Source organism: Anomaloglossus baeobatrachus, chromosome 2, assembly GCF_048569485.1.
Source record: "Anomaloglossus baeobatrachus isolate aAnoBae1 chromosome 2, aAnoBae1.hap1, whole genome shotgun sequence".
Classification (NCBI taxonomy): domain Eukaryota; kingdom Metazoa; phylum Chordata; class Amphibia; order Anura; family Aromobatidae; genus Anomaloglossus; species Anomaloglossus baeobatrachus.
In genome coordinates this window covers 344931050-345003138 of record NC_134354.1, presented here as the reverse complement: position 1 = coordinate 345003138, position 72089 = coordinate 344931050, and the positions used below count along the sequence as shown (strand labels likewise).

At 48.4% G+C, this 72089-nt stretch overlaps 1 protein-coding gene across 2 annotated transcripts; it reads right to left on the bottom strand.

The window, feature by feature from the left end:
* Positions 1–35765: 35765 nt before the first annotated feature.
* On the bottom strand, positions 35766–44943 carry PTAFR (platelet activating factor receptor). Of its 2 annotated transcripts, XM_075333959.1 has the most exons (3): positions 44806–44943; positions 38850–39871; positions 35766–38403 (listed from the first exon to the last, which is right to left on the bottom strand). In XM_075333959.1, the coding sequence occupies exons 2-3, from the start codon at positions 39817–39819 to the stop codon at positions 38339–38341; spliced, it is 1035 nt and encodes a 344-aa protein (XP_075190074.1). In that variant the 5' UTR covers positions 39820–39871; positions 44806–44943; the 3' UTR covers positions 35766–38338. The 2 variants fall into 2 exon arrangements, with proteins under 2 accessions (XP_075190074.1, XP_075190073.1); XM_075333958.1 differs by having other exon boundaries at positions 38320–39871.
* Positions 44944–72089: the final 27146 nt, after the last annotated feature.

The following is a 72089-nucleotide window of genomic DNA, read 5'->3' as shown; positions in this document are numbered from 1 at the left end:
GTAGACATCGGGTAACCAAGCGAAGCGCTTTGCTTGGTTACCCGATATTTATATATTGACCAGAAAAAACCTCTAAAACATCACGTTTATTAATTTCATTAAAATCTTATATCTTAATCTAAAAATCTAATAACACTGGAACCATATCCAATTGTACAAGTCACTAACAAAGTCGTGATAAGTGATTATTTTGTGAGGTCCTCAAATAGGGCAGTGGGCAAGGGGCGTGCACCACCTGCTATCATCAGGTTATTTAGGTATCACAATAATGGGATAAAGGGACCTAATATTCCCTGATATTTATCCCTACCTAGCAACTGAGGTCAAGTACACCTTAATTTTTTGGGTGCCCCCCGTTCCTCGGCGGCTAGCCCTATATGTCCCTGTCACTATTTTTTACCTAGAACCACCACCAGGTGCAGTGTGCTGGAGTGATTATGTAGTCATGTGTCTTAGGTCACAATTCAAAAACCCCCAATTTCATTTAAATAGTATAATTCTCAATTCCCAGTTAAGCACATGCCTATATAGCTATAACCACTGGGGAGATGCATTAAATGGGGGTCTTAACCACAGATATGATGGGCCTGAAAGTCCCAGTACTCATCCTTCCAGGACCGGTCTTGATCCCAACGCGTTTCCCCCCGATATATTGGGGTTCATCAGGGGATGTGTATGCTTGAAGATGTCTCTATTTATTTTTCCAATTTAAGATTTTATTAATTTTTCCAGGAAATACAAAATTAGAACATACATCCATACTATTGCAAATGAAACAGATCAGAAGTTAATGCTAGACCACGCCTTCGCCGGCTTCGCAACATTCTATGGATGGTAGAAGTGGAACATAGATAATCACTTAAAAAAACAATAAAACGATAAATCAAGGAGAAGATATTCAAACAAGAGGAAGTCACAGAGTCTAGAGAAATAGGGGTAGTGCAGAGAAGGGAGAGGATAGAAAGCAGAGTGAGGCGACCGGGACTGATGCAATGTCCGTTGAGCTGAAAATTTGTCAAGAGTGCGATGTGAACTATCTGGAAGAGAAAAGGCCAGAGTGCCCCCCGTCCGGAGGTTAAATTAGTTCAAGAAGTGTTTTACTAGACAAGAAGGAGTCCCATTGGAACTACTTGGAGGCCGTTTCCACCGTCTGCCCTCGAGATTGGGCCATCACCATTTCCATGCGGTGAATAACATTAACCTCTGTTATCCACTCATCTACCGTCGGGGGGTTAGGATCTTTCCACCGCCGAGGGATCACGGTCTTGGCGGCCTGGAGAAGGTGGCCTAGGATCGATTTCCTAAAAACCTTTTCTGATACGTCAAAGATATACAGTAAAACTGCCTCCGGGCGACTGGGGACTACAATTCCTGTGGCCCCCCGTATGGCTGCCAGTACCTTGCTCCAAAAGACCGACAGGCTCGGGCAGTGCCACCAGATGTGGGACATGGTGCCTCCCGAGGCTCCACATCGCCAGCAAGAATCAGGTATTTCGAGGCACCACGCGTGTAGAGACGCCGGTACCCTGTACCACCTGGAAAGTATTTTATAGCTAGTTTCTTGCATCTTAGTGGCAATCACGGACCTGTGGGTCAGGCGATAACAACGTTCCCATTGGCTCCCGGTAATCGGTTGGTTGAGCTCTAACTCCCAAGCTTTACAGAAGCGAGGAGGCGACGCCTCTACTGTACTCGTCAGAAGCTTGTACACCCTTGATATAGCATGGCGCGTATTAGAGGAACCAGTGCATAGATTTTCAAAAGGGGTTTGGGGTGAGGAGTGAGTCATGATAGTATCTTGGGAAGTCAAGAAGTGCTTGAGTTGGGCATATTCAAAATGGAAACGTAGTTTAAAATTACAACTCTCTACTATCTCCTGAAGTGGGATAATGGACCCCCTCGGAATCACTCGATTTAGCCTCAAGGGGTTCAATTTCATGCTTCCTAGAAAATTGTTGGATGATGCCCCCGGCAGAAACTCCGGGTTGTCCGTCAGTGGCATAAGGGGCCCTCTAGGTTGGATCAGGAGATTACGTGACGGCCCAGCGTGCACCGTTTTCAGAGTCTGCTTGGTGCTATAAGACATCTCAATCTTATGTTTGGTGAGGAGTGGCCAGGTCCACGGCAGGGTCGGTATTGATAAGGGGCATATTTCTTGTGCCAGGCTAACCCACAGTTTAGAACTAGAATTATGTAGAAGATCCAAAACCCTGGCATGGGCGGCCGCCAAGTAGTATCGCCTACAATCGGGCAGCCCCGTTCCTCCTGCACCTTTGGTCCTAGTCAAGATGCCACTTCCTATACGAGGGCGTCTTCCAGACCAGACAAATCTGAAATATGAGCCGTGGTGGAGTGGGGCGGAAAGGGGACTGAGTCCGAGATTGACTTGAAGGAAAGGAGCATTAGAGGCGCTAATTGTTCCGAGAAGGATTTATAAAATTTGGCGGGGAACCCGTCAGGGCCAGGACACTTATTGCCTGGGGTATCGCGAATCACTGCCAATAAATCTTCCAGTAAAAATGGACTTTCCAGGTTGTCTATTATAGAACTGTCGGGACATCTAAAAGGTGAGGGCATTGAGGGATTTACATCACTCGGTCTATGGGGCTCGACAGGTAGATTATACAACTTGGAATAATAGTCATGAAAGGTATTTGAGATGTCTGGGGTGGCGTAAAGTAATTTGTCGCGTGAGTTCTTGATGCAGGGAATGAGGGTGTGAGCTCTGTCCTCCCTCAACGCGTTTGCTAACAGCCTGCCGGGTTTATCCCCAAACTCATAAAACATCCCCTTCCCTACCTGTATCAGACGCTGATATGAGGAATCAAGCAGTTTCTTAACCTCGAACCTAGCCTGTAGGAGTGCCCGTAAGTTCGTGGCCGATAAAGCTTGCTTGTGGATGAGCTCCAGTTCAGATACCCTATGGAGAGCTTTTACTATGTCTTGGGCTTTCTCTTTCTTGATTCGAGACCCATGCTTAATAAAAATGCCACGTAGGACACATTTCAGTGCCTCCCACTTATAAGTGGGGGCTGTGTCATCTACTGAGTGGTCCTCCATGAATCTTGCAATGGAGGTCTGGATATCCGAAACGCAAAGCTCATCCAGTAGCAATTACTCGTTCAGACGCCACGACCCCCTAGGAGCCGTAAGGGAGGGGATCTCAATCGTGCAATATACCGACGCATGGTCTGACCATAATATGTTATCCATTCTCGTGTGTTGGACCCAAGGGAGCGCGCTATGTTGTACCAGTATGTAATCAAGACGGCTATATGAATCCTGGGTGTGGGAATAGAAACTGTAGTCTCTGTCCGATGGGTGTTGTATTCTCCAGGTGTCGAACAGCTGCATGCGTAGTAAAGCTTTTTTAATTCGTTTGATAGTGGTGTATGCAATACTGGATTTCCCTTTCGAGTTGTCTAAAGTAGGGTCCAGGGTGATATTAAGGTCCCCACATAAAATCACCGTACCTTGTATCAGGGGGATCGCAGTATTGATCAGGCGGGAAATAAAACTATCCTGTTTTTGATTTGGGGCGTACGCGTTAATTATCGTGAAGATGTGGGTCCCCACCCTCAGTGAGAGAATAATGTATCTGCCAAGACTATCTGTCGTGCACTTTATGATTTGATGTGGGAGGGATTTATGGATGGCTATTGCCACACCTTTAGAGCGGGAGTCAGGGTTATCCGAGGATACCCATGTCCGGTAATATTTATTTTTAAGAATAGGGGCATGTCCTTGTTTGAAGTGTGTCTCCTGTAGACACGCTATTCTCACCTTCTGTTTATGAAGATGATACAATATCTGTGTCCTTTTCTCCGGGACATTGAGGCCCCTGGCATTGAAAGAAGCGATGGTTAAGTCCGCCATCTATAAGAGAATAAGTCATTAGAGATATTTAAGAAAGAGAATCGGACACGTTCAGCCCGGCCGCCGAAGATATGGAAAAGGGGAGACTTGAGGAAAGTAAGAAGTAGTGGGAAAAAAAGGAAGAGAGAGAAAAAAACAAGAAGAACAACAGGCAAAAAAAGCCTAGTATAGTTAACTAAATCCGAACAAACGTTCCTAGGGAACATATCCGCCTCATCTAGGCAGGACAGAGGATCCCAACCTATTTGGGGAAAAAGGAAGTCAGACATATCTGAGCAGAGCTCCATATATACTAAGAAAGAAAAAACATTATGGATAACCATAGACACCGGTCAAGGTAATGTGAGACTCATGTGGGATTAGTGGATGAGGGCAGGTATATCTCACCCCGGTATCGGTCCTATGTGACTTAGCCTGGCCAGGATCACCTGGCTACTAATGGATTAATGGGAGGTGAAGGACGGAGGTAAAAGGAATCTGGGAAGTTGGGGGAGGCTCTCCATCTGGGAACACAGTAAGCCTGTCTGTGTAGGAGACACTTGTGAGGAGCAGTGCCTGATGTTTGTATGGTTTAGCTGGAAGGGAGAAGCCCTCCAGTTGGTAGTTAGGATAACACCGTGTATAGTTAGTGCCGGACAGGCAAGGATTTATTTTGTTGGCGTTTTTTTTCTTTTTGTTTATGCTTCACTGCAATAAACCTGACCAAGCGTCAGTTACACCTTGAATTCGGCTGTCTGCCTGAGGTGAATATGTGCCCTTTGAACCCAGCAAAGGCGATCCCGGAGCGTGTTATCACATTGTGGTGGAGAATGCGGGCAGCACGTTACAGCGCATCATAATGGATGACGTGGTGAAAGCGCTGGTACAATCCGCAGCTGTGCAGCAGGAGGCTAATCGCTTGATGTCGGCACAGTTGAAGGAACTGGTGGAATCGACGGTTAAAGACCGCCAACTTTTGCAGCAGGTGGCGCAGCGTCTGGCGACCGTACCGGAGAGTAATGCGGAGGCTGACCAGAGGGTGATTCATGTGAGTCGGTGCTGGCAGAAATTAACCACAGAGGACGATGTGGAAGCTTACCTGACCACGTTTGAACGGACGGCGGAGCGGGAAAAGTGGCCAAAGGAGCGATGGGCCGACTTGCTTGCACCGTTTCTGGCAGGTGAGGCCCAAAAAGCCTACTTTGATCTTGAGCCTGAAGCAGCGCATGACTTTGATAAGCTAAAAGCCGAGATCCTTGCCCGGCTGGGAGTGACGACGGCCGTGCGAGCACAGAGAGTTCATCAATGGACTTATCAGCCCGATAAACCACCGCGGTCACAGATGTTTGACCTCATTCACTTGACCAAGAAATGGCTACAGCCCGAGGTTTTGACGTCGCCAGAGATGGTACAAAGAATCGTTCTTGATAAATACCTAAGAGTTCTACCGCCATCTCTGAAGAGGTGGGTAAGCCATGGAAACCCCACGACAGCGGATCAGCTAGTGGATCTAGTGGAGCGTTATTCCTTGGCAGAAGGACTTATGGACGATGCTACACATCCTCGCTCTTCCCCTTCTCGACGAGGATCTGGTAAGACTGTTCCAGGGTCATGGGGAGGAGGAAAATTTCCTAAGGCAGTGGAGGAGGAAAACAGGACTGCTGGCCCTGTGAGGGCTAAGGTGCCAAACTATGGTCTTAGCAAGGGGCCCGTGAGGTGTTTACGCTGCCAGGAGGCGGGCCTCATTGCTGCAAACTGTCCAGTAACTGCAGAACCGATGCAGTGTGATGTCACGGACTTTGAAAAACGCAGGGCTATGGTTGCACGGGTAGTGTGTGTTGCTGCATGTCAAGGCGATATGAAAAAACACCTGTGTGAAGTGTCCATTGATGGCAATACTGTTGTTGCACTATTAGACTCGGGAAGTGTGGTGACTCTGGTAAAGGCCAGTCTGGTAGCAGTCCCGATGGGACCGTCAGATAAATTTTCTGTGACATGTGTGCATGGAGACACCTGCTCGTACCTCACAACGGTCTCCTGCATTACTACGCCCTATGGGTCTGTGCATCATAAGGTGGGACTAGTACCAGCACTATTGCATGATATCATTTTGGGCAGGGATTTTCCCCACTTCTGGCAGTTGTGGGAGAACCAATTAGTACCCCAGGGTAGCCGCACGGATGATCCTTCTCCCACACCTTGTGTGGGCTCGGAGCCACTAGAGGATGCCCCACAAGAGGGTTCAGAGGAGGAATCCGCTGAAATCAACCCCCAGTTCCCCTTTTCAGTTCTGGCGGGTGATTCCGATGAACCCGGGGCAGAGGCGGACACGGGTGGCTGTCCCCCTTCCTCTTGGCTGAATTTGGAAGTCCAGAAAGATGACTTCCAAAGTGAGCAAATGAGAGATCCTACCCTTTCTCAGGCTATAAAAAATGTTAAAATGATAAACGGGGTGCAGGTGGATGCAGGTACTAGGCTGTCTTACCCCTACATGGCACTGGAGAATGACTTTCTCTATCAGATAGAGAAGAAGGGGGATGACACAGTACAACGATTGGTTGTGCCGAGAGCCTACAGGCGGAGAGTGCTGGACCTGGCACACGGACACATGATGGGGGGACACCTGGGGGTCCAGAAAACTACCGAAAGGATATTACACTGTTTTGTTTGGCCCGGCATGCATCACGATATTCGCACCTATTGCGAGTCTTGTCCCGACTGCCAAATCTCTGCGCCTAGGCCCCGTTTCTGTAGCCCCTTAGTACCTCTGCCTATCATCGAGATCCCATTTGAGAGAATTGGGATGGATTTAGTTGGACCCCTCCCCAAGTCTGCACGAGGACACCAGCACATCCTTGTCATCTTGGATTATGCCACTCGTTACCCCGAGGCCATCCCTTTGCGTAACACGGCCACCAAGACCATTGCCAAGGAGCTGGTCCATGTGTTTAGTCGGGTTGGTGTCCCAAAACAAATACTCACAGACCAAGGAACCCCCTTTATGTCTAAAGTAATGAAAGAACTCTGCAGGCTGTTACAAATAGCACAGTTACGCACCTCCGTGTATCACCCTCAAACGGACGGACTGGTCGAACGGTTTAACAAAACTTTGAAACAGATGCTCCGTAAGGCGATAGACAAGGACGGGAAGAACTGGGACTACTTACTCCCGTATTTGCTTTTTGCCATCCGGGAGGTGCCCCAGTCTTCCACCGGGTTCTCTCCTTTCGAGCTTCTGTACGCCCGACGTCCCCGTGGACTGTTAGATGTCGCTAAAGAAACCTGGGAGGGACAGGTCACCCCGTTCAAAAGCGTAATAGACCATGTAACCCAAATGCAGGACCGTATTGCGGCGGTGATGCCCATCGTTAAAGAGCATATGATACAGGCTCAAGGAGCACAGAAAAGGATTTATGATAGGGGGGCCAAGATCCGTACTTTTGCACCCGGAGATAGGGTGTTGATCCTGGTCCCCACGGCAGAAAGCAAATTTCTGGCAAAGTGGCAAGGCCCCTTTGAAATTAAGGAACGGGTGGGTGAGGTAAACTACAAAGTGTACCAGGCTGGTAAAAGGAAGCCTGAACAGATTTATCACGTGAATCTGATAAAACCCTGGAACGACCGTCCAGCTCTGTCAGCAGGTCTGGCCCTTCCGGTCTGCAAGCAGACCATACCGGATGTCGGGATGGCGGAGACTCTGTCGGAGCGGCAAAAGACCGACGTCAAGCAGTTTGTAATCAACAATCACGAGTTTTTCTCGGAAAAGCCCGGGCAGACCACTCTCATTAAACATGACATCATAACAGAGCCTGGGGTAACAGTTCAGGTAAAGCCCTACCGAATACCGGAGGCTCGGCGGGAAGCTGTCTCCCGAGAAGTGAAGACCATGTTAGAGTTAGGTGTAATCGAGGAATCGCATAGCGCCTGGTCGAGTCCGATTGTGTTAATACCGAAACCAGATGGCTCCATTAGATTCTGCAATGACTTCAGGAGATTAAATGCGGTCTCCAAATTTGATGCATACCCTATGCCACGGGTCGATGAATTAATAGATCGGCTTGGAAAAGCCCGGTATATCACGACCCTAGACTTAACGAAGGGCGAAGGGCTATTGGCAGATCCCGCTAACAGAGGCCGCTAAAGAGAAAACCGCGTTTTCTACACCGGAAGGTTTATACCAGTATGTGTATATGCCGTTTGGACTACACGGGGCACCGGCAACCTTTCAAAGGTTGATGGATCGAGTCCTGAGGCCCCATAGGCAGTATGCTTCTGCGTATTTGGATGACATAGTCATTTACAGCCTTGACTGGGAGACGCACCTCCAGAAACTAGAGGCTGTGATTGAGGACCTGCGGGAGGCGGGTCTAACAGCAAACCCCAAGAAATGTCATATCGGGCTGGAAGAAGCCCGGTATTTGGGATACGTAATTGGGAGGGGAATTGTTAAACCCCAGATTGACAAGATACAAGCCATTCAGAAATGGCCGCAACCAGTCAACAAGAAGCAGGTGAGAGCGTTTTTGGGAATAGCCGGCTACTACCGACGGTTCATTCCCAATTTTGCGGCTACCGCTGTTCCCCTGACGGACCTTACCAAAGGGAAAGGCTCTGTCATGATCAAATGGACCACGGCAGCCGAAGAAGCCTTCCATAACTTAAAACTAGCTCTTTGCTCTCAACCTGTGCTAATGACTCCTGACTTCCGCAGCGAGTTCGTGGTCCAAACGGACGCTTCTGATGCCGGTATAGGGGCTGTATTGTCACAACTGAAGGACGGAGAGGAACATCCGGTCCTTTATCTTAGTCGGAAACTTAATAAGCATGAACGCAACTATGCCATATTGGAAAAAGAATGCTTAGCCATTAAGTGGGCTCTAGAGTCCCTTAAATATTACTTGATTGGAAGGAAGTTCCGGCTGATCACTGACCATGCCCCTCTCAAGTGGATGCACTTGAATAGGGAACGGAATGGCCGAGTGACCCGGTGGTTCCTTGCACTTCAGGCCTACCGTTTTACGGTGGAGCACCGCCCGGGGGTGCGGATGGGGAATGCTGATGCCCTGTCTCGTGTGCACTGTTTTGTGGGTGCTGTTGCTCAGCTGCAGTGGTCTGAGCAGAGGGGGGGATATGTGAGACTCATGTGGGATTAGTGGATGAGGGCAGGTATATCTCACCCCGGTATCGGTCCTATGTGACTTAGCCTGGCCAGGATCACCTGGCTACTAATGGATTAATGGGAGGTGAAGGACGGAGGTAAAAGGAATCTGGTATGTTGGGGGAGGCTCTCCATCTGGGAACACAGTAAGCCTGTCTGTGTAGGAGACACTTGTGAGGAGCAGTGCCTGATGTTTGTATGGTTTAGCTGGAAGGGAGAAGCCCTCCAGTTGGTAGTTAGGATAACACCGTGTATAGTTAGTGCCGGACAGGCAAGGATTTATTTTGTTGGCGTTTTTTTTCTTTTTGTTTATGCTTCACTGCAATAAACCTGACCAAGCGTCAGTTACACCTTGAATTCGGCTGTCTGCCTGAGGTGAATACGTGCCCTTTGAACCCAGCAAAGGCGATCCCGGAGCGTGTTATCACAGTAATACATTCTTATGTGATACGGGCTATGAATAGACTGGAGGGTAACATGTGGAAGCCACGTGAGCCTCATTACTGTAAGAGGTATAAGTCATATAGGCGTTTTCAGCCTTTGATTTCCTCAGCATCAGCTAACGCGGGCGGCCCGCCCTGCGACCCCGTTCTCCTCTCGGAGGCAACGCCCTGCTGGACTCAGGAGGTGGAGGTGGTCTAGAGGAGGTAGGCCGTCCCCTGGGCACCCACGGCTGAAGTAGTGTAGTCGGCCAGGCTGCAATAGACATTGCAGGCAGATTCAGACTCTTGATAAAAGCCGGGAGGTCCTCTGGAGAACGCAGGGTCATCCATCGGGAGTCCTTCTGTACCGATAGGGAAAACAGAAATCCCCACCGGAATGGCAGACCTCTCTCTTTTAAGACATCAAGGAGGGGTTTAAGAGTCGCACGTTGGGCCAGAGTGTGTCGTGAGAGATCAGGCATTATGCGAAAGGTAGAGCCATTGTATGATAAGTTCTGTTTTCTCCTGGCTGCCTGTAGAATGGCCTCTTTTACAACGAAAAAGTGTACTCTGCATACGATATCTCTTGGGCGGGAGTCATCTGGATCCGGAGGGCGTAGAGCTCTATGGGCTCTATCAAGTTCAAGGGGAGCTCCTGGTGGCCTCTTTAACAAATTGTTGAAGATGGAACGAAGAGCAGCAGGGATATCAGGGGCAGCAATAGATTCCTGAAGACCTCTAATCCGCAGATTGTTTCGTCTGTTTCTGTTCTCTAGGTCATCCACATGCTGCTGGAGGGCAAATAGTTGCTTAGATTGGTTTTCAGCAGTTTCTTGGATAGATCGGATAGACACCTGAGAATCAGATTGTTGCTCTGTCAGGGTATCTACCCTGTGAGTAAGTGAAGAGAGATCTTGTCGCAGCTGGATAAATTCTTGTTTGCACTCTGCCACTACTTGATTAGCCAGGGCTGCAATGTCACTCTTGGTGGGGATTGCTTGTAGCAGAGATCGTATGTCTGCCAGAGATGCCGGGCGCTCGTCGCTCATCGAGGCGGCCGCATGAAACATATTTGGGTACGCGTAAAAAGAGTCCTGAAGGGCCGGTCCATATGTCAGCGTCTGCGTGTTCTGGGGGTTTTTGATGCCGTCCCATACTTGTGGTGCAGATGTGAGGCGTATTGGGGGTGCCCCCAGTATTCTGGGTCCCCCATTCACGGGGATTAATGGGCCCCCATCTAGGTCCCTGACGGTGGCTGTCGGACTCTCAGCCCAAGAGGACCCAGTGGACCAGGTATCTGGTGAATGTGCTTCTCTCTGAGGTGTCCCCCAGGGCTCATTGGCAGCCATCTGAGATGTAGGTGGCCCTCCTCCATTGCCTGCTCCCCCTGAGGATTGTGTAGCTCTTGGTGAGTGACTGGGGGTGTTGTTCCCCCCACTAGAGTGCATCCCGCTCCCCAGGTCCACCTGTGGGCCCTGTACCTGATTCCTGTAGTACAGCCGGCCCGCAGGGTTTGCTGCTGCTCCCTCCTCACCTCTGGTCCCTGCGCTTGCTTGTGTGGACAGGAGCGGTGGTGTCAGAGCTGCAGCTTCTCCCTGTGTCGTCTGCTTCTTCAGTGCTCGGGCTCGCAGCGGTGAGTCATCTCCTGGGCCCGAGCACCCATGCGCCCCGCTCCCGCACGCCGCACTCCCAGCTTCACGATGTACGGCTGCAGGCAGGTCGCCGGAGCCGCCCGGTCGCAGCGGAGGCACAACGGAGGGTGATGCAGGTAGGGCCGCAGCCGCGGGAGACCCATCCTCCAGCTCTAGGCTGCCTGCTAGCGTCCCAGGATCGCGGCCGCCATCTTGGAATGGCGCCGCTGGAGGTAATGCTGTCCCAGTTGCGGGGGGTACATCAGGTCCTGCCGCTGCCGTTGGACTATTGGAGGGTCCTCCCGGGCCATGGGGAATCTCCATCTCCTCACCCCTTCTCTGGATCCCCTGGATTTTTGCCCTCATTGGCGCTGTGGCAGGGCTTCTTTCAGGCCCTGTAGGCCGCAGCTCTTTCTGTGGCAGTGAGCCGGTCTCAGGCTCCCGGGAGCGTGTTAAATAGGCCCCGATGGTGCCCTGGGGTGCAGGAGGCTTCCCCGAGGTGCTGGGCTTACCGGGCTTGTTCTTTTTTACTGCCGATTTGCCCATTGTGGATAATAAACCGGTTCTATGGGGGATTATTTAGAGGAGCTCTAGCAAGTAGCGTCCTCACTCAGCCATGTCCGGCTCCGCCCCCAAGATGTCTCTATTTAGTCTAGGCCATCAATTACTCATCTTTCTTTATGTCCTTGAAATAGATTCCCCTAAGTGGGTCCAATTGCTGTCCTGGGTCACCCTGGGTCATGTGCTAGCTGTAAAAATAGACCTCCTCCCAGATCAGCAATGCATCGTGTGGGAAGCTCTGTAGACAGTGAGTGCCTGCAGTGGCAGCGTTTCACTGTTGCACCAGTTCCATAATACCTGATATTTACCTTGGTTACTAGCGTACGCCGCTCTCAGGCTCCTAGTGCTGGCTCCCTACACAAGTAGCCAGAGTACACATCGGGTAACTAAGCGAAGCGCTTTGCTTAGTAACCCGATGTGTACCCTGGCTACGAGTGCAGGGAGCCAGCGCTAAGCGGTGTGCGCTGGTAACCAGGGTAAATATCGGGTAACCTAGCAAAGCATTTTGCTTAGTTACCCGATATTTACCTTGGTTACCAAGCGCAGCATCGTTTCCACGAGTCGCTGCTGGCTGGTGGCTGGTCACTGGTCGCTGGTGAGATCTGCCTGATTGACAGCTCACCAGCTACCATGTAGCGACGCACCAGCGATCCTGACCAGGTCATATCGTGGTCGGAATTGCTGGTATGTTGTTTAGTGAGACGGTACCCTAAGTTTGAGGGCTTCATATCTTACAGAACTTAGATAGTGGCCTGCTGCAACTAACACACAGTCTCAGTGTTACCCAATTTTTATTAATACTTGGTGTCAGTGGCACTATTTCTGCCTGAAGGCCAGTACCTTCCTATCAGCAAACTAGCATAATTTTGGGGGCTTCATATCTTACAGAACTTAGATAGTGGCCTGCTGCAACTAACACACAGTCTCAGCGTTACCCAATTTTTATTAATACTTTGTGTCAGTGGCACTATTTCTGCCTGCAGCAAAATACCTTCATAGCACCAAACTAGCATCCTGGGGGTGACGTTTTCCTATCTTACAGAACCTACATAGTGTTCTTCTCTGACTAAAACACAGTCTGTGCCAAAGAGTGCCAAATACTAAAATAAAAGTGTTGTCAAACCCTGTTTTCTTTTGGAGCTAAAAGACATTCACAACATCTTTATCGACTCCTCTAAATGGTAGTTTGTCCAATAAAGGCACCTTCTGGTTTTTAGACTTACAGAAACAGCTATCGTGAGAAACTATTAACACAAGTTTAACAACCTGGCATAAGTGTTGTTCCACTGCCTGTAGAAAAGGTCACGTTACAGTATTCACCTATAATAATAAAAAAAATGGGAAAAAGAGGGGGTAAGGGCCATGGACGAGGTGGAAGTGACAGTGGTGGTCGCCCAAGCAGTGTGATTGAGCCAAAAAAAAAGGTTCCTGCTTTATCTACCTCTGCCTTCCTATCCCAATTTTCTTGTCCACGTGGGAAAGCACTCTTGTGCCCTGAACAGTGCAAACAGGTAACGAGTTGACTAGAAGAAAATCCCAGTTACTTGTCGAGTAGCAAATCCCAAGGGTCCACACAGACAGACTTAAGTAACCCAGAGGCTGGCCCATCAAATCCTCAGCCTGGTCCTGCTTCCTCACAATATCAGTATTCTAAGGAAACATATGACACCAAAGCAGGTTACTCTGAGGAACTGTTTACGGAACCCTTTGACCTTTCTTGCCTCTCACCACACAACACCACCAACGCAGGTGAGGCTGTGGTGTGCAGTGATGCACAGATCTTTGAGCACCCAAGGCCAGAAGAAAGCCATGTTGTTGGCTGTGACATGCTGGGCAATCAGGTGGAAGTGTTGGAGGATGATGAGACACAGTTGCCCTCAGGTCAGCCTGAAACCTCCATTCCCAAAGATGTTGACCTTCAGGAATTTCAAAACTACCAGGTCGATGATGAGGTGACTGATCCAGCATGGACGGGTGGCATGGATTGCGAGAGCAGCAGTGCAGAGGAGCATGTGCCCATAGTCCTCAAAAAGGCTGTAAGACATAGGGTTTCGACCACTGCAAGAAGTCAATCAACTGTGCACATGACACCACCACCTGTGGCATCTCAGAGTCCAAGGGTCTGTGCACCACCTGTGCCATCTCAGAGTCCAAGGGTCCCTGCACCACCTCAGCCTTCTCAGAGTCCAAGGGTCCGTGGTGCGATTGTGTGGGAGTTTTTTTCCAAGTGTCCTTCGGACCAAACGGTTGCCATTTGTCAAATCTGTCAGACCAAGCTTAGCAGAGGCAAAAATACTTCCATCTTAGGCACCTCCAGCATGAGAAAACATATGTTAGCCAAGCACACCACTAGGTGGTTGACAGCCTTAGGGGAAAAACACGATTTCCAGACTGAAAACTCTGCCACTTCCCCTGGGCCGCCTGCTTCCCAAACCGAAGGTGGTGCTAATGCCTCCTTCTCCCAACCTGATGTTGGCCAAGCTCAATCATCAATGACCACATCCACTTCGGTGTCCCAGCATTCCGTTCAGTTGTTCATACCACAGACCTTTGAAAAGAAGCGAAAATACCCCACTATGCACCCAACGGCAGAAGCCATAACTGCACACATTGCACGATTGAAGCCCTTGAGATGTTGCTGTATCAGCTTGTGGGAACAGAGGCTTTCCGTGACCTTTTGGTGGTGTTAGAACATCGGTACTCTGTGCCTAGACACCACTATTTTTCTCTTTCTGCCTAGCCACGTTCCACAATCACGTTTCCGTAAACATCAAACGGGCTCTCACCAACGCCATAACAGGGAAGGTACACTTAACCACAGACATGTGGACAAGCGGAAGTGGACAGGGACGCTACATCTCACTGACGGCACACTGGGTGAACCTGGTTGCGGCTGTTACAGAGTCTGAGCCGGCAACATCCCATATAGTTCTCACACCCAGAATAGCGGGGCCCACTTCAATCACAGTTTCAGTAGCCTCCTACACAGCAACAGCTCCCTCCTCCTCCTACTCTTCATCTGGCTCATGTGCATCCTCCTCAACATCCAACAGTCCAACCGTCAACATCATTCCCCAACTGGGATCTCTGCAGCACTGTTTCGGCTAAGCGGCAACACGCTCTACTGAAGCTCATCTGTATCGGTGACAAATCGCACATGGCACCCGAGCTTTTGAAAGCAATAACTGAGCAGACAGATGAGTGGCTTGAGCCGTTGGACCTCAGTCCAGGGATGGTAGTGTGCGATAATGGTCGTAATCTGGTGGCGGCTTTAAAGCTTGGAAAGCTTGTATATGTTCCTTGTTTGGCCCACGTTGTAAATTTAGTAGTACAGCACTTTCTGAAGAAATACCCTGTGATACCAGACCTACTTACCAAGGTACGACGTATTAGCGCACATTTCCGCAAGTCATCTCCCTCTTTTGCTGGCCTGGCAGTGCTTCAGCAGCGCTTACACTTGCCTCATCACAGACTAATATGTGACCTCCCTACGAGATGGAATTCAACCTATCATATATTGGCCAGGATCCATGAGCAGCAGAGGGCAGTATCCCAATTCCAGCTGGAACATGCCCGTCAGACGCAGATGCCAGACATAAGTACTGCCGAGTGGGTGTGGATTCCAGACATTTGTCAGGTCTTGGAGAATTTTGATTACTGTACCAACATTCTGAGCAGTGAGGATGCTGTTATCAGTATTACTATTCCACTAATTTGTTTATTGAAACGCTTTCTAGATGGTCTGACTTAACAAAGTGTTCATGCACCCGAGTTGTCTGTGGATCCAGACTTCCCAATTGTTGCTAGTAATCCGCACCACCTCGGCCAACAAGCTCAGGCCACCTTTGCGCAGCATCATGAGGATGATGAAGAACAGGAATGCTTTAAAGTTGGTAACCAAGGGATTGACAACCCAAGCTTCAGGTGTGTCCAGCATGGATGGCCTGAGGAGGAGCAGGAGGAGGAGAGAGAGACTGAGGAGAGGAGGTTAAGGGAGACAGAATGTATTCTTAACAGTGCCAAACAAAGGTTTCCAGTTCAGAGTCTGGGACACGTGGCACAGTTCATGTCACACTGCCTTTCTCATGACTGTCGGCTAGTCCACATTTTGGCAGACAACAAATACTGGTTATGTACCTTCCTTAACCCACGCTACAAAGACAAATTTGCTTCGCTACTTGTCGAGGCAAATAAGGATTGTACTACGGAAACATTCAAGAGGGCTGTAATGGAGCAGTTGATGAAAAGATTACCCTCAGATCATACTGGTGTCATCTCACGCAACAGGATTACAAAAGAGAGCTACGCATAGTAGGAGCAACACAGGCGGGCGACCAATGTGCCAAAACTGGTCCATTTTCCACAAACCGTCAACTGCGAATTAGATAACGGTTGGGGGAACTATGACAAGAAGGGAACAGTTAAGCAAGATGGTGACCGTATCAGCATGCATTCAGAGTCTACTGTTCCCTTTAACTATTGGGTTTCCAAGCTCAACACTTTGACACTTCAAGACCTCGCTGTTACGGTTGCTGTGGCACTGGAGACTATGTTCGAATTTCTTGCTACTGCACATGTGCGAGCACTGGAGACTAAAGGCTACTTTACACGCTGCGACATCACTAGCGATCTCATTAGCGATGTGAAATTCTAGATCGCAAGTGCGATCTCTAGAGATCGCACATAGGTTATTTTACGCATGTGCGATCTCTAAAGATCGCACTTGCGATCTAGAATTTCACATCGCTAATGAGATCGCTAGCAATGTCGTAGCATGTAAAGTACCCTTAAGTCCTATCTTGGAGCCATTGCACATGTGCGGGTGACATCATCGCTGACACGAGGTCACATGTCTCTGACACCTTCTAAGCTGATTGGGCGCTGGTCATGTGCTTGTGACACGTGGTCACATGTCTCTGACACCTTCTATGCCGATTGGTCCCAGGTCATGTGCTTGTGACGCTTTGCTCGGTGTTAGGCCAGCGTGACGTCATTGCTGTCATTCTGGCAGCGGATTGGCTCTGGTGTCCTCCATCTTGGATGAGGCACAGAGTCTATATAAGACCCTTATGCACGCCGCCCGGCGCTCAGTATACTTGCTTCCTGCATAGGAGTAGACGCTCTGTGCATGTCCCTTGCGGCACCTATTCTATCTAGGTGAGCGTTATCGGTAGGGTAACGCTCTTGTACCTTGCAGCTTATGCTGTGGTCCGTATCCTCGCACCTTAGTGAAGCGGACATAGGCAGGTGCTTGCTGCAAATGGTCTGACTGGGCCTTGTGGTTCTACTCTGAGGTGAGCGCTATCGGTAGGGTAGCGCTCCTGTACCTTTCAGCCCTACTGTTGTCCGTGTCCTCGCACCTTAGTGGAGCGGACATAGGTAGGTTAGGTGGTCGTTGCCTTCTAGGGTAACGCTCCACTACGCTGCCTCCTGCAGCAGTCCGTATCCTCGCACACTAGGGGAGCGGTCATAGGCAGGAGTTTCAAGCTAGCAGCCTTGCTGCTGTCCGTATCCTTGCACCACAAGTGGAGCGGACATATGTAGGTGCCATATTGCACACACTACACCTAGTCTCTGTGACTGTTAACTGAGACAGGTGCTTTCACGCTCACAGACTGTGAGACTTCTATGCACTTTTAGGTTGTATTCCTCACTCTTTTGCATTTCCACTCCTATGTTATTCTAATAAGGTAGTCGCTGTGACTTAAACAGTATTCGCCACTATTGGTCTTGGTGACACTGTGACGCAACAGTGTCCGTACCGCTTTGGTGGTACAGGTTTCCCCTATCCTCTGCCATACTCTGCAGCAGAGCTCTGCACGGTGGACCCTGACTGTCGGATAGCCTTCCATTCCCTTATTATCCGACAGCCCCCGTAACACTTGCCTTATACGCTTTGGCAGTGCTAGCTTGCCCTGCTGCGAATGTGTTGTCTGAGTGTGTTTTCAGCTCAGCGGGGTCAATAATAACAGATAGTCGCACACGACTATCCACGGAAAGTGCAGACAGTTTGACGATGATCAAAATGAACCATAGATGGATTGCCCCAAAGTATCTCAGGCCACCTGTTAACAAGACCCAATAATAATAGTAGCCTGAAATTTGGATTTCTTAAGTTCAAATAAGTTGCATTGTTTCTCATTAAAGACTATTTTGTCTTCTATCATCTAATGACACCGCATGACTAATATAACTTGTTATGCTGCTGCGATGTAATTGTTTGTCCCAATCACCCAGGGCAATATTTTTCAAGTCTTTGTACATTATGTACTGGCAAAAGCACTGTCGAGGCTATAATGTCTAGAACAATTGGTCAGGCAGTCTCTATTTGTGTTTTTTATTGATGCTGTGCTCCACGGTGTGTTACACACGGCCCCTCTGCGGAATCAGAATTTATTAAACTCCTTGGCATGTTATGCCCTGTTGAAATCCTACCAATTTTTTAAAAAAGAGCTGTTGAGAGCTATTGGGAGTACCTTCTGATTCTGTGCTCCATGGTGTTTGAACCATTTTCCCTTGGGGAAACTGAATTTGTTTGAAATCGTCGGTGTTAGCTAGTGGAATAAAGCCTGAGTTCCAGAGTGAAACAACTGCCACTTCCACGGTGCTGCAGGCTTCCCAAACTGCGGTCTAGGAAGCAGGCGATGATGCCTCCTGCTCCCAACCTGCTTGTGATTAGATACAATCATCATCAATGAGATCAGCTTCAATGTCCCAGTGTGGCATTCATTTGTCCATAAAACATAAATTTCTGAATCATTTAAATAGAATTTGAATAGAGGGCCACTGGAGCTGGTGGTGTTGGTGGTGGAGGAGGAGGAGGGCAAGGCCAACACCCAAATGGCCACATTGGCAATAGCACTGTAAAGTGTTGTGGAGTACGTATTCCAACTTTCACACTAATGATATAGGGGACGCAGAAAACTACAATTGACTGCCATACCTCCCCAATGTATGTTACAGGGCCCACCTGAGAGCCCTAAGAAGTCTGAGATTTGAGGACAGCCAGTGGCCCTTCCTACATTTGAGTAGAGGGCCACTGGAGCCGGGGGTGCTGGTGGAGGAGAAGGACGGAAAGGTCAACATCCCAACGGGCATATTGTAGCTGACCTTTTAAAGTGCTGTCAAATATGTCCCTAAAAAGGAGGTGTGAGACAGACACCAATATAATGTATAAGTTACAGCCCTTTCTAATCGAAAAAGAAGTAAAAATGTAAAAAAACAAAATGTGTAAACAGATGCTAAAGTGTTTTGGGTTTTTTTTTTAGGTCGGGGCTTGATTTGACGTTTTATTACAGTGATTAGGCACTAGAAACTGTTTCTTAGCAACTTCCCCTCTTTTACTTTGGTTTGAGAGCTGTTCTGGCCACTATGTAAACGCCGCGTGCTGCTCTAAGCATGTTATTCAAAGACACCAGAAATGCAGTGAGGCACCTTCTACAGGCTGTGCCCATACTGTTTAAGCCTTTTCCCATCCATTTCAGCCTTTTCCTCAGTCACCACAGGTCACCGACAGGTCCGACGTAAAATTATTCTGGTTTCCCATAGACTTACATTGGGGATCGAATATTCGTGAATACTCGAATAGCGGCGAGGTATTCACCGGATATCGTCGAATCGAATAATAGGGTATTCGATCATGCCTAATTATTATCTATAATACTATTGCTATTTTTATATTTCTGTTTTTTATGTGTTTTGATATGAGTGTTTTTTATCTGTACTTATCAAAAGTAAATTTTTAACATTATTACAGAATAAGGTACAATATTACAGATTGCAGGACATTATTACAGGACTGGTGACATTATTACAGGATGGGTGACATTATTACACGATGAGGAACATTATTACAGGATTGGGGACATTATTACAAGTTAAGAAAGATAATTATTATAAAATGAAGAACATTATTACAGAAAGGAACCGAGGATGGAGGACATCATTACAGAAAGGGGGACATTATTACAAGAAAAGGCCAGGATGCGGGACATCATTTCAGGATGGGGGCCAGGATTGAGTACATCATTACTGGAAAGGTCCCATTATTACTGAATAGGGGACTTATTACAGGATCCGTGTCAGGATTGAGGACATTAGTACTAGAAAGGTCACATTATTACAGAATAGGGAAATTATTACAGGAAGTAGCAAATTATTACAAGATAGGGAGCATTATTACAGGATGGGGCACATAATGACAGGAAGGGACACATTATTACAGAATAGGGGATATTATTACACGATGGAGGGCATTATTAGAGGACGGGTGCCAGGATTGGGATGTTATTACAGGAAGTGGGATATTATTACAGAATAGAGGATATTATTACAGTTTTGAGGAAATTATTACAGAATGGGTTGCAAGAATTGGGAACATTATTACAGGATAGGGGATATAATTACAGAAGAGTGGACATTATTATAATAGAATAGGGGCATTATTACAGTAAGGTGGACATTATTACAAGATGGAAAAAATAGTTACAAAACAAGGGACCATATTACAGCATTGGGGACAGGATTGAGGACATCATTAGAGAATAAGGAACATGATTAGAGGACGGGGAACAATATTTCAGGATTGGGGACAATAATAATCAGTGACATTATAACAGAACACAAAGTCATAAAGAATAAGAATAAAAAAAATGGAATCGCTAAAAACGTCATCTTGTCCTAGAAAGAATGCAGCCTGTCATATTCACATTTTTTTATGGGGGGCCCATTTACCTTGCTGAGTTTGAGACCCCTGATATAAAGCTTCTGGTCTGAAATGCTGTAGGCATTGTTCCCACAGAAGGATGTGGGAAGGAGAAGTGAATCTTTTTTTACTGATGCTGTGGTCAGGGGTTATTCCATTCTTATGAAATTACTCCTCCCTTCCTGTTTCATCTAGGTAGCGATAATATATGTTATTAAGCATTACAGGTCCCCTTTAAACAGAATTTTAAATAACTAATCTAATCATTTTATTGTCCAGGTTGTAACTATATTTTGCACAAGATGACTGGAACATATGATTTTTTTTTTAATTTAATGTACCTATGTACCTATGAAGTGTAAATGACTGAAAAGAACTCTCTAAAATCAAGTATTTATTAATCAAGATTAAAAATTATTAACAAGCCACTTAACATAAATAGCTATACAGGTCAAATAACCACACAGCAAACGTCGTGCAGGGGTGAATGCACTTTGGTAGCGTTATCTATATAGTGCGGGATAGCCCGGTGTATGCTGGTTTGCTAATCTCTCAATGGTATTAGAGTATTAACTTTTGAGGCTGGGCTACAATTCCCTAGTCTCACCCCTTCCTAGCCGTGGAGGTTAATACACCATAATGTTTTGGGCACCACCGCTCAACGTCGGCTATCCCTGTAAACCTTCTACTAAAGGCTACTTTACACGCTGCGATATCGGTCCCGATATCGCTAGCGTGGGTACCCGCCCCCATCTGTTGTGCGACACGGGCAAATCGCTGCCTGTGCCGCACAACATCGCGCAGACACGTCACACATACTTACCTGCCCGGCGACGTCGCTGTGACCGGCGAACCGCCTCCTTTCTAAGGGGGCGGTCCGTGCGGCGTCACAGCGACGTCACTGAGCGGCCGACCAATAGCAGCGGAGGGGCGGAAATGAGCGGCCGGAACATCCCGCCCACCTCCTTCCTTCCTCATAGCGGCCGGGAGAGCTTCCTCGTTCCTGCGGCGTCACACATAGCGATGTGTGCTGCCGCAGGAGCGACGAACTACATCGTTACTGCTGCAGTAACGATAATCGAGAATGGACCCCCATGTCACCGATGAGCGATTTTGCACGTTTTTGCAACGATGCAAAATCGCTCATCGGTGTCACACGCAGCAACATCGCTAATGCGGCCGGATGTGCGTCACAAATTCCGTGACCCCAACGACTCCGCATTAGCGATGTCGCAGCGTGTAAAGCCCCCTTAAGTGTGCCAAATAATTACCCATAGCCCAGAAAGGTGCAGTTTGTGCTGAAGTCAGAGATATTCAATCACACATTGTGCAGAGTCAGTGTGGAGCCCAGGGCTGCTGCAGCGGTCTGGTGCGTTACCTTCAGGGACTCCACGGGACGGTCTGGTCACAGGTAGGGAACCTTCTCTTTCGATTTTCGTGACGCCACTCTCGGTATTGTGGTCAGGGTGACCGCCACTGCAGATTAAAAGGTGCCTGGGGCTGATGGTGGGTGCAGTCAGTTGTAGTGGCCTCCCGAGAGTGAGGCAAGCCCCAGGGCCCTGTGTAATTGTGTGGAACCACAGGTCGCAGAATGACTCAAACACAGTCCAAGAAGTCTTTTAACATGTTTACTCACTGTTTGGTGGTCACTGTGAGATGCCCGGGCGACACTACGATAACCAGGTGGAACCAGGAATTCCAGAAGGCCGTTCTGAGGGTAGCTGTCCACTCACCCTCCTTGCAATCCTTTTGTTTGGGAGGACCCCTTACTTGAAGTATGGTAGGATTCCTCCAGGGAAGCTGTTTCCAACCCCGCTCCCCTCTCTGGCCCGTCTGCCGGCAGTGTGACCTTGGTGGGATGGCTTCTGGCCCTATCCCCTTATGGGCCTCCTGATTGCTGCTTGGCTCGGACTCTGTGTTGTGGTGGTGAGGGCATGAAGTACCCCCACCTGAAGGTTGAGCAGCTCTGGATGATTAGCTGTCTGCTCTGGGGACCTGTCTCCCCTTGCGTGCTGGAATACCAGGTATCCCCTTACTCAGCCACCTCTCTCTAGGTAAAATATTTAGAGATTACAGGCTCTACCACACACAATGTAGGTGCTTAGGGGATAAAGAATCATATAGTAAAGCTCATCCCAGCACTCAAATGAAGACAAAAAGGGAAGTATGCGTAAGTGAATTTATTGACTGACACACTGCAAAGGGAACCCAACCAGAGCAACAGCACCAACGTTTCAGCGTAAAGCCTTTCTCAAGGTTGTTGCCTGAAGGGTGTGAGAACAATAACAGAAGTGAGTGCATTATGTACAGGTGATACATAGAATATATACACAAATAATACAAATATACATAAAGAAATACTGTGGATGGAACGTACATCACTGGTCAGAGTAAGGAAACACGGGTCTCGAAGGACAACCGGAGGTTTTGCAAATAGAGGTAAGGTTCCACACGTTTTGCAGAATGTGTTCTTAATCACATGGAAAAAGAATAATTAGCACAGGTATGATAACATTTTTTGTACCATGGGACATAATATTGGTCAAGTAACATAGGTAAGTTGCTTGTACAAAGCAAGCTAAACAGCCGGAGCTGGTATCTGTACCAAGGGGAGTGGAGAAAAGAAAAAAAGAAAAAAGAAAGAGAGAGAGACAGAGAGAGAGACAGAGAGAGAGACAGAGAGAGAGACAGAGCGAGAGACAGAGCGAGAGACAGAGAGAAAGAGAGAGAGAGAAAAAAAGAAAGGCAGAAAGAGAAAGAGAGAGAGAGAAGGAGAGGGAGGGAAAGAGAGAGAGGAGAGGGATGTTATTGTTCTCATACCCTTCAGGCAACAACCTTGAGAAAGGCTCTACGCCAAAACGTTGGTGCTGTTGCTCTGGTTGGGTTCCCTTTGCAGTGTGTCAGTCAATAAATTCACTTATGCATACTTCCCCTTTTTGTCTTCATTTGAGTGCTGGGGTTAGCTTTACTATATGATTCTTTATCCCCTAAGCACCTACAGTGTGTGTAGTAGAGCCTGTAATCTCTAAACATTTGACAGTACTATTTTTTCAGTGCTCCCACTGTACCTTTTAGTCTCATGTCGGCTCCTGTTCTCTCCTTTAATGACGGGCAAGCCGCTAGTATCCTTGCCAAGGTTACTACAAGAACTCAGTTCCTTACCATCCCGTCAGACGAGATTCGCACTCGTGATTACCTGAGGGAAACTAAGAGGAACACAGCCCTTGAATTACACGCAGCCACTTTGGCTGAATACTTTAAAACCCAGAGAATCCCGAGGGGGCTCAGAGTCTTTCTACGGCCCACACTGTTCTCGGATAACTCCGAGTACTGCAAGTCCTTTGAGAGCATTCTTAACAAATGTTCTTTTGATATAATACTCCTTACAATTGATTACCTGCAAAGGGAACTTATCAGCATCGACGCCAATATCAAGAATATAGAGACACAACTCTCCCAGACTCTGAACGCTATGGCCCTTGAAGAGCTTAAGACCAAGTGCAATTCTACACTTTCTGAATACAGAGACACGCTGCAGATCCGCAAACGAGATACATTTTTGCGGGACCAAGAAGATTATCTTAAAAATCGTGTGTACCGATGGCAATCGTCCGCTCCATCTCGAAACTTCCGCCGGGGTGGTGGTCACTCTTCAGGGTCCGACAGCGACCATTTTTCTACAGATTCCCAGTCTTTTTTAGGTCCAAGACGTCCTGGAAAAAACAGACGAGGAGGGGGCGGAAATACCGGGGGACGCCCAGACAGAGTCACAACCCGTTCCCAGGTAGGGACAACATTGTCTACAATATATCCAGCCAGACCCTTTCCCCCCTTGAGACCCAGGTCCTACAGAAGGGACTCTCTTTCTGTCCCAACCCCCTTCAATACCTTCAATTTAGAGCATGACCTCAACAGATTTTTTAGAAATCTTTGTCTGAAAGCGCATTTCGCTAACAGAACCCCTGAACTCGGCCTAGTATCTACTGCATCTATGACATCTTCACCCCCCAGTGGGTTTACGCTCACTGACCTCAACCTCAGGACCCCCAGCAGTTACCAACGCCCACGTTGTTACCACCCTATTGAGACTTTTATCAGCCTAGTCTCCAGGGACATTCATGCCATTACTACAGACATTGGTAAGGGGAGCTACCACCTGAGGAATAACATGACCCCTGATGAGCGTAACGCCCTGACCTCTCTCAAAAACCATAAGAATATTATCATCAAGCCAGCCGACAAAGGCGGGGCTATTGTGGTACTTGATAGAACCTATTACATTAACGAAATCCGCCAGCAACTTAGCGATACCAATACCTACCGTCCACTACTTCGTGATCCCACGTCCTGTATTTCCACTCTCAGACGGGAAAAGGTACAATTTTACAAACAGAATGCCACCATTGATGACAACCTGAGTGAATTTCTGATCAACAATCATCCCATTACTCCGGTGTTTTACACCCTGCCTAAGATCCATAAAAATCTGACCTCTCCACCTGGCCGCCCCATAGTCGCATCCACCGACTCGCTACTGTCACCCATTTCTATCACTCTTGAGAAAATCCTGACCCCGCACATTTCCAAAATCCCCTCGTATCTAAAGGACACCAACCATTTCCTCTCTATCCTAAGATCCATCCACAGTGTACCTGACAACTGTTTACTCGTCACCTTAGATGTCTCCAGCTTGTACACGAGCATTGGTCATCACGAAGGCATCCAAGCAGTAGACAGGTTCCTTAACACCCACACTGACCTTCCCTCTTCCAAAAAGGAGTTTTGTCTGGATATGCTCGAGGTGGTCCTTACCCAGAACTTTTTCCTCTTCGAGGACCAATTTTTCATGCAGTGTAGGGGGACCGCGATGGGATCCAACGTTGCGCCCCCCTATGCTAATATTTTTATGGACTACTTCGAGCATTGCTATATCTATCCCCATCCACTATTTGACAGTCTGGTGACACTGTGGAAACGCTATATCGATGACATCTTTCTCATCTGGACAGGCGACGTTCTATCACTCAACTCTTTTTTCACTGACATCAATAATGCCACCAATAATATCTCATTTACCCTTCATCACAGCGACCACTCCATCAACTTCCTCGACACCACAGTAATCGTCAATCCCGACCATACCCTCTCGACAGATCTGTACACTAAGCCGACCGACAGAAATAATCTTCTCTTACATTCTAGCTGCCACCCACGACATATTAAAAAGTCTCTACCTCATTCCCAACATTGCCGGGTCAATCGGATCGTTTCAGATCCATCTACCAGGGATGCACGCCATATTGATATGGACATGAAATTTTCAGCAAGGGGTTACCCACCTTATGTGAGACCCCTACCCCCTGTTTCAGCTCCCAACTCACGGGGTCACAAGTGTGTCCCCTTCGTGAGTACTTACCATCCATTCAACCCTCTCATTAATGGTGTCATTTTTAAACATTGGCCTCTACTCCATCAAGCATATCCCTCTATCCCTGAATTTGATTCTCGGCCACTTATCTTTTTTCTTTTTTCCTTTCTCCACTCCCCTTGGTACAGATACCAGCTCCGGCTGTTTAGCTTGCTTTGTACAAGCAACTTACCTATGTTACTTGACCAATATTATGTCCCATGGTATGAAAAATGTTATCATACCTGTACTAATTATTCTTTTTCCATGTGATTAAGAACACATTCTGCAAAACGTGTGGAACCTTACCTCTATTTGCAAAACCTCCGGTTGTCCTTCGAGACCCGTGTTTCCTTACTCTGACCAGTGATGTACGTTCCATCCGCAGTATTTCTTTATGTATATTTGTATTATTTGTGTATATATTCTATGTATCACCTGTACATAATGCACTCACTTCTGTTATTGTTCTCACACCCTTCAGGCAACAACCTTGAGAAAGGCTCTACGCCGAAACGTTGGTGCTGTTGCTCTGGTTGGGTTCCCTTTGCAGTGTGTCAGTCAATAAATTCACTTACGCATACTTCCCCTTTTTGTCTTCATTTGAGTGCTGGGGTTAGCTTTACTATATACCTCTCTCTAGGTGTCTTTCAGGCTGACCCACAGGTACCCTTTCTCCCCCGTTTTCAGCTACTGCACTCCGCAGGGCCTGGCTAGCATGAGTGCCCCTCTGCTCCCTTCCACACTCCTGAACACTCTGCTTCAGACTTCTTGTTCCTCCTTCTCTTCCTGTCTGCCCTGCTTCCTAGCAACCAGCCTCTGAGCACACCCCTTGATGGGAATTGAAAGTTAACTCCTTCGGGCTACCCAATGGTCCCTTCTAATGGTGTGGGAGACCTGGTCACTGTGTGTTTGTGTGTGCACCTCATCCTGGCCCTTGGAGATTACCTGGAAGCACTGCCCCAGCATGGGTGCAACACTCTGTGGTGCCTGACCAGGTCAGGGGCGCCACATTCCCCCTTGGTTATCAGCACCAGGTCCTCGGGCTGCAAAGACAAGAAGAAAAGGGTAACTACAAACTTTTTCCACACAGGGGCAACTATTTACATTTAAACATACCAGGTACCATTCCACCACCAACCACCCACAAGTCCGAGACCCACCCAAAAACCTCCAGGAGGTAGGTCACCGGTCCTTTTGGTGACCAGGTCTGGGCCATCCATTTCCCCAGACCTTTCCTCCAATCCTCCTCTCCTGAGGAGGGTGGTGTAAGGTACACCCCATAAACAGGCGTACCCACTTCCGAGTGTTGGAGGGCAGGCCCCATAAACAGGCATGCCCCCTTGTTTGTGCAGAGCCATGCCCCTCAACAGGCAGACTCTGATGGTAGGTACCAAAGAGGTAACTTTTTACAAGGCGAGAGTTCGTGGTTATAGCCAGTTCATAACCTGTGGTCCATTTTTAAAGTGCACGTAGCCAAGTGCAAAGAAAACATTTTAAAGAGTTCTCACAATAGTCCTTGTGGGCACATTCTTAAACGTTACTTAACTGTAAACAGATTAAACATTGCATTTTATACTGTCATTTTGGACTAAACTGTACTTTCTCTATAGCGTAATGGGAGCTGACCAAAGTTGCTGCGGGTTGATCTACGCAGTACTACACTGTCATCTGTCTGATGTTGTGTCATCCCACCCGGTGTATGTGTCTCACTGTGAATAATGGGTGTACTGGGTGTCGATACCAGTGCATGGTCTTGTGATTCAGCTACGTTTGGCTCTTCAAGGTTCTGAACAGGTTCTTTTGGTTCTCTTACTTCTCTAGGTTGAGGGAAGGTAATGACTGGAATAACAACTGCTCCATTGTATTGAGGCCAACTCGCTGGAAAATCTCCAAGTACAGTATGGATCATCTTTTCTCTTGGTTCTTCGACTGGCGAAGGATTGGAAACTTCTTCAGGCATTCTTAGCTGTTCAGGACATCTCTTTAGGAGATCTCTAGAAATGACAGCTGTTGTCTTTCCTCCATCTTTTCTGATAAGGCATGTCTTTTCACGGCTAAGCGTCGATGGTAACACAGTATAAGGTTCTTCTTCCCAGTGATTGTCGAGTTTATGACGTCTTCTCTTTCTCTTGAGGACTAAGTCTCCAGGCATCAAAGGAACAGCAGGTGCTTTTTGATTGTAGGCTTTTTCTTGTTTCTCACGCTGCTGAGTCAAGCTTCGCTCCACACACTCTTGTACTTTCTTGTATTGGGTTTGGCGGTTGGAATCCCAATCAGCACTTTGTAGTGGGTCTTCAGGGGTCTCAACTCCCATTTCCAGATCTACTGGCAATCTTCCTGGTCTGGCCCTCATCTGCAGTTCGTGGAACTCACAGGGATGTTGTTATACATGTCCACCAGGTCAGGCAGCTTTTCTGGCCATTGACTTCGTTCTTCTAGTGGGAGAGTTTTCAGGAGGTCGAGAATAATGTGGTTCATCTTCTCACACATGCCGTTAGTCTGAGGGTGGTAAGGCGTGGTACGGATCTTCTTGCAGCCTTAAAGGTTACAAAATTCCTTAAACACCTCAGCTTCAAAGGCTGGTCCTTGGTCAGTGAGCACTTGGTCTGGATAACCATGTGGTCGACAGAAATGTGTCTGGAAAGTTCTGGCTGCAGTCTTGACTGGTACTACCACCAGGAATCTGGAGTAGTGGTCAACCATAGTGAGAGCGTAGTTGTAGCCTTGTCTGCTGGACGCCAACTTCACATGGTCCAGGGCCACGATCTCCAGGAACCGTTTAGTTTGGATTGGCTGGAGTGGTGCTTTCTGGCTGTGATGGTCTTTTCTTTTAAGATTGCAGGGCCCACAGTTTCGACACCACTTCTCAAGGGCAGATCTCTTCCACACTCAGTACAATCTTGCTTTAAGTAGCGCCTCCAGTTTCTTCCACTTCCAACCAAAGTGGCCCGCGCCATTATGATAGGCTTCCAGCACCATCCATTTATCCTTCTGTGGTAGTACCACTTGCCACACCTTCTCATGCGTCCTCGGGTCAATGATACTCCTGTATAGCTTGTTTTGGTAGATGAATAATCGACCCCTCTCTTTCCATAGGTACTGTGCTTCAGGTGGGGCTCCTTTGTCAAGGCTGGCACCAGGTTGGGTGATCAGCTTCTTTACCAAGCCTACCGCTGGATCATTTTCCTGGGTCTCCTTCCAGTTGGAGTGAGGTAAAGGATTCAGGGTCACCTCTTGGCGGTTGGCACGTGACTGCCGACACTGTTTGGCCCCATGGTGATGGAACACTGGCAGCTCAATCTCTTCAAGGCCATCTACATCTTCACCCTCGTCTGCTAGGTGATGCATCCTGGACAGAGCATCTGCATTGCCATTTTTGCGGCCAGCCCGATACTTGACAGTAAAATCATAATTTGCTAGTCGGGCTACCCAACGTTGCTCCATGGCATCCAATTTAGCAGTGTCCAAGTGGGTCAGGGGGTTGTTGTCCGTGAAGACGGTGAATTTGGTGGCTGCCAGGTAGTGCTTGAATCGCTCTGTGATAGCCAAGACCATGGCCAGGAACTCTAGCTTAAATGAACTATAATTTTCTGGGTTTCTTTCAGTAGGCCTGAGCTTCCTGCTGGCGTAAGCAATCACACATTCTTTGCCTTCCTGCACCTGTGAAAGCACTGCTCCCAATCCCACATTACTGGCATCTGTATACAGTACAAATGGCAGTCTGTAGTCAGGGTAGGCTAGGATCTCTTCACCCGTCAAGGCCCCTTTCATTTGTCTGAAGGAGTGTTCTTCTGCTTCTTCCCAGTGAAATGGTGGGCCGGAGGTCTTTCCTTTCTTCTTTGCTTGGCCTACCAGGAGCTCTTGCAAAGGTGCTGCCATCTTTGTGTAGCCCTTGATGAACCTTCTGTAGTAGCCTACCAAGCCAAGGAACTGACGTACCTCCCGGATGGTAGTGGGTGTGGGCCATTCCTGGATGACTGTGACCTTCTCTGGGTCCGGCGCTACTCCTTCTGCACTGACCACATGACCCAGGTACTGGACCTTTGGCTTCAGTAGATGGCACTTGGATGGTTTCAGCTTCATCCCATATCGAGATAGTGCTTCAAAGACTTCAGCCAGGTGTTTCAGGTGGTCCTCGTAGGTCTTGGAGTACACGATGATGTCATCCAGGTAGAGCAAGACAGTTTCAAAGTTGAGGTGCCCCAGGCAACACTCCATCAACCTCTTGAAGTTCCCGGGGGCGTTGCAGAGTCCAAATGGCATGCTGTTGAACTCACAGAGGCCCATGGGGGGGGGTGAAGGCCGTCTTCTCCCGATCTTCCTCTGCTACCAATACTTGCCAGTAGCCACTAGTGAGATCTAGGGTAGAAAAGTAGTTAGAGGCTTTCAAGGCAGCGAGGGATTTCTCTATCCGTGGCAAAGGGTAGGCATCCTTGTGTGTTATCTGATTTATCTGTCTGTAGTCTACACACATCCTCATCGTGCCATCCTTCTTTTTCACCAGGACCAGGGGAGCTGCCCAGGGGCTGCAACTGTCCCTTATGACTCCTGCCTCCTTCATGTCCTTCAGCATGTCCTTTGTGCGCTGGTAATGGGCTGGTGGTATAGGCCTATGTCTTTCCTTAATGGGAGGATATCTGCTTGTGGGTATGTGATGTTGCACCCCTTTGATTCTACCGAAGTCTAGTGGGTTCTTACTAAACACCTGCTCGTATTCCTGCACGACCCTATGAACCCCGTGTTTCTGGTAGGTGGATGTAGAGTCAGTCCCCACATGGAGTTTCTGGCACCAGTCCTCTAACTGCTTTTGAGAGGTCTCGTCCTTTTTTGAGTCAGCTTGTGTCAGGGGAGCTACAGGTGTTATAGCGTCATTTGAGCAAGTAAACAGTTTGGCTATGGTAGTGTACCTTGGTAGTCTGGCTTCCTCCTCCCCACAGTTCAATACTCGTACAGGTACTCGTCCCTTGTGTACGTCAACTACCCCCCTGGCTGTCAGAATCGTGGGCCAGTGTTCCGAATGAGTGGGCTCTAGTACAGCCTGGTAATCCTGTCCTCTAAGACCTACCGCTGCTCTACACCACATCTTCATTTCACTCCGTGGGGGTATCACAATGGGGTTAGCATCCATTACCCGTACACTACCAATCTCACCGCCAGTCTGTTGTACCTGTTGCTTCCTCAGAATGACTCAGATCTCTTTTTGCAAGGCTCTCCGCGATCCGCCCTCAGCACCTTCAGCAATCTGAAGCAACAACAACACTTCCCCTAGGCAATTTTCTATGACATTAGTGCCTAAAATCATTTGTGGGTTCCTCTCTCTAACATCATTATCCACAACAATCAGTCCTTGTCCTTTCATTTCCTGCCTTCCCACCTTTATGGTTACCTCTTTGACCCCAATCTGGTCTATAGGTTGTCCATTGGCCACATAGATGGTGAGGTCAGGGTCCGGTGGTCAGAGATCGTCGTCTGACCAAAACCTACGATAAAGAACATACGGGATCGTGGTTACCTGAGAACCAGTGTCCAATAATGCCGGAGTAGGAATCCCATCCAGGACGGTGGACAGGACCGGACGTCCACCCACGTACTGATCACGGCAGCGAACTGGGCCTGATCTTCTTAATCCTGAGGACTGGCCCTCGGCCCCAGGGTTGGCTCGTTTAAAGGACAACCCCTTGCATAGTGGCCTGCCTCCTGGCAACGACGGCAAATGGGTTGTCCAGATAAGTCATAGCGATCACTGCTCCTGCCTCGGGTTGTAGGACCTCTTTTCCCCCCGCATCCAAGGGACGTCCTACGGGCTGTCAGCTAGGGACTTTGGTTTCTAAGGGCAACTGCATTGCTTTCAGGATTCGTGCGACTTCCTTGCTGAGCTGCTGCACCTGGGAGGATAGTGTATTTATGGTCTCTGCTGGCGTGTTGAGTCCTTTTGCAGTTATCAGGGCCTGCGAGGAGGATTCTGCTCCTGCAGCCGGGGAACTGGCAGGCCATGCTGGTGAGACGGACTCTGTGTCCACAGGAGGTTGGAGTGCTTTCACCGCTCTGTCTTTCAGAATGGCAAAGTCCACGTCAGGGTGTTCCAGGGACCACAGCTTCATCTGCTTCCTATCCTCAAGAGAGTGCAGGCCCCGAAAGAATTGTTCTTTCATCATCCGGCTTCCTTCCTGATCACTGACAGTGTACACCAGCTTGAGAGCCCGTAGTGCAGCCTGCAGCCTGAGGGCATAGTATCTTATGCTATCTTGGGACTTCTGGCGGCAGTTATAGAAGTCCGTCCTCAGCTCTCCCTCGGTGCGGTGTTCAAAAGCAGCTGCTAGTTTGGCAAAGATGGCTTCTACAGAGCTCCGGTCATCACTGGTCCAGGCCTCAGCCTCCAATTCTGCTGCTCCAGTCAATTGTCCCTGCACCACGGCGGCTCTCTGCTTACCGGTCATTGCGTACATGTCCAGCAGGGTGTTGATCTTTTTCTTAAATCCGGTCAGTGTGTCTATTTTACCGGCATATTGGGGCAGCCATTGTGCCCCTGGGACGTACGGTAAGGAAATCGGCATTATTGGGGAGACTTCGGCCGGTGCTGCTGCGACCGCGGCACCGGCACCGGGCGCTGCTGCGTTCACCACGCCGGGGGCTGGCATCGCTTGGGCTGCGTCGCCCTGACCGGGGGCATTATCTCCCGCAGCGTCCATTTTCCTTCCAGGTGCCGCTATTCTTCTTTTAAAATCTGCACGCTCCCTCCACTTCCGAGGTCAGAACGCTCTGGGGATTCTGGGGCGACAACACCTCTTCGTGGGCGGTGCTCTTCCCCCTCGCGCGGGCTGCAGTGCACGCTTTTGATGATGGCAATATGGCGGCGGTTCAATTTTTGCGGTCGGACCTCTGAGGCGCACGGTCACCTGTCTGAACAGGTCTAGTCCTTATCCTGTTCGTGATGCCACATTAGATGTGGAGCCCAGGGCTGCTGCAGCGGTCTGGTGCGTTACCTTCAGGGACTCAACGGGACGGTCTGGTCACAGGTAGGGAACCTTCTCTTTTGATTTTCGTGACGCCATTCTCGGTATTGCGGTCAGGGTGACCGCCACTGCAGATTAAGGGGTGCCTGGGGCTGATGGTGGGTGCAGTCAGTTGTAGTGGCCTCCCGAGAGTGAGGCAAGCCCCAGGGCCCTGTGTAAGTGTGTGGAACCACAGGTCCCAGAATGACTCAAACACAGTCCAAGAAGTCTTTTAACGTGTTTACTCACTGTTTGGTGGTCACTGTGAGATGCCCGGGCGACACTGCGATAACCAGGTGGAACCAGGAATTCCAGAAGGCCGTTCTGAGGGTAGCTGTCCACTCGCCCTCCTTGCACTCCTTTTGTTTGGGAGGACCCCTTACTTGAAGTATGGTAGGATTCCTCTAGGGAAGCTGTTTCCAACCCTGCTCCCCTCTCTGGCCCGTCTGCCGGCAGCGTGACCTTGGTGGGATGGCTTCTGGCCCTGTCCCCTTATGGGCCTCCTGATTGCTGCTTGGCTCGGACTCTGTGTTGTGGTGGTGAGGGCATGAAGTATCCCCACCTGAAGGTTGAGCAGCTCTGGATGATTAGCTGTCTGCTCTGGGGACCTGTCTCCCCTTGCGTGCTGGAATACCAGGTATCCCCTTACTCGGCCACCTCTCTCTAGGTGTCTTTCAGGCTGACCCACAGGTACCCTTTCTCCCCCATTTTCAGTTACTGCACTCCCCAGGGCCTGGCTAGCATGAGAGCCCCTCTGCTCCTTTCCACAGTCCTGAACACTCTGCTTCAGACTGCTTGCTCCTCCTTCTCTTCCTGTCTGCACTGCTTCCTAGCAACCAGCCTCTGAGCACACCCCTTGATAGAAATTGAAAGTTAACCCCTTCTGGCTACCCAATGGTCCCTTCTAATGGTGTGGGAGACCTGGTCACTGTGTGTTTGTGTGTGCATCTCATCCTGGCCCTTGGAGATTACCTGGAAGCACTGCCCCAGCATGGGTGCAATACTCTGTGGTGCCTGACCAGGTCAGGTGCGCCACATCAGTATTACGGATATTGCTAGAAATAATGGTGTTGGTCATAAAAACGGTTCCCAGATGGGACAACCTATACACGAAATCCCATATAGGGATCTCTTTCAGCCCCGTACTTACAGGGTGGGCTTGCTGAAGTCCTCTCTGCATTGTCCAAGAGTACGCTCATTTTTTGAACTTCTGCAGATCCATGACAGGACACTAAAATATAAGGTGGCCTAAAGTATAGTGAAATTTCACGTTGTGGTAACATCCCCTGATGAACCCCAGAAAAAGTGTGGGAAACACGTCAGGATTTTTCTGGGAGTTTATTCTCCAGCAAGATAAGTTTACCTGTATTGGGACTTATTTACTTATGGGCCCACAATAAATTAGTTGATCATTTGGACTAATTAGGATTGCCTATTAATTGTTCCTAGACATTTTCATTGGTCCCTATATGGGATTTTGTGTATAGGTTGTTCCATCTGGGAGCCGTTTTTATGACCACCACCATTATTTTTAGCAATATCCGTAATACTGACTCTGCACAATGTGTGATTGAATATCTCTGACTTCAGCACAAATTGCAGAAGCAGCAGCGATCATAACGATGCTGTGCTACATGTGCAGAGAGCAGGGAGCCGCGCTTAGCGCTGGCTCCCTGCACTCCTAGCTACAGTACACATCGGGTTAATTACCCGATGTGTACTGCAGCTACATGTGCACAGAGCAGGGAGCCGCGCACACTGCTTAGCGCTGGCTCCCTGCTCTCCTTGCTACAGTATACATCGGGTTAATTACCCGATGTGTACTGCAGCTACATGTGCAGAGAGCAGGGAGCCGCGCACACTGAGCGCTGGCTCCCTGCTCTCCTTGCTACAGTATACATCGGGTTAATTACCCGATGTGTACTGCAGCTACATGTGCAGAGAGCAGGGAGGTGCGCACACTGCTTACCGCTGGCTCCATGCACTCCTAGCTACAGTACACATTGGGTTAATTAACCCGATGTGTACTGCAGCTATATGTGCAGAGAGCCGACACTGGCAGCGTGAGAGCGGCGGAGGCTGGTAACGAAGGTAAATATCGGGTAACCACCTTGGTTACCTGATGTTTACCCTGGTTACAGCTTACCTCAGCTGCCAGATGCCGGCTCCTGCTCCCTGCTCGCTTCATTTCGTCGCTCTCTCGCTGTCACACACAGCGATGCGTGAGTCTCAGCGGGAGAGCAACAATAAAAAAAACGAACCAGGGCTGTGTGTAACGAGCATCGATCTCACAGCAGGGGCCAGATCGCTGCTCAGTGTCACACACAGCGAGATCGCTAATGAGGTCACTGCTGCGTCACAAAAACCGTGACTCAGCAGCGATCTCAGCAGCGTTCTCGCTGTGTGTGAAGCACCCCTAAGTATAGGGTTTACAGGGATAGCTGATGAGCGGGGGCGCCCAAAACATTATGGTGTATTAACCTCCGCAGGTAGGAAGGTGTGAGACTAGGGAATTTTAGCCCAGCCTCAAAAGTTAATACTCTAATACCATTGAGAGATTAGCAAACCAGCATACACCGGGCTATCCCGCACTATATAGATAACCCTACCAAAGTGCATTCACCCCTGCACAACGTTTGCTGTGTGGTTACTTGACCGATATAACTATTTATTTTAAGTGGCTTGTTAATAAATTTTAATCTTGATTAATAAATACTTGATTTTAGAGAGTACTTTTCGGGCTTTTAGTGTTATTCTCTCTTTTTTGAAAAACTCCTATGGTTTTTGATTACCTTTGTAAGTGTATAATGCCTGTCTATTACAATTTTACTGACAATAGCAATCTGTTGGCACTTCATGATCACGTTGTTGGGTTGATGGTGTGACAGAGCTTCCTTCCTCTATCTAACCACTTTGATGCCACTATTTATTGTCATTGCTAAAGCATAGCACTTTATAGCAAAAACAAAAAAGAACTTTAAACTTAATTTAATTTTTTTCCAAAAAAGTAATCACAGAAAGAAAGGAGCTGGGGCGACCATGTTTGACTGAAGTAGTTATTTTTTCCCCTTTTGTGTTCTTCAATAGAACTGGTATATGAAAACAATATTACCTCAGTAGGCTTCAAATTTTATGTATACATTTCCACTGTAAAAAAACATTTAACATAAATATTAGAACAAATATGTTATATTGCCATGGTCTCTTTCTGAACACTGCATACATGAAAGCATTTAAAGACGTTGTCCATGATAAAAGAAAATACATACATACAGTATGCTAAATAAATTAAGTTATAGAATTTAATAATATAGTGCAATCCTGTTAGTTTCCCACGTTGTTCACAGTTTGGCACACAACTATCACTTCCTGCCCTGTACTCCAGAGAAGAGCATTACTGTATTGGCATGTGACTAACATTTTCTGTAATGAGGACTGGACAACTATGCAGTTCATTAGCCAAGCCAGCGCCCTTCATTGTACAAGGTGATACATGGGTCGAGATGCAGGCTGCATTAGCTATTGAAAAATTCGGTCACCTCACAAAACTCTCAAAGTATAAGACTAGAATCTAGTGATGGTGGCACTTAGTATACTGAAATCTTATGTACACTGGAGATAAAAATTAGAGAATAAAACACAATTTTCTAAATGTTAAGGTCATTGTGTAGACTTATGTGATTATATCCTAACATGAGTAAACTCGCAGTATCTTAAGTTTATTTCATAAATTGAATTTATTCCAAAGCACATAATAAACATCTAAATGAGATAAATGTAAAAGAACACCGAATTAGAGAACACTTTCAGATACCTGCAAGTTATTGGTGTTAATCTGGCACCTGCTGCTAATTTCCTTAATTATCTGACAAGCCCTATGTAACTGGCAGCCTAACTTTCCAGTTTCCACTGACTTTCAAAAAATGGTGTGACGTTCCAAAGTGACTGAAACCCTCCAGCAGCAGATTGTCCAGATGAAGACTGTAGACTGTGAGCCCTCACGGGCAGGGTCCTCTCTCCTCCGGTACCTGTCTGTGCCTTGTTTTGTTTATAATTACTGTACTTGTCCATGCTATGTGTACCACTTTTCACATGTAAAGCGCTATGGAATAAATGGCGCTATAATGATAATAATAATAATAATAATAATAATGATGAAGGCCAAAGAGGTGAACCTATCAGCCATAGCAAGAGAATTTGGTCATTCCAAGATTGGGATTTCGAGAATATTGCATCTTTACAACATCACAAACTCCTTCAAGTCCCTCAAGAAAGATGGACGCCATTGAAAGACAAATGCAAGAGAGGGCAGGATAATGTGGAGAATCTCATTTCAACACTGCAGCTGGAATTGCTCACCAGTTCAGCATTGAACAGGGTAAGGATCTGTCTCATCATACAGTATCATGACGTTTAAGAGCATTTGGACTGAAAGCCCAGGCTGCAGTGACCAAACCTCTCATTAGCAGAAAGAATCTAAAGGCTAGACTCACGTTTGGTGAGGAGTATGTTGTGTGGACAGAGGAGAAGTGATCCACAGTTCATTTTAGTGATGAAAGCAAGTTTAATTTATTTGGGTCTGATGGGAAACATTATGATCATCGACAAACTAGGCAAAGACTGAACTCATGGTTTGGGGAAGGTTTTCTGCAGCAGCAGTCGGACCTCTCATACAGCCACATGGCAGAGTGAATGCAAGTGTGTATCAGAACCTTCTTCAACAACATGTGGTTCCTTAATTGTGTTCATCACCCAATCAGCCAGCAATTTCCATGCAGGAAAATGCCCCCTGTCACACAGCAAAACAGGTAAAGCAGTTCCTTGAAACAGAACACATTCAAACAATGAAATGGCCAGCCTAGAGTCCTGATCTAAACCAATAGAAAACCTTTGGAAAAACCTTGGTAACAAAGTTATGGCCAAGAAACCCACAACAGTCAAATAACTGTGGAAGAGACTGGAAGAAGAGTGGACCAAAATCACACCAGAGCAGTATGAGAGACTAGTCCTAGTCCTGTGGCAGCAGATGTGCTGAAGCCATTCAAAGCAAAGGCATGTACACTTCCTACTGATCGGTGATTGTTGTTACCTTCAGAAAATTTAGTTATAATCTTTCTCTGTCCTACAGTCATTGTTCTCTAATTATGATCATCACATTTTGGGCAAAATAAAGGTTTTATGTTAATAAACTTTGGATCTTTTGTAAAACACTGTTCTAGTAGCATGGTGTACCCCTTACAAAAAAACTTCAAATGTTGATCAATGTAGATTACATTATTTCTGAAAAAAGCAAGTAATCATACATTGTCCTCTAAGTTTCATCTCCAGTGTATATTTTTTTTAATTGGACAATCTCTTTAATGTTACAACATATCATCCACATGAAATAAATCTTGAACGTTTTTAATACCAGCTGCTGTACAGTTTATAATTTTCATTTTTATCTAAGAAAAGTTTTTCATAAGAGGAATCTTTTTGTGTAGATCCCCCACATGCAATAACATAAACAAGTCCCAGTTTTTACCCGATACCAAGGTGGTCATTTCTAAATGTAGTTCTTGATAAATTAAATAATTTTTTGAAAAGACTAATTTCATCATGTTCTTCAGGTATCCATAGGTGCTATACTCATTTTCTGGGCCTCTTCCATCACTGGGGGCTTATCTCCTCCTGAAGACACAGAAAAATAATGGTGTATGGAAAAATATCCACGACAGAGCTCAAAATATCTACATTTACCCATTTAATAAATTATCTTCAGTCAACATACGTAAGAATAGGTTTTAAAGTTAAGCTGGGAACTATACATTTAGAAATACCTAACAAGCTCAATTTGTATATATTTTGCTTTTGCATCATTAATTGTAACTATAAATGCTGGCTAAAGTTTAGTAATAGCATTATTTATACATTCACCTATTTAAATGACGACTAAAACTGAAATATGGCTTCAGTTTTTTACTAAGTCAAAGGTCTGCACCAGACGTATCTGAATTCTTTTTATTGTTTTACTAAATCATAATCATCATTCTAGAGATCAACTGTACCAGAATGCTGGTCTTTGAGAGGAAGGGTACCGTCTATGTTTGTTTCTGTGGTATTTCTAGAAAACTTACGAGTTCTTCTCATGCTCTGGATTCGTTCAGAGAGGTGCTTCCTGAATTTTTTGGTGAGGAAGCAGTAGATGATGGGGTCAAGCATGCAGTTGGTGCTCATGATGCACAAAGTTACTTGATGGGCGTCATTCAAGGTTTGCCGAAATCTACAGTCCTTTTCATGCCACAATCCTAAGACTGTCAAGGTCCAGGGTCCATGAACAATGTGATGTGGGACAAAGCATATCACAAAAACACCGAGAACAGTGGCCACCATATGCAAAGCACGGCGCTTCATTTCTGCACTCTTTCTGGCTTGCACTGACTGGACGACTAACGTCTTAAGAATCACTAAATTACACACTAATATAAGGAGAAATACAAGAAAGAAGGCAGCAATCAAAATAAAGTTAATGGCAGCCACCGGATCTCTGTTTTCAGTACTGTATCCTTCAAAGCAGCGGGTGTAGTTCTGACCATCATTTGATTTCATCTGGTTGGTTCCAGGAAATATAAGGAAGTACAAAGAGCTAGAAAATACCAGTACCCAAACACATATGGAGATAAATATTGCTTTATATCTGGCAGTGGACTGGGCAGTCTCTACAGGTCTTGTAACAGCTTGGTATCTGTTGTAACTGATGACTCCAAGAAAAGCGACAGAGCAGTATGTGTTAATAAAAAAGAAACAGCCTGCCACATTGCAGAGAAAGTCTGGCATTATCCAGTCACCTCTTTTGTTGTAATATACAATCCACAGAGGCAGTGTCACCAAAAATAGGAGGTCAGCAACTGTTAAATTTATCATAAATATTTTAATTTCACTCAGCCTTTTAGATGGATAAACTCTAGCAAAAACCCATAGCACATAGCAGTTGGCAAGGAATCCAATGACAAAAATAATGCTATATGATACTGTAAAAAGGGAGTATCTGAATTGTGAGTCCACTGTGCATGGGTCCTGTCTACTGATGTTTTCTTGTGGAGACATTTTCTCTTATATTTAGATTCAAAGACTGCTTCAATTGGACTTTTGTGTGCACCTTAAAAAGAAAAGCATAAATAATGAATTGTCAGTGATAATGATAGTGTGTGCAGAGATTGTGACAAAAAATATTCAAAAAATAAGTACAATAAAAACAGAACAATGTTTGTCGCAAGTTTGTGTTCTAGCTATCAAATTTCTATTAAAGGGGTGGTTCACTAATCTGCAATTGTGGACACATCCCTGTTAAACTGATAGGGAAGTCTTTTTCTAAATACCTTGTTCAGTCAATTCTTCCTCTGAGCAATGCTATTTTGGTCCTCTCATCCCTATGAGGTGACCCCTGGGGCTCCATGACCTCTGAGATTTGGTAATGTCACATCAACTTCCAGTTAACCCGATATCACCAAGTCCGGCCCAAGTCTTTCTGAGTGACTCTCGCGCTCTCTTCTTCACTGCAGAGTGCCCCAAGCAGAAGCAATACTGGGCTGTGATGAGTGGCGAAATGCCGGCCACAGCCCAGTCACTCAGTAAGGCTTGGACCAGGCTCGCTGATGTTGGGTCAACTGAAAGTTGACGTGACATCACTGGATCTCAGAGGTCACGGAGCCCCGAGGGTCACTTCATAGGGATGAGTGGACCCCAATAGTATCGAGGCAGAATTGATTGAACAAGCTACTTAGAAAAAGCGTTCCCCATCAGTTTTACAAAGATGTGGCCACTATTGCAGAGTAGTGAATCACCCCTTTAAAATACAATTAAGAGAAGTTGGTTAACTCAGTGGTGTCACCACTTGGATAATATTTCCCAACATTACTTGTGCATTTGATTAAAGTAGGTTAACGTCAGACACAAATATTGGCAATAGTGATATCACAAGGAATTCTGACAAATTACTAATCACTCTGTAATGTATTACAAGTGCTCAGAACATAGATATCAGATTCTGTAGAGCAAGGTGGTCTTGTAGCAATACAATACACAATATAATGAAAAGTACAATATTTCATCAGTTTTAAAAAAAATCTGTTATTATTAATAATAGTAAAATATTCGCGTTCGCATTATTCATCTCGAATATTTCGTTTTATTCGTGTATCCGTCATGAATAATGAATCTAATGCACGTCAATGGGAAACGCTAAAAATTTTCTGATGGACCCTCCCAGGATTTCTCACGGGGCTGTAAAAATGCTGAAATGGATTGAAAAGTGCTGAAAATGAATGGAAACAGCATAGGGAAGATGTCTGGACGCATCTCTGAAACAAGGCGCTTCTGGGAACAATGTTGTCAGAGTATTACGCCACTTTGGCGTGTGGTCCTCCATCTGTTTGTGATAACCAGCATACGTAAAATAGACAGGTGTGAGCTGCAGCTTCCAGCTGTGTGCTTTATCTTGGCTGGTTATCAAAAATAAAGGCTCTTCCACAACTTTTTTAAAAAATAATTATTTAAATAAATACTAAAAAATCAACGTGGGATCCTGCCCATTTTTGATAACCAGTGCATATAAAGCAGACAGCTGGGGACTGGTATTCTCTGGTTGGCAAGGTCCATGGTTATTGGGCCCTCCTAAAATAGGAGCTCCACAATTGAGACCCCAGCCATTACCAATCCTGTAAGTAGAAAGAAAAAAAACACAAACACAAAAAATCCATTATTTTAAATAATAAAAAATAACCTGCACACCCTCTTTCACCAAATTAGTAACCCCCAAAATGCCCCACAGATCCAACAAAATCCACACAATGTCCCACAACCATCTCGGCTCTGCTAAATCCAGATGTTGCAGTGATGGAAAACACGAATGATCACCGCAGCTCCTGGAACACAAAGAGGGCAGCGGGGGACCTGGCTGTGAGAAGCGGTGATGTCAGTCAGGTCATCAGAGTTCACAGCCGAGTTCCCATGGTACCAAGTGTGACCACTGGTGAACCCGCTGATGGATTGCCAGACTGTTGGATTGCGGGACATGGCACCCATGTCCCGCAATTCGACAGTCCAGCAATCCGGCAGTTGATTCAACTGAAGTTGACTGACACCAGCAGGGGAGCAACCGAGTGTGAACACCGGTGACCAGATTACTGGACTGTCAGATTGTGTCACATGGAAGCACAGCAGTCAGACACTTTGGTAGCTGTGAGGCCCAGTAACCTTAAAGGAGCTGTGAACTGTTACCAGAGTTCACAGCCTTAAGATGTCCCAACAGCTGGGAGCTCCAAGAAATTCCTTTATGGTTTGTGGGCCTCACAGCTGCTAAAAGGTACCAGAGCCTTTAAAGGCAGCCTGTAACACTCCTGCAGTTTCCAGCTGCTGGGACATCTGGAGGCTGTGAACTCTAACAAGAGTTCACAAGCTCCAGGTGTCCTAACAGCTAGGAACTCTAGCGGGTTCACCGAAGGTCACACATAGTACTGTGGGAACACGGCTGTGAACTCTGGTGACCTTACTGATATCACTGCTTCTCACAGCTGGGTCCCCCGCTGCCCACAGTGTCCCCAAGAACTGTAGTGATCATTCACGTTTTCCGTCACTGCAGCTTCTGAATGTAGCAGAGACTGAGACGTAGTGTGGATTACGATGGAACTGCGGAGGTGTTTTTTATTATTTAAAATAAAGGATTTTTGTGTATTTCTGTTTTTTTTTCTTTTTATTTACAGGTTGGTAATGGGGGGTTCTTATTTACACCACTCCATAACCAACCAAGGGCTTAATAGCTGCTGTGAGTTTTGACAAATCAGAGCTGAAATCAACTCTATGTATTACCCCGATTTCCACTGCATCAGGGCAATCGGGATGAGCCACAATCGGCACATCAAACGGATGTAGGGTGGCTGCTATTTTTAGCCTGGGGAGGGCCCAATAACCATGGACATTCCCAGCCTGAGAATACCAGTTCTCAGCTGTCTCCTTTACCTGCACTGGTTATCACAAATAGGCAGGGACCACACATCATTGCCAGTCACAGTAATGCTAGTAGCAAAGATGGTTACAGCATTACTGTGATTGACAGGCAATCCCCTCATGTTTAGGCCTCTTTCACACGTCAGTGATTCTGGTACGTTTGTGCTTTTTTTTAAACATACCAGAATCACTGACATACACAGACCCATTATAATGAATGGGTCTGCGCACACATCAGTGATTTTTCACTTACCGTGTCTCCGTGCAGCGTTCACGCGTGTCCGTGATTGCCACACGGAGACATGTCCATTTTTTTCTGGCATCACTGATGTCCCACGGACCACGCAGTGGTGTGATCCGTGAGACACGTGCCAAAAAAAACGTGCTTTTAAAATACAAATCATTTTTACTCACCCGGCTCCAGCGATGTCCTCTGCAGCCCGTGCAGCCTGTTGCTTCTGAGCCGGCTCATTACTGTCCTGCATATTAATGATGCACGACACAGCCGACCCGGAAGCAGCTGCTGCGGGGGTCAGCACCGGCCGGATGCTGCCCCGCGGGAGCGATCAGCACCATGGAGAGCGGGAGCGCACACAGGTGAGTTAATCTCTAAGTGCAATCACGGGCCACGGAGAACGGAGCCCGGATTGCACTTAGACAACCCACGTGTGCAGTTATTCACGGCACACGGAGGGACATGTGCGTGTTTTACACCCCAGTGAAAAACGTCAGTGTTTTTCACTGACGTGTGAAACGGGCCTTAGTGGCTGAAAATCAGGCACCAAACATGCATTGAGAGAACTAGAAACTCATGAGGCGAATACCAAAATACTCAACGAGTAATGAATATCCTGAATACCTTAATAGTCATGCGTGTAACAAATAATGTTAAATATATTCGCTTATCACTCTTTATTATTAAATACAATTTTGTATTATTTTTACACAAAAAAGAAAAGAAATTCCCAATCATTTTTATATTTTTTTGGGTGGAAAATCCCCTTTGTCTTTAATTTATCAAAAGGACCTAATCTTTTCTCCTTCATGGTAGTTTCTTTGCCAGTTGCTGAAAAATGATGCTGTGCATAGTTGATTTCGTGTTTAATTAAAATGAACCTGTCATTTCCACAAACGTTATTACCTTCATGACAGTCTGATCTTACTGATGCACGACTACCTGGAGAAAATGAACCTTACTCCTCCCTGTAGCTGCCAGCTTTCAGTCATAAAGGCATACTGGGAGAGATTACAGTCACCATTCAGTACACAGTGAGAGGTGGCTTTAAGAACACCCCAGCACTTTGACAGTTTAGTGTGCACAGATGAGCTTCAGAGCAAGCTGTCAATCAAAGTGCCGGATCATGTTTAGAACCACTGCTCACTGAGTACTGAGAGGAGACTGTAACCGATCCAAACACGCCTACTGGTGACTGTGCTTTCAGTAAGGCGAACTGGCACAATGTAACACTATTAACCTACAGATCATCACCATATCTGTAGATTAGTAGCATGTGGGGACTGAGTAAGATCACGTAGATAGAGGTAAAGTGAAAATTCTCCAGAAGTTCGCTTTTCTAAGAATACCCAAGATTTAGACCAGATTATTTTGTGACATGTTTTCAATTAATAAAAACAGCAGCAATCATTTTCTTAGTAGTAAATACAAAATGTGCCATTTACAATTACTGTACAATGAGTTTATATTTTAAAGAGCAAGTCCAATTTTTGAGAAACTATCTTAAAATGATATGGAATCCAAGCAAAGAATAAGTGTAAAAGCGGATCTATCAAAACATACAGGAAGCTTGATTGGTAACAACTTCGAGATGTGGAGAGAGATAATGAATTGTATAAATAGTTGGAGCAACATTAATTGTCTAATAAGCTACAGAAGCAATTATATACCTATAAAAGAAGTCAAAATATATTGCTATTTCATATGTTTTTTCAACAGCAAGTAGAAATGTACATAGAACAAAATATCCTAGTAATATGTATGGCCATAATTGGTAATCCCACAACTATATATTACACAATGTTTTTTTTCTAGGAAACCACAAAGTGAGGCGATGGCAGTAAATGTATTACCTTATGTGATTGACTTCCAGTTTACTAAAAGTGTCCTCTGTAATCTCTCGTCTCCACTGTATCGATGTAAGCCGAGTATTCTTTTTCTGATCATGCCACTGGCAGCTGTCCTCCAAGATGAAAATGTATTAGGAAATAGAACAGGAAGCCTGATACTTCTAGTTAAAAAAAAAAAAATAAAAACAGAAGTGGCTGGACGGAATAAAAATTTCACAAATCGGGGTTTTCGAAAGAGTGGGCGAAAACAAAGCAACCTCACCATGATCAAGTAAATAACTTGCTGGAAAGATTATAAAATCATTCAGTAGCAAAAGGCATGTCCAAAACTGTGAAGAGTGATCTTACAGCTTCAATAAAAGCAAAAAACTCACAAGGGAGAATGTATCATAGGAGGAATTTTTAAAGTAGGTTTTGCTTATGACTCCGTTTGCCTTATCAAAGTTTTGCATGTTGTTTTATAAATTTGATGCTTCTTAAGATAACAAATTTCTGTCAAGATATCTTACTTAACTAGTTATACCCCTCCTACTAGAGTGAATAAGGGCCGTTTCAGATCAGCGTTTTTCTGCCGCACTCCCAGATCCGGCACAAGGGCAGTACAGTACAATACAGTTCACTGGCAAGCTCCGGGCACACGCGGTCATGTGACCGGAGCATGTGACAGCAAGTGACGGGCTTGCCGCACTGTCTGTGAACTGTATTGTACTGTACTGCCCTTGTGCCGGATCTGGGAGTACGGCAGAAAAATGCTGATCTGAAACGGCCCTTAGTGACTTTTTGTGCCTACTTTTAATGCAGGCAGTGTCTTCCCTTACTCTATTGGTACTGCTCCCCTGGGGGCTGGTGGCAATGGCCTCTAATGTAGTCTGTTGGAGGGAATGAACAATGGAGCAGTAGAGGCATATCATGACGGACTTATGAATATATCTGAAGAACCACACTCATTTTCATGGTTGCATGTGGAGATATCAATGGTGCTCAGCAAACATCCCAGACCATTAATATAATAAGTGAAAAGAAGATAATGCACTTTATTTTAGATACTGCAGGTGTATGGGATAGGAGGCATTCTCTTAAGGCAATGTTGTTTAGCTTGAACGCATCTTGAGTAACAAGAATAATGGAAGTCAATGGGGAAATCGAATTTTCCAGCAAACCCGTGCTCACGATACAGGAGGTCTCTGGGAAAGATCTGTAGATCACCGGGAGACACGTGAATGAGGGAGAGAGGGTGCTCAGCAGACAGTATTGCATAGGGTTAGATTAGATTCATGGCTGAAAAGACAGTATCACAAATGATAGGACTAGATAAACGGTTGAACAGACAGGATAAGATAAGATGTATGGCTGAACAGACAGTATCAGTAACAGACAGTGCACACGTTGCGTTTTTTACCGCGGAAACGCTGCGTTTAGAACCGCAGCGTTTCAGTGGCAAATTGCATGCTTTCAGCTTTCCCAGCAAAGTGTATGAGAAAGCCGAAAAATCAGTGCACATGCTGCGTTTCTAAACGCAGCGTTTTGGATGCCAAAAATCGGTGCGGAAAGAAAAGCAGCATGTCACTTCTTTTGTGCGGTGTAGCTACGTTCTCTCCCCCATTGAATCAATGATGTGGGGTCAGAACGCAGCTACACCGCATGGAGCTGCTTTTTTGTTGCGGTCCGCGGCCTTTGTCGGCACGCCAGAACGCAGGCATTTACCTGGAAGTGAGGTCAAGAGGTTTCCTGTTGACCTCACTTCCTGGCAAAGTCCAGGAAAGCCCCCGGTGTCTCCAAAGTGCCCGCCCCGACCCCCGACCCCCCCCCCTCCCGAAAATCCAACATGGCCGCGCGCACAGTAGCGCACCGGCCGCCCTGCTCCTATGATTTCTGTCGCATGTGCAATAACACATGCGACAGAAAAATGCCCCCCAGGCCCTGCCCGGTCACCCCCTATTCCCCCGGTATTCCCCCTTACCTGTCCGGTCGCAGCGCTGATCCCCCGCGGCCCCCTCCTCCTTCACAGTGCACGCTGGCCGGTCACATGTGCAGAGCAGCTGACAGCCAGCACTGTGTTCAGTGTGAGCTGTGCTGGCTGCTCGCACTCTGCAGCTGTGACCCGGGGAGAGTGGGTGCAGATTTTTGGCACCCACTCTCCTCAAATGGAGGGTCTGCCCTCCTAGAAAATGGGGGATACGTTCCCTGAACGTGCCCCCATATTCTAGAAGGTCCAGAGGCGACGTGGGACGTCCATATGGATTTCTGCGGACCCATTTTTTCAAATTTTTTGATTAAATTGGTGAACGAGGGAATGATTTGGGGAGTGTTTTTTCTAATAAAAAATTTTTTGTCATTTTTTTTTGCTTTTGTTTACTGTCAATTAGTTATGTCGGGTATCTAATAGACGCCGTGACATCACTAATTGCTGGGCTTGATGCCAGGTGACATTACACATCTGGTATCAACCCCATTTATTACCCCGTTTGCCAACGCACCAGGGCGCGAGATGAGTTGGGGCGAAGCGCCAGGATTGGCGCATCTAATGGATGCGCCACTTCTGGGGCGGCTGCGGCCTGCTATTTTTAGGCTGGGAAGAGTCCAATAACCATGGCTCTTCCCACCCTGAGAATACCAGACCCCAGCTGTCAGCTTCACCTTGGCTGGTGATCTAATTTGGGGGGACCCCACGTTATTTTTTTTTTAATTCTTTATTTATAAATAAAAAAAAAAAGCCTGGGGAGCCCTCCAAATTGATCACCAGCCAAGATGAAGCTGCCAGCTGTGGTTTGCAGGCTACAGCTGTCTGCTTTACCCTGACTGGCTATCAAAAATAGGGGGGACCCCACGCCATTTTTTTCATTGTTTTTTTTTTTTTTTATTGGATAAATACTAAGCTAGGCACCCTTTAGTGCCACATGAAAGGTACTAAAGGTGCCAGCTTAGAATATGCAGGCGGGGGTGGGACGTTATATATATTTGACATCCATTCATCCATTGACGCTTTTTAGGTTGTGTGCCCACAATCAGGGTTTGCAGCGTTATGGGCGCTGAGTGTTTTCCCTGCGTCCATAACGCTGCGTTGTGCAGTAGAAGCACAGTGGAAGGATTTTTGGAGATCCCATGCCCACTGTGCTTCTTTTCTCCGCAGCATAAACTGACCGGTGGCGTGGCTTCCCGAGCCTCAGCATGTCAATTTATGCTGCGGAGACGAGAGTGTTCTCTGCAGGTAGAATAGAGCTAAAGTCCACAGCAGCCTGAACCCAAATCGTGGGCATGGGCAGCTGCGTTCTCCCGTGGACAACACTCACATCTCTGCAGGAAGGCTGACACTGTGTACTAGACGCCGTGTCGCTGGATCATGGCCACATAGCCTTAGGCCTCTTTCACACGTCAGTGATTCTGGTACGTTTGTGCTTTTTTTTCTACGTACCAGAATCACTGACATATGCAGACCCATTATAATGAATGGGTCTGCTCACACGTCAGTGATTTGTCACTGCACGTGTCTCTGTGCGGCGTACCCGCGTGTGCGTGATTGCCGCACGGAGACATGTCCATTTTTTTCTGGCATCATTGATGTTCCACGGACCACGCAGTGGTGTGGTCCGTGAAACACGTGCCAGAAAAAAACGTGCTTTTAAAATAAAAATCATTTTAACTCACCCGGCGTCCAGCGATGTCCTCTGCAGCCCGTTCTCCCTGCTGCTTCTGAGCCGGCTCATTATTGTCACGCATATTCATGATGTGCGACACAGCCGACCCGGAAGCAGCTGCTGCGGGGGTCAGCGCCAGCCGGATGCTGCACCGCGGGAGCGATCAGCACCATGGAGAGCGGGAGCGGGCACAGGTGAGTTAATCTCTAAGTGCAATCACGGGCCACGGAGAACGGAGCCCGGATTGCACTTAGACAACCCATGTGTGCCGTGATTCACGGCACACGGAGGAACATGTGCGTGTTTTACACGCCAGTGAAAAACGTCAGTGTTTTTCACTGACGTGTGAAACGGGCCTAAGGGTATGTGCGCACGTTGCTTTTTACCTGCTTTTTACCTGCTTTTTTGCTGCTTTTTCTTCTGCGCTGTTTAATGCCAAAATGGATGTGTTCTTCTATTCAAGCAAAGTCTATGGGAATTTGGGTTTCTTGTTCACACTATGTTGTTCAAAATGCTGCCTTTTTGTGGCAGAACTTTGGTCAAAAACTCAGCTTTGCAGTGCAAAACCCAAATGGCAAAAACAATTGACATGTTGCTTCTTTGAAAAGCTGAGTTTTTGACCAAAGTTCTGCCACAAAAAGGCAGCATTTTGAACAACATAGTGTGAACAAGAAACCCAAATTCCCATAGACTTTGCTTGAATAGAAGAACACATCCATTTTGGCATTAAACAGCGCAGAAGAAAAAGCAGCAAAAAAGCAGGTAAAAAGCAGGTAAAAAGCAACGTGCGCACATACCCTAAAAGTGAGAATATTGTTGCTACAGCAACATTTTGGGTGAAGTAGCTGTGGATTCAAAATGCTTAATAAACTCCTGAATAAAATCCTTGAGGGGTGCAGATTCCAAAATGGGGTCACTTGTGGGGGTTTTCTGACGTATAGGTACCCAAGGGGCTCTGCTAATGTGACATGGTGCGCGAAGTTTATTTCAACTTTTCCAAAATTCAAATGGTGCTCCTTCCATTCCAAGCCCTCCCATTTATCCAAACAGAATGTGGAGAAGGAAATGACATCACAGGTTTTTTTTTCCAAAGGTCTGTGTTCAACCAACTTTATTAACACTGACAAGTCTTAAAAAACGCACCTAAAAAAACGCATGAAAAACGCATGAAAACCGCATGAAAACCGCATGAAAAACGCATGAAAAACGCATGCGTTTTCGATGCCTTTTTCTCAAAAAGCATTGTTTACAATTCTCCTTTCTGCCAGAGGGTGCGTTTTTTTCCGCGCTGAAAAAAAAGCAACGTGTGCACATAGCATCAGACAGGATAGGATTAGATACAGGGCTGAACAGACAGGATATAATTAGATGCATGACTAAACAGATAGTATAAGAGAGGGTAGAATTAGATACATGGCTCAGCAGACAGTATCACACAGGGTGGGATTAGATACACAGCTGAACATCAATATAGCACAGGATAGGATTAAATGCACAGCTGAACAAACAGGCTAGGATTAGATACACAACTGAACAGACATTATCGCATAGAATAGGATTAGATACATGCCTGAATAGACAGGATCACATAGGTGAGGATTAGATATATGGCTCAGCAGACAGTATCACATAGGGTGGAATTAAATATACAGCTGAACAGACAGGATAGGATTACTGTAGATACACGTCTGAACAGACAGGATCACACAGGATAGGATAAGATACACGACTCAACGGACAGTATCATATAGGACAGGTTTAAATACATGTGTCGCGGGTGAGGAGGACGCCGTCGCTGCTGCGCTCTCGCTAACGCTTGGGTCCGGCGCTGCTGCGGCTTCTGCTGCTGCTTGGTGGCTCAAGCAGTGGGCCGGATCCGAGGACTCGAGCGGCGCTCCTCGCCCGTGAGTGAAAGGGGTGGTTGGTCTGGGGGATTTAGTCCGTGACGCCACCCACGGGTCGTGGTGAAGATAGGCACCACCACTGCTGATGACGGGGATCCCGGGAGCGATGGTAAGGAGCAGCTGGGATGTTGTTTTCCCCCTCCGTGGGTAGGGGTCGGTGGTCCCGGGGCCCGGTGATGTTGCGGGGAGGCACGGTTGGTGAGGTGCAGGGTTGAAGGGACACCACGGCGCAGTGCCGGATGGCACGGGTGTACTCACTCAGCAAGAAAGGTACAAAGTCCTCGGTAAACCAAACGGCTGGATGGACGGGTCCCGCAGCCGGCTGCAGTGTTTCTCCCTGGACAGGTGATGGTGGCTGTCTTTCCCTGCACCTTGATGTTCTCCTTCTGACTACTATGGATTCCCAACGGTAGTCCGCTCCCCGGTGTATGGGTGCCGGAGAAGCCCGTTTGCCCGCAGGCGCTGGCCCTTGGGTCTCTAGCCTTAGATGGTAGCTGTATACCCTCACAGTGTGGGCGGTTGCCTTTAATCGGGACTTTTGCTGTTATGAAACCCCTGGGGTTCCAGTCACATTCGGATCTGACTATTGACGGCGGCTCCAAGCCTGGTCGGGGTGCGATGGCCCTGCCTGTGTGTGCTGGCCTCACTTCGCTCCCCGGTCGATACCGGCGGGCCGTCGCCCGATCCCGGTCCTACGGTTCCGCGTTGCTCCACCACTCCTGCAGACGGCCACCACCGTCTGCCAACCTTGCTGTCAGTGACTGGGCCACAAACCCAGACACCCAAGTGCTCACTCCTCTCACTTCAAACTCCAAACTCTATCTGTCACTTTTCCCGCCTCCTGGCCTGTGAACTCCTTGGTGGGTGGGGCCAACCGCTTGGTGCTTGGCTCCGCCCCACCTGGTTTGGACATCAGACACTGGAGGGAGGCAACAAGGGTTTTTGTTTTGGCTGGTGTCCCTGTCTAATGGGGGTCGGGGTGTTTGTATGTTATCTGTGACGACATGGCAAGGCCAGGGCGCCACACATGGTTCAGCAGACAGTAAGAGAGAGAGAGAATGAGATTGCAGTAGGCCACAAGCTGGAAAATCCAGGTCCCAGTCTGTGACCAGACACAAAGATTATAATTCCCTGAAATACTCTGTGCTGCAGTTTCCAGCTTGTGACCTACCCCAATATCATATGTGGCACCCTGGACAAGCCAGGACGTCACAGGTACTACAACAACACATCCCACACCCCGGCTAGGCACACCGAAGTCAAACACAAATCCTTGTTGCCTCCCTCCAGGGGCTGATGTCCACACCAGGGGGTGGGCCAGGCAGTTGACCCCACCCACCGAGGAGTTCACAGTCCTGTTTTGTTTTAGACCCTGCCGCCCCTGTCGAAGCCCAATGTCTATGGCGCGAAAGGACCCGGCTGTACCTACACCAGGGGAAGTTGTATCGTGAGCTGATTAATCCGAAGACCCACGAGAAGATTCGCCAGCTGGTGATTCCCCAGGCTAACGTGCCCACCGTCCTGCAAGCATACCATGATGGTGCTGGGCACTTCGGGTGGAAGAAGCTGGAGATGTTGCTGAGAGAGCGGTTCTATTGGAGTGGAATGCGAGAATCCGTGGAGGCCTGGTGCCGAGAATGTGGCCCCTGCAAATTGAGAAGGAAAGACGAGGCCAGCCAGAAGGCACCCCTACACCCGATCATTACGCATCAACCGCTAGAGCTGGTTGCCCTCAACCATGTAAAGCTCACCCCAGCCGAAGTGGGTACACCTACGCTCTAACCATTGTAGACCACTACTCCAGGTTCATGGTGGTTGTCCCAGTCAAGGACCTAACCGGCCGTGCCGCCGCTAAGGCGTTCCAGGCTTATTTCTGTCGACCGCATGGGTACCCCGAGAGGGTGCTTACCGACCAGCAGAGGCATTCCAGGAATTCTGCCAGTTGTACGGCTGCAAGAAAATCCGGACCACGCCTTACCATGCCCAAACCAATGGCATGTGTGAAAAGATGAACCACTTGGTCCTGGGCCTCCTCAAGACGTTACCGCTGGTAGAGCGGAATCTGTGGCCGGAGAAGCTGTAGAAAAAGTTTTTTTTCCGCTCACCCACATGATTATTCCATCTGGCTCCAGACTTCAGGACGGTGCAAGGACGGTTCCATTGCTATCTGGCTGGAGAAGCTACCTGACCTGGTCGATATGTATAACAACATCCCTTCCAGCTCTACGAAATGCAATCCAGCATACCTGATGAGAGTTCGTCCCGGCCGGCTACCAGTAGATTTGGAAATGGGCTTGGAAGCTCCAGAAGCACTCCCTTCGACAGCTGAATGGGACACTCGGCGGAGAGCACAGTACCGACAGGTCCAGGAATATGTTGAAAAGAACTTGTGCCGGAGTCGGGGACAACAGGAGCAGTGCTTCAACAAGAAGGCACCTACCGGTCCCTTCCAGCCTGGGGATGTAGTGCTGAAGCGAAAAAGAAGGACCCACAAGCTGGATCATCAATGGGAAAAAACCCCGTATGTGGTACAGCCCACAGGATGGGAGAATGGGAAGGCCTACCAGATCAGCCGTGACCAGGGGGGAACTATGGCCACGGTTTCCCGGGACCATCTGAAGAGCTGCCCACCAGCCTTGAGGGTAGCGGATGAAGCTCCGGTTTCCAGACCGGCGGAGAAAGAAAAAGAGGTAATCCACACCATGATGGGTGATTTTCCAGCAGACTGGCCTACGCAGAACGGCGCGGTGATTCTTCCAGTGATACTGTTCCCACAACCCCTGGATGAAGAAATGATGGAAGTGGTTAACCACGAGCCAGTGCCCAGGGATGTACCTGTAACCAGCTCCCCTACGCCTCCGCCTGCCCTACACGATAGCAGGGAAGAGGAACTGATTATTCCCTCTGCCCCACTGCCTGTCACCACTGACACCGGACCCCAAAGGTCCACTCGTCCCAACCTAGGTAGACCCCCACTTAGGTATAGGCAAACTACTCTTTAAAGGAGGGGCTTTATGTGTTGAGTCCACCAGCTTAAAAGTTGTGAATGATAAGAGTGAATCACATGAAGATGTAACCAGATTGGCACTTTGATTAAACCGAACGTTGCCGGCAACCAGTCCCCGCAGGGACTTTCTGCAAACCGTTGCGTAAAGGGACTTCTTACGGACAAGCCCGAGAACTGGCAGGGCAACCACAAACTAGTGGGATGTAAATAAAAATGTTTTGGCTTGAAACCGTTACCGCCTCCGGAGAGGCTGATTTGGGAGGATGGGCCTGGAGGAAAGAGATGGCCCAGGCCCGCCACTACCGTAACCGGTGGCGATCCTCCGGGGGTTCAGGGGTTCCCCATGGACGCGGGTCCCCTGAAAGAGACAGAACCCGCTCGGGCAGCCTGGTGATGGACTGGGGCAAGGGGTGCTGCCCACTTCTTAGGGGCAGCATCAGGGCCAGGTTGTTAGGGTTGGAGAAGAGCGGAAGCTGTTACCGTTTGCAACGTTTAAGTACTGTACCTCCCGTTAAGGGAAGTTTTATACAAAATGCTTGTTTTTACTGTGTTTTATATGTTTTACCCCCTTTTCTACAGTTAACCAAAAATAAAACCGGTGATGGACGGGCAGCCCGCGGACGGTCTGCATTTTACTAAGGGGGAATGTGGCGCCCTGGACAAGCCAGGACGTCACAGGTACTACAACAACACACCCCACACCCCGGCTAGGCACACCAAAGTCAAACACAAATCCTTGTTGCCTCCCTCCAGGGGCTGATGTCCACACCAAGGGGTGGGCCAGGCGGTTGTCCCCGCCCACCGAGGAGTGCACAGTCCTGGAGGCGGGAAAAGGAGATCAGATCAGTTTTGAGAGGAGTTGAAGTGAGGAGTGAAGTTGCAGTAGAGGAGACTGACCGTGTCCAGGTGCGTGGCCCGGGCACATACAGCAAGGTTGGCAGACAGTGGTGACCGTCTGCAGGAGAGGCTGATTGGAGCGAACCGTAAGGACAGGGGGATGGGCGGTGGCCCGACGGTACCGGAACGGGGAGCAAAGAGAAGCCAGCACCATTCGGCAGGGCTTACGGACCCCGACCAGGCTAGGAGTCGCCGTAAAACTGGTCAAATCCGTTAGCGAAGGGAACCTCCGGGGTTTCCCAGCAGTCAAGACCCGATTGAAGGCAACAGCTCAAACCGTAAAGGGAAACACAGTCACCGCCAAGGCTACAGTTCCCAGGGCCAGAGCCTGCGGGCAAAAGGGGCTCCTTCAGCATCCATCCAAGCTGGGGAGCGGGTTACCGGTGGGAAGCCATTGGAACCGTGAACACAACACAGGTGCAGGGAAAGGCAGTCACCACTAACCTACCGGGAGAGCTACCGCAGCCGTCTGTGGGACCCGTCCATCCAGCCATTTGTTTTACTGGAGACTTTGCATTCGTCATTGGCTGAGTGAGTACCACCGTGCCGTGTGGCACCGCGCTGCCCCCGCGACCCTGCGCCTCACCAGGCCCCGTAACCCGCCTGCCATCTCTAAACCACTACCGGGGCCCCGGGACATCTAACCCCCCTACCCATGGAGGGGAGAACCAACATCCAAGCTGCTCCCTGTCATCGCTCCCGGGATCCCCGTCCAGAGCAGCGGTGGTGTCGCAACCTCACCACAACCGTGGGTGGCGTCACGGACAATATCCCTAAACCAAACCACCCTCTTTCACTCACAGGCGAGGAATGCCGCTCGAGTCCCCGGGATCCGGCCCATCGCTCGAGCCACCGAGCAGCAGCAACAGCCAGACCCGAGCAGTGGTTGAGTGCAGCGTCCCCTCCTCCGCCCGCGACAACTTGGTGTCACGAACAGGATCTTACCGCTCTGCCGTCTGGTAGAGGTGCGCCTTGTGACCGCCGGAGGTGCCCGGCCCATCATCCCCCTGGCAGTGGACGGCATCCCACTGATGGCTCTCCTGGACACTGGATCGCAGGTAACCACCATACCATACACACTGTATCAGCGGTATTGGGGAAAAGATGAACTAGCCCCTCCAGATGGCAGTATGACACCGATTGCAGCTGATGGGCTCCCATTGACCCAAGTGGGGTACAAACAAGTGGCCTTGACCGTGGGACGGGCTGAACTGCAACACCAGGGTTTGATCGTGATAATGAATGAACCCAGTGATCATAACCCGAATGTAGTGTTAGGGACTAATGTGATGGAGCACTGTATGAGTGATGTGCTGACCCTACTGCAGCAGCTGGCCGCCACAGTGCTGGGGAGCCGACAGAGAGCTGTGCAGCGTGAGATCCGGGCCCTGATGTATCGCCAGCATGTGAATTCGACAGGAGGAGAGATTGGATGAGCGAGAGTGATGGATGCGGCCCCTTTGATTGTGCCTCCCAGGAGTGAGATGATGATTTGGTGTAGGGCAGCGGTAGGGCCCCAAGGGCGAGACTACCCCGCCATGATAGAGCCCATGCCCTCCGACCACTGGCCCACAGTAATGGCCGCCCGAGGGGTGGAAGACATCAAGAAAGGGAGAGTGCCCGTACGAGTGTTGAACTGTGGGGAGGAAGAGGTTAGGCTCCCCCGGTATGCTACCCTTGCCAAATTGCTCACTCTAGATCCCCACACCATCCATGAGGCCGTTTCCCCGATCTCCCTACCTACTGCCAGTTCTCCCCCATCCCTGGGGGAGTTAGACGAGTGGTGTCAAGAGCTACACGTCGGCACTGAGGATACCCCCACACACCACAAGGAAGGGGTATACCGGGTGGTACAGGAGTATGAGCGAGTTTTTAGCAAACACCCTCTAGATTTTGGGCAGATTAAAGGGGTCCAACACCACATCCCTACCGGTTCACACCCCCCTATTAAAGAGAGGTACAGGCCTATTACCCCCGCACACTACCAATGCGCCAAAGACATGTTGAGGAACATGAAGGAGGCGGGGGTTATTAGGGACAGTTGTAGTCTCTGGGCCGCCCCGTTGGTGCTGGTTAAGAAGAAGGATGGCACCATGCGGATGTGTGTGGATTACCGGAAGATCAACCAGATAACGCATAAGGATGCTTACCCTCTGCCCCGCATTGAAGAGTCCCTGGCCGTGCTGAGAACCGCTAACTACTTCTCCACCCTTGATCTCACCAGTGGGTACTGGCAGGTGGCCGTGGCGCCGGAAGACCGGGAGAAGACTGCCTTCGCCACTCCTATGGGACTCTGCGAGTTCAACAGCATGCCGTTCGGGCTGTGCAATGCCCCCGGAACCTTCCAACGGCTGATGGAATGCTGTCTGGGACACCTAAATTTCGAGACCGTCCTGCTGTACCTAGATGATGTGATTGTGTACTCACAGACATATGAAGCCCACCTGGAGCACCTAGCCGAGGTGTTCGCGTCCCTTGCTAAGTATGGGATGAAGTTGAAGCCCTCAAAGTGTCATCTGCTGAAGCCCAGAGTGCAGTACCTTGGACATGTGGTTGGTGCGGAAGGTGTCGCCCCCAACCCCGAGAAGATTACCGCTATCCAAGACTGGCCGAGACCGACCACGGTGAGGGAAGTGAGGCACTTCCTGGGCCTGGTGGGATATTACCGTCGCTTCATCAAGGGGTACACGAAGATGGCTGCCCTCATGCAAGACCGCCTCGTGGGACAGACCATGGGGGGTAGACCCCTAGGAGCCCCATTGGTGTGGGAAGAAAATCATGAGGAATCCTTCCGCCAGCTGAGAGCGGCTCTGACCGGAGAGGAGATCCTAGCATACCCTGACTACAGCCGCCCATTCACCCTCTACACCGATGCCAGCAATGTGGGCTTGGGGGCTGTTCTATCCCAGGTCCAAGATGGAAGGGAGAAGGTAATTGCTTATGCTAGCCGAAAGCTCCGGCCGACTGAGAGGAACCCTGAGAACTACAGCTTTTTCAAGCTCGAGCTCTTAGCACTGGTGTGGGCTATCACCGAGCGGTTCCGCCATTACCTGGCAGCAGCCAAGTTCACCGCTTACACGGACAACAACCCACTGACCCATCTAGATACAGCCAAGCTGGGTGCGCTGGAGCAGCGGTGGGTGGCCAGGTTAGCCAACTACGATTTCACCATCAAATACCGGGCCGGCCGTACCAACGTTAATGCCGATGCACTTTCCTGGATGCCCCACCTGTCAGAAAAGGGGCCAGAGGATGACGACCTCGAAGAGATCGAGTTGCCTGCGTTTCACCGGCCGTTAACTGAGAAGGTGCATGTCCATCAACAACGGGTGAACCTGGACCCGCTGCCCAGTCAGGAGTGGCAGGAAGCTCCATACCGGTCACCTGCTGTCCGCCTGATCAAGACCCTGGTGGAACAGGGTTCTGCTGGGATAGACCCTGCCGCCCCTGTCGAAGCCCAATGTCTATGGCGCGAACGGACCCGGCTATACCTACACCAGGGGAAGTTGTATCGTGAGCTGATTAATCCGAAGACCCACGAGAAGATTCGCCAGCTGGTGATTCCCCAGGCTAACGTGCCCACCGTCCTGCAAGCTTACCATGATGGTGCTGGGCACTTCGGGTGGAAGAAGCTGGAGATGTTGCTGAGAGAGAGGTTCTATTGGAGTGGAATGCGGGAATCCGTGCAGGCCTGGTGCCGAGAATGTGGCCCCTGCACATTGAGAAGGAAGGACGAGGCCAGCCAGAAGGCACCCCTACACCCGATCATTACGCATCAACCACTAGAGCTGGTTGCCCTCGACCATGTAAAGCTCACCCCCAGCCGAAGTGGGTACACCTACACTCTAACCATTGTAGACCACTACTCCAGGTTCATGGTGGTTGTCTCAGTCAAGGACCTAACCGGCCGTACCACCGCTAAGGCGTTCCAGGCTTATTTCTGTCGACCGCATGGGTACCCCGAGAGGGTGCTTACCGACCAGAGCCCGGCCTTTGAAGCAGAGGTATTCCAGGAATTCTGCCAGTTGTACGGCTGCAAGAAAATCTGGACCATGCCTTACCATGCCCAAACCAATGGCATGTGTGAAAAGATGAACCACTTGGTCCTGGGCCTCCTCAAGACGCTACCGCTGGTAGAGCGGAACCTGTGGCTGAAGAAGCTACCTGACCTGGTCGATATGTATAACAACATCCCTTCCAGCTCTACGAAATGCAATCCAGCATACCTGATGAGAGCTCGTCCCGGCCGGCTACCAGTAGATTTGGAAATGGGCTTGGAAGCTCCAGAAGCACTCCCTTCGACAGCTGAATGGGACACTTGGCGGAGAGCACAGTACTGACAGGTCCAGGAATATGTTGAAAATAACTTGTGCCGGAGTCGGGGACAACAGGATCAGTGCTTCAACAAGAAGGCGCCTACCGGTCCCTTCCAGCCTGGGGATGTAGTGCTGAAGCGAAAAAGAAGGACCCACAAGCTGGATCATCAATGAAAAAAAACCCCGTATGTGGTACAGCCCACAGGATGGGAGAATGGGAAGGCCTACCAAATCAGCCGTGACCAGGGGGGAACTTTGGCCACAGTTTCCTGGGACCATCTGAAGAGGTGCCCACCAGCCTTGAGGGTAGCGGATGAAGCTCCGGTTTCCAGACCGACGGAGAAAGAAAATGAGGTAATCCACACCATGATGGGTGATTTTCCAGCAGACTGGCCTACGCAGAACGGCGCGGTGATTCTTCCAGTGATACTGTTCCCACAACCCGTGGATGAAGAAATGATGGAAGTGGTTAACCACGAGCCAGTGCCCAGGGATGTACCTGTACCCAGCTCCCCTACGCCTCCGCCTGCCCTACACGATAGCAGGGAAGAGGAACTGATTGTTCCCTCTGCCCCACTGCCTGTCACCACTGACACCGGACCCCGAAGGTCCACTCATCCCAACCTAGGTAGACCCCCACTTAGGTATAGGGAAACTACTCTTTAAAGGAGGGGCTTTATGTGTTGAGTCCACCAGCTTAAAAGTTGTGAATGATAAGAGTGACTCACATGAAGATGTAACCAGATTGGCACTTTGATTAAACCGAACGTTGCCGGCAACCAGTCCCCGTAGGGACTTCCTGCAAACCGTTGCGTAAGGGACTTCTTACGGACAAGCCCGAGAACTGGCAGGGCAACCACAAACTAGTGGGATGTAAATAAAAATGTTTTGGCTTGAAACCGTTACCCGCCTCCGGAGAGGCTGATTTGGGAGGATGGGCCTGGAGGAAAGAGATGGCCCAGGCCCGCCACTACCGTAAGCGGTGGTGATCCTCCGGGGGTTCAGGGGTTCCCGATGGACGCGGGTCCCCTGAAAGAGACAGAACCCGCTCGGGCAGCCTGGTGATGGACTGGGGCAAGGGGTGCTGCCCACTTCTTAGGGGCAGCATCAGGGCCAGGTTGTTTGGGTGGGAGAAGAGCGGAAGCTGTTACCGTTTGCAACGTTTAAATACTGTACCTCCCGTTAAGGGAAGTTTTATACAAAATGCTTGTTTTTACTGTGTTTTATATGTTTTACCCCCTTTTCTACAGTTAACCAAAAATAAAACCGGTGATGGACGGGCAGCCCGCGGACGGTCTGCATTTTACTAAGGGGGAATGTGGTGCCCTGGACAAGCCAGGACGTCACAGGTACTACAACAACACACCCCACACCCCGGCTAGGCACACCGAAGTCAAACACAAATCCTTGTTGCCTCCCTCCAGGGGCTGATGTCCACACCAAGGGGTGGGCCAGGCGGTTGTCCCCACCCACCGAGGAGTTCACAGTCCTGGAGGTGGGAAAAGGAGTTCAGATCAGTTTTGAGAGGAGTTGAAGTGAGGAGTGAAGTGGCAGTAGAGGAGACTGACCGTGTCCGGGTGCGTGGCCCGGGCACATACAGCAAGGTTGGCAGACAGTGGTGACCGTCTGCAGGAGAGGCTGATTGGAGCGAACCGTAAGGACTGGGGACGGGCGGTGGCCCGACGGTACCGGATCGGGGAGCAAAGAGAAGCCAGCACCATTCGGCAGGGCTTACGGACCCCGACCAGGCTAGGAGTCGCCGTAAAACCGGTCAAATCCGTTAGCGAAGGGAACCTCCGGGGTTTCCCAGCAGTCAAGACCCGATTGAAGGCAACAGCTCAAACCGTAAAGGGAAACACAGTCACCGCCAAGGCTATAGTTCCCAGGGCCAGAGCCTGCGGGCAAAAGGGGCTCCTTCAGCATTCATCCAAGCTGGGGAGCAGGTTACCGGTGGGAAGCCATTGGAACCGTGAACACAACACAGGTGCATGGAAAGGCAGTCACCACCAACCTACCGGGAGAGCTACCGCAGCCGTCTGTGGGACCCGTCCATCCAGCCGTTTGTTTTACCGGAGACTTTGCATTCGTCATTGGCTGAGTGAGTACCACCGTGCCGTGCGGCACCGCGCTGCCCCCGCGACCCTGCACCTCACCAGGCCCCATAACCCGCCTGCCATCCCTAAACCCTTCACCGGGGCCCCGGGACATCTAACCCCCCTACCCACAAAGGGGAGAACCAACATCCAAGCTGCTCCCTGTCATCGCTCCCGGGATCCCCGTCCAGAGCAGCGGTGGTGTCGCAACCTCACCACAACCATGGGTGGCGTCACGGACAATATCCCTAAACCAAACCACCCCCTTTCACTCACGGGCGAGGAATGCCACTCGAGTCCCCGGGATCCGGCCCATCGGTCGAGCCACCGAGCAGCAGCAGCAGTCGGACCCAAGCAGTGGGTGAGTGCAGCGTCCCCTCCTCCGCCCGCGACACATAACTTTCCTATCCTGAAATCTTTCTTGCTGCCAGGGGACCCTGCATCATTCAAAGTTTAAAACTCCATCTGTGACCTACCACAAGATCAGCTTACGCTAGTTTCACATCAGCATTTTTCTGCCGCAGTGCCGGATCCGGCAGAAATGCAGTACAGTTCAATACAGTTCACTGGCGAGCTCCGTTCACATGTGGTCATGTGACCGGAGCAAGTGAGAGCATGTGACTGGAGCTTGACGCGATGCCTGTGAACTGTATTGAACTGTACTGCATTTCTGCCGGATCCGGCAGTGCGGCAGAAAAGCGCTGATGTGAAACCAGCATTACTGCTTTCCTGAAATACTGTGTGCCACTGACCTCCTACAATACTATGACATTCATATAAACCTACATTAGACCTGCATAACCACGTAGTACATCAGAGAAACACTTACACCAAAATTTCAAACAAGTGTGTAAATTTTATTAACATGATATCAAAACAACGTATATCACATGATTTAGAGATGGATATCAAAAAACACAGTATAAAATCATTACCCCTTAAAAACACAGAAAAAAATCCTGGGACAGTGTGGTATTTGATTTTTGGTATAAAAAAGTGGTCAAAAAAGGGTTAAATATATGCCTACATCAAAATTTTGCAACAGAGATGATGTCATAAGACCAACAGTATACTGTGGTAATAATAAAAGGACATATAAATATTATCCCAAAAGTTGTCCGGGATAATCATGCAAAATTTGGTACTCCAGCTAACCCTAGAGAGTGTTTGATAATTAATTTAGCACACCATGCAGATGCATGTGAGTTGTGCACATAAAGAGCCACTTTGGGTTTACAAAAAGTCAGAGCATGCATTTGTTACACTGGAATCATTATATGCACCCCAAGAATAAAGGTTAATTCATAAAGCCAATGGTATGATATACTGTGGCAAACCCAGAGGGGGTACATAAATAAATCACAAGACAAGATTAAATAGTGTATACATTGCCATGCCATACAAATACATAGATATTGCAAAAACCCTTTTCATGTAACACAATTCAAAGCACAAAATTCTGCAATGAATTTAGAGCCATTTTCCAAATGATAATTTGCCAGTTTTCACATCAATGAGTATACCCCAAGAGAACCCGATCATGTCCTCATACCACCCATATAGGGAAGAGGAGGGAGAGGGGGGGATGGAAAACCAAATTCAAATGGTTGCTGGAGAGATTACAAGGCTATTTAAGACCACTACCTGTAGGACCACACTGCCCAGCACCTCTACGCGCGTTTCACACTCGCTTCGTCAGGAGGTGCTGTGACAGGGAGATGGTCATCTTTTTATGGTGCCAGACTCACCTGAGACCCATCAGTGACGCGCAGCGTGCGGCGACGGCCATGCCGCCCACTCCAGCCGGCGTCCCGGAAGCTGCATTGCGCATGCGCGCTAGCCGCTTCACTCATTGGGCGCCGGCTGAAGGGGAGGGACAGACACCGACACACACAGCGCGTACAGGTAACAGTGAGTATAGCGCCATCTTAAGTGAGGGCAGAGACGCTGGCAAACAATGTGAATGTAGAAATCCTATACATGTTATACTTAAATCGTATTTAGATGGACAGAAGGACGGTGTTATAAATACATTCACGCAATTTGAGTCGGTGGAGACAGTGTAATCCAAAAGATTATGGGGAACGCATCGCGTAGAAACATCAATTATTCAAACCTATAACGAGGAAAATGATAAATCTTTGCCCTATGGTGATTTCATGCGATGCATAGCCACAATCCAATAGCTCATCATGCGGACCACACGGGGACAGAGTTATATTACAACACTCAAACATTTACTGTAGATAACAATGCATATACATCCTGAAGTAATTCCATCATATTGGATTAACAGTTAATAAACAGGTTAATGCGCACTGATCCCACAGCATAGTTCCATCATAAACATGAAAAATGTATAGTTCACAAGTAGATGACTCCCAGCAGTTCGCTCTCATCAAGCCCTGTATATAAAAAAACATAAAGAAAAAGAAAAAATGTTCTTTAAAAATTTGACCATTAAAATCAAACAGAGAACAGAGATTCTCCAGCAAGGCAGCTCAGATCAAGCTCAAGACAGTGAGTAATATACAGAACACAATTAAAGAAGGAAGATAGATACCAAACAAAAAACGCATGAGAACAAGGTCACGGGCAGGAACATGGAGCAAAGACAAGTGTCAAAAAAATGATCAACATGGGAGGCGGTCACAAGAAGGGCTTGAAGGACACCACATCATTCAGACCCTGAGGCTTGATGGTCTCCAAAATGGTGATCCACTTCACCTCTTTCTGGGCCAGTACCTTCCTGTGATCACCTCCCCTCGTTCCAAAATAAACTCTATCTATACCCCTAAATTTGAGGAGGCGCCAATTACAGCTTTATTTCTATTTCCGCTTTTGGATTTATAATACTATGACATTCCTCTACTGAATTACTCTGTGCTGTTTGGAGACGCTTCTTCCACTATGAAACTCTCAGTCTGTGACATACCCTAAGGTCAGTATACTCCTCTCCTGAAATGTTCTGTGCTGCTCGGAGACCCCACATTACTGTCTCCATTGTATACACCCAGCATAATACCGCCATATAGTAATGAGATTGCATTGTGTAAACCCACCATAATTCGGCCATATAATATCGAGATTGCAATGAATACACCAGGCATAATACCGCCATATAGTAACAAGATTACATTGTATAAACCCAACATGATAGTATCATTACCATTACCTACATCAGTCTCTGATCTGCTACATCTGGCCATCTCACTGAGATGTAGTAGAGCAGAGACTGTCAGATGTAGCAGAGCAGAGATAGTGAGAGACACAACATCTGTCTCTGCTGTGCAACATCTGATCGTTTCAGCTCTTCTACATCTGAATTGCAACAGCAACAGCAATGATAATCGGGATAGGAACGACTGGTCAACAATGAACGATTAGGTAAGTAATTTTGATCGTTAACGGTTGTTCCTGCATTTCACACGCAACGACGTCGCTAATGAGGCCGGATGTGCGCCACGAATTCCGTGACCCCAACGACATCTCGTTAGCGATGTCGTTGCGTGTAAAGCCCGCTTTACTGTCTCATTCAGATGTAGCCGAGCTAAGAGGGTCAGATGTAGCACATGTAGAGATTGAATTATATAGACCCAGCATAATACTGCCATATAGTAATGGGAGTGTATTGCATAGACCCAGCGTAATACCGCCATATTTTACTACATGGCATTTTATATACCCAGCATAATACCACCATATAGTAACCACATTACATTGTAATGTTGTCACGCTTCCGGTGTCCCGCACCGCTCCGTACCCACTGATCCAGTCTCTGTGTCCCGACACCGCTCCGTACCCACTGATCTGGTCTCTGTGTCCAGACACCGCTCCGTACCCACTAATAAGGTCTCTGTGTCCCCGGTTCCTCTGCGCCCTGTCCCTGGCCTTCTGTGCTTGCCTCTGGCTCCCGGTCTTCACGAATGCACGTTAGGGCACGGGCGCGCTCAGTCACCTGGTCTTATAGGGCCAGCATCCCTGGAACAGGATGTGGCTGATTGCAGGTGCAGGCTTCCTGTTACTTATGGGCGGTGCATGAGCAACGTGTTTCCATAGCTAGTTGTTCAGTTCTTTATGTGCCTTGTCTCCCGTATAACACTGTCTCTTCCGCAGAGCCCGTCCGGACCTTGTCCAGATTGCTGATCCTCCAGGAAGCGTCTCGGTGACTATCTGATGTGGATCCCACCATCTTCCCTCAGCCTGATCCCATCACCGGTCCCCGATTCCACCTGGTAACCTCAGCCTGCTATTCTCGCTGGATCCGGACCCAGTCGGCTATTCCTTCTCAGCACCTGAACCTGGTTCCGGACATCCGTCCTGTCTACGGTTCCCTGTGGACTAATAGACATTCCCTGTGCAGATCTTTGAAGGACTCAGACCCCGTACCCCTAGTGTTCCAGCTACTGTGCATCTAGGCCCTCTGGTGGGGTGACCAGACAGTCCCTGTGTAGGTGTTAGCTCCTGGTTGCCTCGCTGGGGGAGTCCGGTGCATGGCCCTGTGAATCCACCTTCAGTAAGATACAGATTGATCAGGCCATGGATTTCGCCGGAGCACAAGCGTCTGAGCTGGCTTAACTGCAACAGGAACTGGTGCGACAGCTTGAGACCCTAACCCGCATACTGAATTTCTTGTTGTCTGTGGACCACCGTTTGTACACCATACAGACTGCAGCCACGTCCCCATCGACGCAAAAAACAGCAACTGCATCCGCACCTGTTTTCTTCTCGGCGTCGCAACTCCACCTCGCTGCTCCGCCTCGTTATGCTGGGGATTCCAAGACCTGCAGAGGCTTCCTGAACCAATGCTCCCTGCATTTTAAGTTGCTCCCACATCTGTTTGTCTCGGACCAAGCAAAGGTGGCTTTCATGATGTCCCATCTTGAGGGGGAGGTGGTGGTTTGGATGAACCCCCTGTGGGAGCGAGAAGATCCGGTTATTATTATTATTATTATTATTATTATTATTATAGCGCCATCAATTCCATGGCGCTTTACATGTGAAAGGGGTATACATAATAGGGACAAGTACAATAATCATAAACAGTACAAGACACAGACAGGTACAGGAGGATAGAGGTCCCTGCCCTCGAGGGCTCACAGTCTACAAGGGATAGATGAGGATACAGTAGGTTAGGGTAGAGCTGATTGCTGGTTACCCACGACATTCGGGAGTTTTTGGAGACCTTTCACCGAACCTTTGACAAGTCTGGGCGCACTGCCTCAGTGGCTTCTTCGTTCCTTTGGGTACGCCAAGGCTCCCTAACGGTTGCCCAGTACGCCATCCGTTTTCGCACGCTTGCCTCTGAACTAAGCTGGAACAACGAACCGTTGTCCATCGCCTTCTGGGAGGGTCTTTCCGGTCGCATCAAGGACGAGTTGGCAGGCCATGATGTACCACCTACCTTGGATGGCTTAATCTCTCTGGCCTCCGGAATTGACCTCCGCTTTCAAGAACGGTCCCAGGAAGTCCTTCGTGAGAGGAGACCGGTACGCCATGTTCCTACTCCAAAGACTTCCACAGTTGATGTCGTCCGATTCGTCTACCGCTGAACCCATGCAAGTGGATCGTCTGGATCAAGCTGCCCTGTGCCGAGCGGAGCGGCTCGCTAGGGGTCTATGCCTTTACTGTGGAGACAACACACATCTGATCCATTCCTGTCCTGAGAGGCCGGAATCCCAAGGCCTAGGGTTTGTAGGAGAGGTCACTCTAGGTGCCCAGTCTCTTGCCACCGGTCATGCTGACCGTCCAAGTGACAGTGGAGGAGTATCTGTTCACTGCGGAGGCATGTTTGGATTCTGGCTCAGCGGGCAATTTTATTTAACAGGCCACGGTGGACAGATAACACTTTCCGGTCACGCCACTCTCGGATCCCCTGGTAATCACTTCCGTGGACGGTTAACCCCTCTTTGAGTCCGTGTTCTTCATCACAACCCCCGTGGAACTCCATGTGGGCACATGGCACATGGAACAGATTGCCTTCTACGTGCTGCCGAAGTTGTCTCACCCTATTTTGTTGGACCTACCCTGGCTGCAAATATATGAACCCGTTGTCAGTTGGCGTTCTGGGGAGATCGTCAAATGGGGCCAGGCCTGCCGTAAGCCTTGTCTGCAGCCACTTCGTCCATGCCATTTTCCCTCGTCCCCAGATGCCATGTCCCGGTCCTTTATACCTGCAGAGCAGGTGGAAGAGAAGGACCAGCCCATCGTCTGTTCTCGTAAGGTCATATCGGTGTCTCCGGTCACTTTGTCACAACTTCCCCCGGGGAGGACCTTTGTTGCAGCGAGTGACAGATGGAGAGTTCTTCTTTGGGGCCATTCCTCGAAGGAGGCTGGACATGCGGGTCAGAAGAAGACTCGGTGCCTGATCGCTCGTCACTATTGGTGGCCATCTCTCCATAAGGATGTCATCTCCTTTGTGTCAGTATGTCCGTCCTGTGCCCGCAACAAGAAAACCCGGCAGCTACCCTCTAGTTCTGGTGTCCCTGCTGCCGATGCTCTTTCCACAGATTTCTCTGACAAACGGAGTGCCGTCAAGACATCCTTGGAACGTGCCTCTCTTCGAATGGAAAAACATGCCGACAAACGACACCTTGTTCCTCCTTACTTCTCCCCGGGGGATAAGGTGTGGCTGTCCTCCAAAGCCGTTCGGCTGAAGATCCCATCGTACGAGTTGGGCTCCCGGTATATCGGTCCCTTCCCGGTTCTCAAACGCATCGACGAAGTCACGTACGCACTGCAGCTTCCGTCCACGCTGCGTCTCCCGAACGTCTTCCATGTATCCCTGCTCCAACCGGTTGTCCTCTCGCCCTACTTCCCTGATACCAGTAGTTCCCCTCCTCCTCTTGCTGATGATAATACTGTGTGCGAGGTAAGAGACATCTTGGCCATGAAGAGGGTGAGAGGTGGGTGGTATTTTCTCATTCATTGGGAGGGTTTCGGTCCTAAAGTACGATCCTGGGTGCCTCGGGAGGACATTGCTGCTCCTCTGCTGCGCCGGTTCATGTCCAGGCTGCGGTGAGGGGGGGGTACTGTCACTCTTCCGGTGTCCCGGCACCGCTCCGTACCCACTGATACGGTCTCTGTGTCCCGGCACCACTCTGTACCCACTGATCCGGTCTATGTGTCCCGGCACTGCTCCGTACCCACTGATCCGGTCTCTGTGTCCCCGATTCCTCTGTGCCCTGTCCCCGGCCTTCTGTGCTTGCCTCTGGCTCCCGGGCTTCACGCATGCGCTTTAGGGCGCGGGCGCGCTCAGTCACCTGGTCTTATAGGGCCAGCATCCCTGGAACAGGATGTGGCTGATTGCAGGTGCAGGGTATAAAAGACTTCCTGTTACTTATGGGCGGTGCCCATACCTCCCAACTTGTCAAGAAAGGAAAGAGAGACAAAGTATGCGGCGCGCGCAGCACGCCGCGGCAAATTTTGACCATGCCCCTAGCCACACCCATTTGGCAGTAAGGGTCATCCAGCAGATGTCCCGGACTGTTCATTCATATTCATAGCAGTCAGAATTTTTTTTATATTTCTGTGTCACTATATGACATGTTGCTTATTTGTGCCTATAAATCCGTGTTCACACGGACATAAATTATGTTTCTTTTTGTTTCTGTCTGCACCAAACTACACAATAACTATCTTCTCTGTTTTTTCCATTTTTGCTGCATTTTTTCTGCCTTTTCTCCATTATTTAATGTGTTTTTGGTTCAGATGTGAATCTGCGTTTTTAAGTGTTTTTATTGTACTGAGAAGCTTTTTCCTGCATTTTTTTAAGCTCCACATAGAAACCTCCAGAGAAAAAAGCCCCGAAAACCGCAGAATTCAGCGGAGTCTTTTCATGGAATCACATCCACTTTACTTGGACAATTAAACACAGCAGAATAAATGAATAAATAAATGCAGCATATACACTACATGGGAATATGGACTAATTGTCCAAGCAAAGTGGATGAGATGTCATGAAATCTCCGCCCCTGGTGCGTGGAAAGACGCCGCTGAACTGTGCGGATTTGGTGTTTCTTTCTTTATAAGCTTCAGGATTCACATCAGCAACAAACATGTATCAAATAAGGCGACAATGCATAAAAAATACCGCAGACACGCAATGATCAGAGGAGATTGTTATTGCGCTCGTGGCGCGGACACCTGCAGAAAAAATGCAGCATTTACGCTTTGTGTGAACACGGCCTCAGTGATACATTTTTATTATATTTTTTATGGGTTTTAATAAAGAAAAAAAAATAAATTGCGCCATTTTTTTCCCGCTGTTTACTGATCCCCATAAATAACCTGATCGCTGTGTTGTTCAGGTCATTATGATTACAGGAGCACCAAATATGTCCATGTTATTTGCTGATTTGTGATGTTTATTATTTTATAAAAAAGTGTAATAAAATTACATTATTCTATTTTTTTATTACTTTTAGTAATTTTATTAGAAGAAAAAAGAAATCCTCTTTTCCTCTTTCGCTCTAGAATACAGGAGATAAAGACACTGCTGTGTACACTGCAGCTCTGTGTCCTGTGTAATCTGCTGTGTAAGAGGCTGCATTGTAGGTTCAGTTATGTAAAATCCTCCTTCTGACATCATCAATCCTAGTGGCTCAACAGCTAGAGCAGCTAGGAAAGCTAGGAAGCTGCTGGACACAAGTTTTGAACATTGCTGGTTTGAATCCAAGTTGGTGAAGATAAAAAAAAATAATTGTATTTGTATTTTTTTCCTCATTTCTTTATAGAAAAAACAAAAAGCCAGCACTAAATGTGCACTTCAGCACTAAACATTCCAAACTGTACTTATTATAAAAATTTTGAGATTTTTGGCAAAAAATTGCAATTTCTTGAGCTGCCTCGCCACGTCACGGCAAATCTCATTTGAGGCAGTCCTACACTAAAATATTTTTATAAAATGTGCCATACGGCCTCACATATGAATAGTAGAACTGCTCTTAGCAGCACTCACCTGGTCTATTTCAATCCCGTACCCATGACTGAGTCATGGCTGTGGGCGGGACAGGTCCAAGCAAATGCTGCATGAAGTAAATAGCCTGTGGACAAGGCCTGATGACTTAATGTGAACAGTCACCAACCGCCAAAATCTAGACAGATGGAATACATCCCAAATTGGGGTGCATAGCAAGGTGGAGGTCAACCACCGACTAATTCAATGAAGAAAAACAAAAAGCCAGCACTAAATGTGCACTTCAGCACTAAACATTCCAAACTGTACTTATTATAAAAATTTTGAGATTTTTGGCAAAAAATTGCAATTTCTTGAGCTGCCTCGCCACGTCACGACAAATCTCAAATCTCAATAGCAGTTCTACTATTCATATGTGAGGCCGTATGGCACATTTTATAAAAATATTTTAGTGTAGGACTGCCTCAAATGAGATTTGCCAGGTCCGTTCTGGAAGGAGGAAGGAAGATGTCCCTGAGGTCACAAGGGTCCATATGGTAGTGGAGAGAAGACCAGAATGTCGTCCAGATACACGACCACACAGATGTAGAGAAGATCCCTGAATACGTCGTTCACTAGTTCTTGGAAGACTGCCTAGGGCGTTACACAGACCAAAGGGCATCACGCAATACTCGTAGTGCCCATCAAGAGTATTGAACGCGGTCTTCCATTCGTCCCCGGAGCGGATGCGAACCAGGTTGTAGACACCGCGGAGATCCAACTTGGTGAACACACGGGCTCCTCTAAGCCGATCGAACAATTCGGGAATGAGCGGCAGAGGGTATTTATTTTTTACGGTGATCTGGTTAAATACACGGTAGTCAATACAGGGATGCAGGTCACCTTCTTTCTTCTTAACGAAGAAAAAGCCTGCGCCAGCAGGAGACGAGGATCTCCGAATGAATCCCCTAGCCAGATTCTCAGTGATGTAGGTGGACATGGCCCGTGTTTCAGCAGGGGACAAGGGATATATCCATCCCCTAGGAGGCGGAGTCCCTGGCAGCAGGTCGATGGCACAGTCGTAGGGACGATGTGGCGGAAGCACCTCCGACTCCTTTTTATCAAAGACGTCCGCGAAGGACCAATAGGCGGAAGACAGTTCAGGTAGAGACTCCTTGACCGGAGGTCGGCGGATGGGCTGTATGGACTTCAGACAATTCTCGTGACAGAACGGGCCCCATTGGGTGATTTCTCCAGTACACCAGCTGACCGAAGGTTCGTGTGCCCGTAACCAGGGTAGACCCAGCAGGATCTGATGGGACATGCGTGGAAGAACATAGAGAGTGATTCTCTCGGTGTGCAGGGCACCGATGCGGAGTTCCACAGGCTTGGTGCTAAACGAGATGGTTTCCGAGAGGGGTCTTCCATCCACCGAAGCAATCACGAGGGGTTTGTCTAGTGGAGTAACAGGCACTTGGTATTTGTCCACCGTAGCCTGCTGGATGAAGTTGCCTGCGGCCCCAGAGTCGAGATACGCTTCTGCCGTGAACTGGAACTCCTCCGTTGTCACCTGAACAGTCCATGTAATAGGATGTGAGAGAATCCCAGTACCTAGGATGGCCTCTCCTACCAACCCTAGGCTTTGGAGTTTCCCGGCCTCTCTGGACAGGACCATAGCAGGTGTGTGCCATTCCCGCAGTAGAGGCAGAGGCCCTTGGCGAGCTGTTCTGCTCGGCGTTGCTCAGATTGCCTCAGACGGTCGATTTGCATAGGCTCATGAACGGAAAGGCCAGATGACACCGCCTGGGGAGCGGCGGGTTTCAACGGAGGGGAGGAGTGCCGTACTGGACGTCTCTCATGGGACAGCTCTTTGGATCGTTCCTGAAAGCGGAGGTCCACTCGGATTGCTAGAGCAATCAGGGCATCCAAGGTAGAGGGCACGTCACGGCCGGCCAGTTTGTCCTTGATACGACCCGATAGCCCTTCCCAGAAAGCGGCCGTTAAAGCCTCATTATTCCATGCTAATTCTGAGGCCAAAGTGCGGAAGTGGATGGCATACTGGCCCACCGTCAATGTCCCCTGACGTAACCTGAGGAGTGATGAGGCGGATGCGACAGCGCGTCCAGGTTCATCAAATGTAGTACGGAAAGTTTGCAGGAAGTCCTGGATGTTGGTGGTCACCGGATCCTCCTTTTCCCACAAGGGATTCATCCAGGCCAGTGCTTCACCCTCTAGATGGGACATTATAAACGCAACCTTGGCTTGGTCCGAGGCAAAAAGATGTGGAAGAAGCTTGAAATGGAGGGAGCACTGATTCACAAATCCCCTGCAAGCCTTAGGATCCCCAGCATACCGGGGCGGAGATGCACAGTCCATTCCAGAAGGAGGAAGGAAGATGTCCCTGAGGTCACAAGAGTCCAGATGGTAGTCCCAACAACAAGGCTCTGGTTCCGGTGCCAGGTGGAGATGACAGGTGGAACCGGATCCAGCTGGACGAGAGGACGGAGGTCACCACATGGCGTTGGGGATCGGAGCCGGG

Excerpts from the sequence above, each read along its gene's own strand:
- PTAFR (XM_075333958.1), bottom strand. The coding sequence starts at position 39,819 with ATGTCTCCACAAGAAAACATCAGTAGACAGGACCCATGCACAGTGGAC.